The sequence below is a fragment of the Lepeophtheirus salmonis genome, chromosome 1, assembly GCF_016086655.4.
Source record: "Lepeophtheirus salmonis chromosome 1, UVic_Lsal_1.4, whole genome shotgun sequence".
NCBI lineage: Eukaryota > Metazoa > Arthropoda > Copepoda > Siphonostomatoida > Caligidae > Lepeophtheirus > Lepeophtheirus salmonis.
The window spans coordinates 1,069,046-1,129,993 of record NC_052131.2 but is presented as its reverse complement, the minus strand read 5'-3'; the positions used below and the strand labels follow the sequence as shown (position 1 = coordinate 1,129,993).

Here is a 60,948-nt window from a genome sequence, read left to right as displayed (position 1 = left end):
TATCGACATCGACAACCCCAGAAGCTCCGGGAACTTGTTTGGGTGGTTCTTATGCATCCACCTTATAGTATAGACATGGCACCAAGTGATTACCACATGGTCCTTTCTATGGCGAATGATTGAATGGGTGAAAAATTCGCCTCAAAAGAAGCTTGTGAAGATCGGCTCTCCCTGTTTTTTCTCCAATAGGGATGAGGGTTTCTATAAAAGAGGCAATATCAAATTACCATCAAAATGGTAACAAGTTATAGAACAAAACAGTGCATATTTTTACCTAAATCGGATAATTCTTACTATACTAAATGGAACATTAAAATTAAATAATTTCTTATTACTGGACCTTATATTATAAAGTCTCAGAAAAGACAATAAACGGGAATCAAATTTTAATTTAATTTTTACTATTTTCAAAATATTTACCTTCTTCCATCCAACAACTGACACTAATACTTTTTTTTTTTGTAAATATACAGATTTTAGGTATATGCCAATTTTTACAATTTTAAAATTTGGGCCTCCTGTTGCACATCCCTTGACTGAAAAAAACCCAGCTTTTGGTCCTAAAAAGTAGATTATGTCCTCCTGGATGAAAGATGTAGATGTATGAGGGGTGTACAGACATAAATTTGTCACCTTGAAATGTGTTTGTAGACGTATAACTTCCTTGCAAAGATAAGTAGTAACATGTAGATAATATCATACTATGATAACTTTTTAAATTAACGTTTATTGAGTGTGACATTGAACTATGAAACTTACGTCACCTTCTGTCTAAACATCTCACCCGTGATTTTATTTTACATACATAAGAATGATTACAATATTATTTTATCATTCAGACGAATAATATTGATTGGAGTACGGGATTTTATTACAATATACTAGCGATTTTACTTGGCATTCCCCGGGATTATTAACTGTTGACGAACAGAAAGAGTAAGTTTTATCAATATACTGAGGGGTCCATTGAAATCTGAACCCTTCGAATTTTAAGCTTCAACAATATATAATTTATTAATTAACTATAGGATTACAAAAACAAAATAAAATTGATCTATGTTTGTCTGAGGTCTCTTAATCATTAATGTAACCGCCCTTAGTAGCAATGATAGCTTCCAGTCGGCAGTGACAGGCTTGGCACCCGCTGCGGATGTATTCCTCTGTCACGACATCCTAGTGCTAGCTGATAATGGACACTCTAGGCCTTCCCCTCGATATACACCCAATAATTGTAGGAATTTGTAATTTCTTTTTGGTAAATTTTAATGGTTTCCATATTGGGTCAATTACAATTAACTAGAGTCCAGTTTGCAAACCTTCAAACTCACAATTCGTGGAATAAAGGAATCATCTATGTATTTAAATTTTTCTATTTAAGTGTAAATTTGTAGAGTACATATATTTCGCATAAAACTGTTTGTAGCATACTACGCATAATTATGGATGAGACATATCACATAAAATATAGTACACATTACATTTTCCACTCAACTATGTAAATATTTTAAAAAAACACACCTAATATATAAGTCTGTTTTATTTTAGACAAGTATTTTTTAAGGTAGTATTGTTAATATGTTTCTATTCACATCATGAGAAATTTCATTTGAGTTAGAAAGGGTTAATAGTTTTTTTGTTGTTTTTTTTACTTTGACCCGCCCGTTAAAATGAACATTAGATATCTTGTATTTGGAAATTAACTATATATAGTCTATATTAGGTATTTATATACAGGATAGGACAGCAAAATGGGGACTCGAGGTATGGATTTAAAAATACATCAATGATTTTATATATTTCAATCATAATTTTCAATAATGGGCAAAAAAATAATGTTTACAAAATATGTAGACAAAGTTTTTACAAAAAAAAAAAATCACTCAATATGACCACCTTCATTATCTATCACAGCCTTTACACGTCATCTGAAGGCCATGCAGGAGTTAATGACAAACTCCTCTGACATGTTGTCCCATGTAGCCACTATGGAGGACTTCAGTGAGTCCATATTTGGGTATGAAGACCTATTTTTTTCCTCTCCAAAGTGTCCACATGTAAAAGTCCAGTGGTTTCAAATCTGATGAAGAAGGGGGGCTTATCTCTTAGGATCAGAATCAAGCCATTTTATCTGTACATAACTTTTGCGTCGTGTGAAAGGGGACGCCGTCCTGAGTCCACACGTATTTATCCTCCGGGTAGTTGCTCTACAGCCATGGCAAGATGGTGTACCTAAGTACCTTATAGTAGACCTCCTGACCGATTTTCTGTCCAGTCTGGAAAAAGAACGGAGGCATCTTCTTTCCATCAGAGGCCACAACGCCGAGGACTATTGTTTGAGGCGGATATTTGGTATGGTAAGCTTCTTGGAGCTCTTCTTTTGTTTCTGTAATCCAGCGGTCGTTCCGGGGGTTGTCTTTTTGCTTGTTGCTCACTCCTGATGATTAAATGACTTAATGATTAGTATGTATAGTTTGTTTATGTAAAAAGGACGGCGGAAACAGAATATTTTAAAATAATCACTAAACCTCTTCATAATTAATTAATTAATTAATAAACATTAATTAGCAGTCCACGTTTTGCTGCCCTCCTCTGTATTAATTATGAGACTCAGCAGGATAATTGTTTTTTCCGAGTTTGCTCTTAAGTTACCTTGTCATGAGAGATTTATATACTTAGGTCGAGAACAATGTCTCAGACCGTGGAGCGGCGAATATAATGATTTTCAAATCGTGGGCCAATTTCGCTCTCACGCTATAATGGGTTTATTTTGTAAGGTCTCATTCTGTTGTCCGATTTTCAAACCTACTTCTTATGACGACATTATAACGATGTTAATTAGTGTACCCACACGGTTAAGACCGAATTTCAAATGAGACCGATTTGATCTATGTACCCAATCCAGACCGAACATATTTAAAGAATCAGGTTAAGTCAGTGCAATCCAACACTAGTTGTTAGAGTATCTATCAATTAATACTTTATTTATATGAAGGATTTTCCAAGATTGACCTTTTAAGTCAAGTTTGTAAATGTTATTTTATTATTTAGTAAGTATTTTGCTACTGTTTTTATTATTAAAAAAGATATTCTAACTTTAGGAACCTGATGAAATACACATAAGTTATGAATTTATTTCAAAGTCGTTGAGTTCTTAGATTGCAAAGAACTTACTAGCTCTATTTTTAAATGTCATAGGTCACAAACATAGGCTGATGATAATTTTTTAGGGCAACAATTTCAATATTTTTCATAAATATTGAAACAAAAAATAAATAATATATATGGGTTTTTAAAATATTAGAAACAAATTAATTACCCAAATATATCAACTTAATTTGGGGGAAAGAATTGCCCTCACCTTTGGTTTCAAGCAATCCTGTAACTAGAGATCGGGTAACTTTTTTAGCATTACCCCAAAAGAAGTATTAATTTACCCCAAACTAGAACAGGGGCCTCCCTACGGTTATATTTTTAAAAGTTGTTTTTTTTAAATCAAAAAATTTATGGCTATTCAAAAAAATTAGTTTTTTAAAAATTCTACGTCTGTTCACAAAAATTTATATTTTTGAAAAAAAAAAATCAATAATTAAATTTCATATATTAAATTTTTTAGAAAAAAATTTTGAAAATTCAATTTCTTATACTAAATTTTTCAGAAAGAAAAAGTTTCAAAAATCCACGGCTATCTACGAAAAGTTAAACTTTTGAAAAATAATTTCAAAATTGAATTCGTGACTAAATATAATCTTCGTACAAAGTTTGATCAAAATCGATCTGTAACATTTGCCATAATACTGGTGACTAACAAATAAGTTAGTACCCTTATTGGTCTAGAGGTTCCGATACTTGAACCGCTAGAACCGTAACTGACAAAGTCAAACCAAGACCAGAACCGAGACAGCAATATATTGCTTATCAGACTCAGTTCTTGTGATTATTTTCGTTAGTTGTATTTTTTAGTATATTTCTAACCTTTTCATAATCCAACTACATTTTTAAGCCAGGATTTTCCAAAATTTACAATACCAAGGCTCCCCTATACTAATACACTTTTAATTTAAGGCTCCTTTTATACGAAACATGTTTACTATGTTGAATCTGTGGACTAAAACAATCCTAAATTATCCATTTCCCTGCGCCCCTCCCCATGCCTCCTCTCACGGCCCCCACTTTTCGGGGACCCTGTTGGAACGTGGAGAACTACGCACTCCACGTATAAGGTAGCTGCGGCCGTGTTTGTGCCTAATATCATTTCCTTGGCCCGAATTTTTTAGCAACGCCCCTTGTTTTAAGTGCCTGTTACCAAACTGAGCATGTATAAAAAATAATCGAGACGGATACAACTGAATCAAGGCCAAGACAAAAACAGGGGGCAAAACATAACCTCCGTTCAACTTCGTTGACAGGGGTAATAAGACTACTCAATATACTCATTAATTTACAATATAGCATATTTTGGGCTCAAGATATCCCTAGATCCAAGGATATGTACGACTACTAATGCCACTTAAATGCATTTGACACCCTCGAAAAACCGATTAATATTATTCAATGCATTTCTCTAATGCATGATAGAAATTAAGCAAATATTTAACCATGGGTAAATAGTTTCATTTGAAAGTAGTTTTTTTGTTTTTGTATCTATGATTATTTCTTGAGATTTCATCAGATTATATGTTGTCGTTATAGATGCACTTAAAAATCTATTTGTATACGCATTCAAAAAAAAAAAAAAAAAATTGTTCCTACGCGTTCCAAATTGATCAAAAACGTAGACACATTTATCAAAATATGAAGTTAAAATGTTTATATTAATTACTCAGGACTTCAATCCTGTTCTTTTATCATAATAAAGTTCTATAAAACTAATGATGTAATCGTCATGTAGAAAATATACATATAATCAAATACTCAATGACATTGATATATGTGTTGCCTAAAAGAGAGAGCCAATTAGCATACAATGATGCAAAAAGTCCAAGAGAGAAAAAATTGCTTCTTCTAAATAGAGTAAATTCAACCTCTGAATCATTTTTTTTACTTCATGAGTGACTAACATTTTCAGAATGTATTATTTATTTTCGTCCTTCATGATGATTCATATTATTAAGACCTAAATACTATATAATGTATAAAATAAACAAATAGCGCATGAAATTGTAATTACAGGAATACCTTGAGATACACAGGGGTGGTGCCTACTGAGGGTGGCCTGGAGGGGATGTAGCCCCCCATTTTTTAAAATTTTTACTAGAAGGTAATATTTGAATTTTTTTTCCCCAAAAAATTTAATTTAATTTTTCCGATTTTTTTTTCCAACAAAAATAATTTTCTGTGCGTAACTATGGATTTTTGAAATTTTTCTACAAAAAATTTCCATATTTTATTCTTTTTTTTTAACACCAGTAGATTTTTGAATTTTTTTTCCAAAAAATTTACTTTTCTGTCTGTAGTTATGGGTTTTTAAAATTTTTCTCCAAAAAATTATATATTTGGAAAGTGATTTTTGAAAATTTTTTAGAATAGCAATGATTTTTGAAAAAATAAAATTGCAAAATTTTATTTTGGGTGGAAAACTGTGGTTTTTTGGAAAAAAATTAAAAGAATTAAATATTTGAAATTCAATTTTTGAAATTTAAAAAAAAATTAAAAAAACAAGGTTCCTCCAAAATATAATCCTGTAGAAACCCCGGATACGAGTCTCTAAACAAATTAGTTTTATTATTATAAGTACAACTTTTGGCGCCAATACACACAATTCTATTTTGCATTCACCATCCTCTGTTTGTTTGCTTGTCTGTTTATAAGCAGGATTAATGAAAAAGTTACAGATCGATTTGGTAAAATTTTTTAGGAAGATTTCATATCCAAACAGTGAGAGGCCATCAATTTTTGTGAAGTGAAGGTCACACAAGAATGCATAACTATGGGGGAAATTAATTAGGGCGGTCGTTTTCCCTAGTTTCTCATGGGATGAATTGCTTTGACTGACGAGGAGCTTATCCAGGAACAAATTAAACGAAAGTAAATAAAGTTATTAATCTATTGAACAGATAAATTGTACATAATATGTAATATTATATCAAAATGATGGTCTGAGTTTCTTAATGGTATACATACTAATGTATGAAGCCTGACGTCAGCCTCTAATGAAGGAACTAAGTCATCAGTTTTTGGGTTTGACGTCATACTAAATTATTTTAACACGTGTTTTGACATCAACTTGTTATTTAAGAGAATTCCTTTGTATGTTTCTACGTTATTTAACTCTCTTCCTTTAAATCTTATTTCAGGTGGCTCTTGCCAAGAAAGTCAGAGCTGTTCTTCCCTCCTTGTTTTAGCTAAATAATGGTCATGGGTTTGAGATTGGGTCGTCCGTCGCAAGTTAGTCAGTCTATATGAGTGTGTTCTTATTCCTGATTCGCTTTCGATATTGTATGAATGTATTTTATATGATTTTGTTTTCTTTTCCTTTTTGTCTCTCGCTGCCTATTTAGGCTTGCATACCTATGTATGTATGTTAATTCCTTTCTTTGACATTGCCTTTCTTCTTCTTCTTCTTTTGAAATCTACAACATATTTACATTGAAAAATTGATCATACAACTAATTGACTTCCATTTTGTGAGTGTTTATTTCTCGTAGATTCAAACACAACGGCATGAAAAACATTGAAACTCATAATTATAATAATAACTCGGATTCACTACCAAGAAGACCTTCTTCACGACGAGTAAGGTAGGTCAAGCGAGAGCTACTACTAATCCATCCACCTATTTCCCCCCTCCTTTTTTTTACCGAAGAATATTAATACATAATAATATTGTGATTTTTCAAATACTACATAATAATGTGTTTCCCTATGAATCAATATCATGCTGCATTTTCGTGCACCATTAAGCAGCAAAAGTCGATTTAATAACTTTTATTTATTTTAAAAAGCTCTGCTTTTCACTCACATATTTATTCTACATTCCTTGACAATGACATAATTTTCCAAAAAGAGTTTTTTTTATTTATATATATATCATTAGTATAATATGTATTCGGCAAAAGCATTTGATTGATGAAGTCTTGTGTTGAAAACAGTAGCTGCTACTACTACGTATAAGAATAATATATTTCGTAAAACCTAAATGACTTCTTCGTATGTCTATTTCGAAGTTTGCTCTTTCTGAGTAAAGCATTTAAAATAATATTTGCTTCTTACTTTTTTTTTTATTTATTTGTATTTTTATGTACTTGAATGCCTGTTAATGTCAAAACATGTGAAAAAGGAGACAGTTACATAATAATCTTTCATATCCTTAGAAAACTAATTTTTTGTGTGCTTTTCTATACTTTTCCAGCAACGTTACAAATAACTCAATGAATCTAACCGTTCCGAAGCATAATATAATGTGTGATACGGGAAGTGCTTGTCTTAGCACTTCCAAAAGGAAAGGAAGACAAAAAACTCCACCAAACTCTGGTCAAAGGGCGAAATCCAAGTCTCCTAATCCAAGCTTTTGCTCTGTTCTGAGTAGAGTAAAGGATTGGGAGCTGGGAGCATTTACTCCAAAAACGGCGCTTGCAGATAACGTGGAAGTGTATCATAAAAGCAATGTGTCATCCTCTGAATCCGAGGGGGAAAAGAGTTATAGTCCATCAAGGCAGGGGAAGGAAAGTAACAACAATAATAGCAGCAACAACAACGTGAATACCGCATCCCCGTCCAATAAAAAGGATGAAAACGATGCACAAGAGAATAAGTCGAATTTACTCAAGAGTGCATTATCCGCCAACATAGGTAAATATATATGGATGAAATATTGATTAAATTAAAGTATAAATCATGATTAATTAGATTAGGGTTTATCAAACTCTTTATATTGTGGAGTACCAACTGACAAAATACCAAGATGTCCAAGTACTCTAATTATTTAAAATTTAACAATTTTCGACAAAATGTTATGAATTTTTTTTTAAGAGGACATTATCACAGTTTGAGAACCACGGCATCAAATTGATCGATGAGATTCATCAACTGAAAGTCTCTAGTTATATGTAGATTCTTTAATTTAGAAATAGGTTTGAAATTCCTTACACCCCATAGCAATCCTTCTCAAGTAGGCATATGCTCTGGATTTAAAAAAAAAAAGGACACACAATACTAGAGATGAGTTGTGGGATTTTGTGCAATTTTTCTCTGAAAGTCCTTTAAATATTTCCATATATTATCTGCTATAATGTAGTAGTATACTACGTGGCTGTCCCTCCGTCCGCAGATTTGCATGTGCATGTTAAAATAATTCGTAACAAAGGGAACGAAGATGATTAGCAAGTTTATCTGAGTATGTGCATGATGGAATAATTCGTAATAAAATATATAATACTGGTACATCCTAGTGCCTAATAAAAAAATTTCCTATTTATTTGATAATATGAAATTGTTGATAGCTTCAAAACAGCTCATTTGAGTTCAAGCAATCAACGTTCAGAATATTCATTTATTAGTAATTAAGAGAAGTAGTAAATTGACAGCTTGTATAAAAAAGATAGGAGTTGTTGATGATTTATTTTTAGCTTATTTTTGTTGGTACTGGAAGACTCTGTTTGCCGAAACGGAAGGAATTGTAAGTTAATAACATCTAAACAGGCTTTATATCTGGGACCGGCAAAACTATCTATTAAGAAGATTGTAGTAGAAAATCACATTTTTTAAAAGTTATATTAATTAAAATATATTTAATAATATGCAAAAGACGCAAAGTAGAATATTTTTTAAGAAGAAAGAAATTGACTTTTCACAATAGAATCTCCAATAAGTAATCAACAGCTCTAATATTGTTATTTTTTGTCAGGTGTCGATTTACTACTTCCCTTAATTACAACATAATTAGAGTTCTAAATTTTGATTGCTTCAACTCGAATTAGCTGTTGTTATTGCTAAGCTATTATGAACAATGATCTACTACTAAATAAATAATAGTCTTCCAGTTGGGGCAAAATTGGCTCACTACCAGTTAATTTAATATCTTTTTTCTTTTTCTTTTTGAAGACGGAAAGGTTGAGAGATACAAACTCAATTGCAATGTGTTTTATTAATTTATATTTAAAACTCTTCCATTATAGAAACTTCATCTATTCTTCCTATTTATAACAAATTATAAAAGCATTTTTGTAGACCATGTGCGGTGTGAGGACCACAGTTGTCAGCTTGCTATATACATTACTTACAGGATAGTCCGGATAAATTGGGAAAATCTTTAAAGGCACATAACAAACGAACTAGATGGGATAGAATCATAGTTTTATTATTATTTAAAATCTAATTTAATGACATTCAATTATTCATAATGATATCCACTCTACTGATAACCTCAGCCAAATGGTGCTGGAAGCTTTGGCAAGACGGGCGACCACGTGTGGATCCAGCTTTGTCATTGGGTTCGCACTTTTAATTTACATTCCTTGGATGGATGGAGTAGCCAAAGGAAGAAATTAAACCTTCGAATGAGACATTGTATCGGACCACAATGCTAAAAAAGAGCAGGATATCCTAGCCACAAAATGTCCTCCCTTTTGGAGAACAGATTTTTTGGCCTGCAAACAGTCCGGATGCAATTTATATCTCTGTTTTCTTTACATCATACACATATATACCTATGCATACAGTCCTATATTTCGTGGACATATTTCTGTCATGTATGGGTACCCTAAGTGGAGATAAGTAATGTTATAATCCCATTCTCGTCGCGATTCCCCCTCAATGACTCAACCTTGATAATTGAAGTAATTTAAGTGATGCTCCCGAGTAAGAAATAAGATTAACATTAAATGGACGATCATAGACAATAATTAACAACAAAATAAAACGTATCGTACTCAATGATTAACGGGAATATAAGATATATTAATATGAAGTATAAATAATATAAAGTATAAAGGTAGAAACAGGTTTAAGGACACAGCAAATTCTATCAATTATAGACTTTGGGTTCAAATTTTTGGGGTGATTAGGGATACTTAAGAATGATAACTATACTTTATTCAATTTATGATGCTTAGTTTGGGCCCCATACGGCCTCTTTTAACCATATAATTTTTCCATATATAATTCTTTCATTGTGATGCTAATTTTAGATCATTTAAGTGCAATTTGTGGCTCCTTCAAATTATTATTCTTTGAGGAATACAAATGCAATCCAGACTCAATTTCTAGAAAAATCATTATAGGCTGCTTTTGTGCTGACGGGGTGCATATGCCCTTATCAAGTTCTTCTAATAAATAAAGAGAGTTAATTTGTAAATTATTTATGCGTTATATTATATCAACCTTAGACACATAAATGTACAATATTGTAAGTATGATTGTATCATTATGAGGTAATATTTAGGCACATGAAGTTGAGTCTTGTTTATTGTGTTAGTCTCTCATTCTTGTGATTTTTTTAAAAATCATATTAAATATGTACATCTATTTTCAAAGAATTTATAGGCTTCACTTCATATTTTAATATTATAAATACATAGAAATCATCTTTTTTATTACAAGGCGTGCGATTTTTACAAAGGAAAACTTTAAAAATCCGAATATATGTATATTCTCAAATACTCACAACAATGTACTAATAACCATAAAATATTTCAGAGGAAATGGATATTCGAATAGCCAACAACAAATATAGACTTGGTAGAAAAATTGGAGGTGGATCTTTTGGTGATATTTACTTAGGTAATTAGAAGACAAACATTGTTTGAAGATTCATTTTCGCCAATTTTTAAAGTTATTTTTCAGCTATTGATATTATTTCCAGAGAAGAGGCGGCCATTAAGTTGGAACAAGTTAAGGCTAAACACCCTCAACTTAATATTGAATGCAAATTCTACAAATTTCTACAAGGAGGAGGTAGTTTCATCATCCATGTCTATGACTTTAACTTGATCCTTTTTGAATTGATGAATTTTATTTTAAAATTTATAAATGTTTTTTCTCACAAATTAAAAAAGTAATTTTAATTTGTGATTAAAAATCAATATTTTTAGGGAATATTGATATGAAAGGACTTCAGGAATTGAGCATATTTCAATACATATTCTTCAATTAAAATCAATAATATATTTCCAGTTGGAATCCCTCAATTGAAGTATTATGGCACTGAAGGAGACTACCACGTTTTAGTTATGGAGCTTCTTGGCCCGAGTATCGAAGACTTATTTAACTTTTGTGGACGAAAATTTTCTCTAAAAACGGTTCTTTTGCTAGCAGATCAAATGGTATATTAATTTTATATAATATATGAAGCTCATTATTAACTTATTATTAATTATTCTAAATTATAGATTAGTCGAATAGAATTCATTCATAGTAAAAACTTCATTCATCGTGATATTAAACCGGATAATTTTCTCATGGGACTTGGAAAAAAGGGAAATTTAGTATACGTGATAGACTTTGGTCTAGCTAAAAGATATCGTGACGGAAGGACTCATCAACACATACCCTACAGAGAAAATAAAAATCTTACCGGCACTGCAAGATACGCATCAATCAACACACATCTTGGGATAGAACAGTCACGAAGAGATGATATGGAAGCATTAGGCTACATTTTTATGTATTTAATTCATGGAGCTTTACCTTGGCAAGGACTCAAAGCCAGAACAAAGGCTCAGAAGTATGAAAAAATATCGGAGAAAAAATTGTCTACACCCATTGACGAACTTTGTAAAGGAGCTCCTTGTAAGTATGTAGGTGTAACTAAAATTAGAGAGGTTGTTTTACATTTTTAAATAAATTAAATAATTATTAAATGGATATCTGATGACACTCTTTCTTTTTGGCTCTATCAAATATTATATTTAAAACCTATATACGAGTACATATGTATAAGACTGATAACTTACAAATTAATATAAATAACTTTTAAAAAATATACAGTCCGTAGGGGGAGAACTGGAGGGCGGCTGTCGACTCTTGTTTGCTTTTTACTGAAAAATTAAATTTTGTATGAATAACTATGGATTTTTGAAATTTGTGAATTTTTTTTCAGAAAAACTCTATAAATCAACCCCCCTCCCCAAAAAAATAATAACATATTTATAATCCTGCAGACGCCCCTGATATATGTTGGGTACAAGTTACAATTTCTACGTCTAATAATTACACCATCAGTCATTTTAATTACCAACCAATAATTGATGTTAACATTTCATTTTGAGTAATGAAAATGACTATTATTTATTATGTATTTACGAGCAATAAGCCTGGTCATCCAAGGAATATACAATTTTTACATTAACCAAATCGTAAATACTGTAAATCCCTTCATTATAAAATCATCAGCTCATTTTTGCGTTGCAACAAGTACACGACATATATATTTATAGTATTGTCTGAATATATGTAGGTTTATATGTATATTAATTAATTAGTATTTTGAACGATCCTTTATACTATTAATTTATTCCTTATTATAGCAGAGTTTTCAACGTATCTAAACTACTGCAGATCTTTGAGATTTGAAGAAAGACCTGATTACTCATATCTTAGACAATTAGTTCGCAATCTCTTTCACCGCCAAGGATTTTCTTATGACTACGTATTTGACTGGAATCTTATTAAGGAGGTGAGTAATAATGAGGCCCGATTGCACCAGTTCTACTTAAATGAAGTGATGTTATACATTTAAATCAACTTGGTGCAACCGGGCCAATGCGAGAGGATATTAAATATGAATATATTTTTACATCAATCAATCCCATAGGAAAGTGAGAAGGACGATGCTCGAACTAAAACAGAGAGGCCCGTAGCTGCCGCTGTCCATTGAATGAAAATCATAGAAGAAGAATATATTCATACACAGTTCTGACACCTATGTTCAGTGTTTTTGTCAATGCATACATACTATTTGTCCAAAAGATAATAATATAATTGAGCATATTGTTCAGATGATCTAGTATCAGTGTCCTAGGGCGGTTTTATGTACTATTTATTTAAGTAAAGATACAGTCCTAATTTTTGTCTTCCCACAGTCACATTTCTAGAAATGAACAAAATTGTAAGAGACAAATGGATTTGTACTAGGTAAAGAATGAATTTTATTTCTAATGTACTTAATAAAGAACATGGTAAGAAAAACAATAGGAAAATGTGGATATTATAATAATAGATATAAATATATGTATAATATAATAAAATATTAAAAGTAACATACTGTTTTAAAATATTTCTAAAATAATTAGAAAATGAATGGCATCGCACTAAAGAGAAACATAGTATTTGAATGTAGGTCTAAGTATAAAAGTTATGTGGTATAGTATATATAATATGAGTAGTTATTATGAGTAATGCTTATCAGCATCTAAATTGTCCAAGGCACTATGAAAAGTGAGAGAATTTCTAGGATTTTTAAGAGAGACGTCATCTGATTCATCAGTCCCAAAAGTCTTTGATTCATTTAATCCACTGATTTGTTTATTTTGTATGTCCCAAAGGGGCAAACTAACATACAAGTTCTGACTTTTAGCAGAAACATATTTCGGACTAACAATGGATTCGATAAATGACCTTTTATATTTCATGAAAAGGAATATTGCAAATCCGCCACAAATTATACCACCCACAAAACCAGAGATAAGAGTGATCATGATGATGCTTATAGAACATGATCTTGAACAAGTCGGCTCAAGAGCACTTAGGTTTCCTTGACAAACAAGTGTAGACTCACAATTCTCTTTCAAACATTCTTCCTCCTGAACCATTTCATCTGGTGGACAACTTTCTCCATTAGGACATACCCTTGTCCTCCGCCTAATATTATTTTCATTTCCACAAAGAGACCATTCAGACCAACATTCAAACTTTGGGGGACATGGGTCCGTATTACAAGGACGCTCTATCAGAGTTACTCCTTCGCAATTCTCTTCATTTGGAAGACAAGAGCGAACTTTGATTTGCTGACCACCTCCACAGGGTTTGTTACATACAGTCCAGTCAAACCATGAATTTTTAGCATTGCTCACAGAGCCCCTGGAAACTTTTTCACATCTACCATTCCCAGTACAATGTCGTTTTTCCTCTTTCATGAAGGCACTATCCTTCAAATGAGTCGGGACATTGTAAGTGAATTTATAGCGTTTTTCCATCCTTAAAAAAATAAAAAAAAGATATCACATAAATAATATGTTGAAAAATCAAGGAAAATGGACAACGTACCAAGAATCGTTGGAAGGAGAGGAATTCACCCTAACCCAAGGAGTCCAGTCTGATATCTTAAGAGTATCTTCACAGTTATCCATAGAACATTTCTTAAATTGAACATTACAACCATCTTCACATGCATAAGGATAACAAACTCTAGTCCTTTTTATAAAGCCATCATTGCAATTGGATGAACAATTTGACCACTCTGACCATGGTGACACAGTTTGTTTTGTTTTGCACGGAGGTAAATCATTACAATACTGATGTTCAACATCTCGTCCGATACAAGTTTTACCACCATATGCTGGCGAAGGATTACTACAATATCGTTTTCTAGCCTGCATACCTGCATCACAAGTTTGAGAACAAGCACCATAATTGGACCACTCAGTCCATTGGCCATTTCTAGTACAGTTAGCAGTTTCTATTTCATGCCCTATGCATTCTTTTCCGCCATTCATTGGTTTGGGATTTGAACATAACCTTCTACGACATAGGCATTTGGAGTTGGAATAAGGTAATGATGGGTCTCTATTATAGCAACCTTCCCACTCTGACCAAGCACTCCACTTTCCATCAACCTAAGTGTACATTTGTATTCGGTAACTATATTTGAAATAAAATAAAAAATATTTTTGTTGTACTTACTGTCTCATCTGGAGAAGGACATTGAGGAGCCATATACTCAGTGCGGTTATTTATCTCAAGTGTCTGTGTTACACATTCTTTATTTTCATTGTTCCATCCACAATAAGGATCTTTTAATTCTAAGCAAGCTTCTTTCTTTTTAATTTGATGACACCGTTTCAAATCCATACGAACAATATTTTCGTTAGTCGTGAGATAAAGCGACATTGTTTTTTTCATGAGAAGGATATTATTAATTTTTAACTGTACGGAAGGACCAAAGGGCCGAAGGACTTCAATTAAACAACTTTTACCCGTACTCGGATTGTAGCTGACCTTTTTTATTTGGCCAGCTCGAGTAGCAATATAAAGCATATGAAGAATTTGATTGTCTGCCCTAATACTATCCACGATGAGGTGTGAGTATTGTTCCATATTATCCTATAATAAATAATTTGATTAGGAGCCACTTTTAAGTATTAAATAATGATTATCATACATAAAAGATGGGAGCAGAATGACTTTGTTGAACGGTTCTCTCAACCAATTGATACTCTCTTGATGTATGAGTACTGGAACCTCGAGTTCTACATTGAAAATGCTCATGCTCTCCAGGTACTGATTTCCAAATGGAATCAGGAGATTTTTGAATTAGAAATGCGCCGTCAAATGCTTTTTCGACTTCACTAATATGAAAACTACACACAGCGGAGCCATGGATTGGATTTTCTCCGGTAGAGAATGTTCCGTAAATAAGATTATCTTCACTGCGAAAAAACGCAGACTGAATTTGATTAAAGTAAAATGGAACATCTCCACCCATGGAACAATTGAGTCGAGCCTTGAGGAAAGTAGATATAAATTTATAGACGCGACTCTGCCCTTGGTCATTTTTGCAAATCCGTGCTATTCGTGAATACATCGATTTTCCATAATCTTCCACAGCAACCTCTCTAAAGATAAAATAGACATATGCATCTGTCTCAAAGACGCTCACAAACTCAGGCTGAGAGAGCCAGCGATAGTCGGATATGGAAGTACTGAGGAGATCTTTAAACCCGTTGGAAGCGCCGTCCATACGGTAAATTGCATGCTGATCCCCCATGAAATCAATGGAGCTTCCTATGTAGTAGGTTCCTCTTTTGGTTAGGAGAGACACAACGGAGGAAGTGGGACTATAAGGGCACTTTCCCCGTCCATCGATCCATTCCACGGCCTCCTACAAATCAAAAATCAATGCAAAGGTGAAAAGAGTTAATCAATGTACTACATTAACAATTATGTATTTACTTGAAGTCTAAGAGCGGATCTCCATGAACACTTAGGGTTGAATGCATTCGTGCCACAGACAAAGAGGCGGTTGTTGTAGAGGTGAATAAGGCGAAGATAGTTGTGACAGACCTCAGAGCTCTGTCCCTTGTCCATGCACAGCCCAGGCTCATCTCCACTCCACTCCGCCTTCTCCAAAAGACTCAAATCCTCCAATCGTAGGCGATACAGTCCATCTCGACCTCCCACCACGACTTGATAGTTCAGGGGATCCAAAACAATGGAGGTGAAGTTACCGAACCCTGAGTCCACAAAAGTAGAGATCCCTGCCTCTAATAGAACACTCTCCGCAATACTCCTCTCGGATGAACCCCAAGCAAGGAAGAAAAAGGTCAGAAAAAGGGCTCCAAGATTCCAATCCATGATTCTTGTAGAATTGGCTCAGCTCATCATTGATGAAACTGAAATAAACTATATTACAAACTATAAAGAATAGCTATTAAAAAAAATAATAAAGGAACCTTTCCTTTTCTAGCTTCTCTCTCTCGCAAGTCCTTCGTGCAGCCATTTTCCCATCATTTGACAGACTTTCAAATTAAAGCACAGCGCAACCTCTCACACCTTAAACTAAAAAAGATCCAACAACGTAAAACAACATGACAAATCCGAAAAAATAATTCGATTCCATGCCTTTTTTAAACCATATTAATGCATCACAGATATCTGTAATTGCCCTTTGCTCTTATTTGAAGGGATTTTGTGACATGAGCTTATAATACCGTAGCCACTCAAAAAAATAAAAGTAGGGGATCCATAATGACGTCATTCTGTAATATTTATATAATTTATTATAATATAATAAATAGTACTATTACAAGCAGTAAGGACCCGGGCGTATTAATCGTTTAGTAGTAGCAGTCGTAGTGACAGCAGCCCCCATGTAGTTCGCAGTTTTTCTTCTATAGATAGCTGTACGTAGTATTCTCCCCCTCCTTAATATTATGTTTGATAGATTCAATTAAATGTTTATTTAAAAAATATAAGATATATTTGAACACATTGGGTGCATGCAATGTCAAAAGTAAATTCTCTCTTCCCCCTCCCCACCTCTAGCAGCTACTAAATGCTGAGCTGATTTCCCCTTCTTCTTGTTAATATATATATATATATATAAATAATAATATAAGATATTGAAAAATGGACGTTAACCCAAACAGCACAAAAACGCCTTTTAAAGAAAATTTATACTAATAATTTATTTTTTCGATGAATTACATATAATTTTGTAGTTATTAGATGCTAGTTAGATGTTAGTTATATATTTATTTATTTAAAAAATTTGTACGACTATAAAACAGAAGGCTAGATAATAGAAGAATATCCTTATAATATTAACAAGATTGTATAAGTGCATATTATATTATACAATATATTATACGTTTTAGGTAGGGAATAATTAATTAAGTACTTCATAATATTAACATTTGTTGTGTGTACGTACATATTACAATTATAGTTATTTAAAAAATATCATATCATATTATTATTATCTCTAATCCAAAAATATGTTATAAGCTTTTTCAAAAAAATGATAAAGGATGATAAATAATTAATTATTAATAACTCAATGAAAAGTGAAGAAGAAAGATGTTGTTGCTTGTTGATACTTTTTGGCCAATTATAGTTCGTTATTTGACCTTAATGTGACGATGAAACTTGAATAACCCTTCTCAGCAAAAATAGTCTAGTAAAAAGCCAATATTTTTAACCTCTTGCGGATGCACCTGATCCATTCAGAAGGAATAAGGGACTACATGAATGTGTCAATAATATGTCATATTATCTCAATATTACCCTCTCCTTCTTCTTCTCATTCCTTGACCATATTATTATACATTATATAAATCATCCTAATAACATTATAGTAACAAGAACTCAATAAATAATAAACTTGATAGAAGGAATTATTAACAAAAGGATTTAATAGGTATATATATTTAGTGCTGGCAATATTATATAGAGAAAAGTTTATATAACCACCATGTGTATTATAGTCAACAAAAATAATAAAATAAAATGATTGAAAATAGTTGTAATAATAATAAAGTCATTAAACAACACATTATTTGAATGCATCTTTTTAATAATAATAATAGTAATAATTATAATAAATTCTTTGATCTTACGCAGCATCAAAAATGAATAGTAATAATAATATAATTGTAAAACATAAAAGCAACAAAAATTGTAAAATCAAAACAAAAAAACTCAATTTTTTGTTCCCTTTAAAAAACCTTTTTTATATAATAATATTTATTTAATATTTTTTGATGAAAAAAAAATTATATTTAGTTAAAAAATTATTTGAGCTACAGAGGTTTGCCAATTTGTCGTCAATGCCTAAGAAGAAGCAGCAGCAGCCCATTTACAAAACTTCTTTCATGTTAAAATGAATCAAAGTTCATTTACATACTATAGTTGTGTGTTTGTGGCAATTCCATATTTTTTCATTTATTAAAATTTGCATTTATTATTATATCGTACAAATGTAGGATATTATATATAATTTTTTTTATTTAAAAAAGCTATTTTTTTCATTATTAGTAAACCATAATTAATAATTTACACTATATGACTGTGTCTGAAGAGGAAAATAAGAATCCAAGAAATGATATTTTTTTTGCATTTTGTCTAAGCCCCAATTTCATTCGAAATGAAGAGAAAAAGAAAAACAAAACAAAACAGAAACAAAAAAAAGTAAAGTAAATTATAACAACCAAAAGTCATGTGTGAGAAATTAAAGAATTTCATACATTCGTAAATGAACTCTTTGGATGATATCTCTACAGTCATTGAACACTCTTCGTATGTTCTCGGTATCTACGGCGCATGTAAAATGTGGGTAACAGTGATGGGCACTATGCTGTTTAGAATCTCCTTGGCTGGATTGTTGAGAGATTTGAAGAAAATTGTCTCTAATGAAATATTTGGCCCTAGTGAATTCTCGATCTGACCCCTGATCAATTTCCGGCTGAGCTTCGGGTGGAATCATGTAATGGAAAAATTCTGGAAAATATTCGTCCAGTTTCGATTTTCCAGATCGAATCTTCTCCTCTAACAAATCTTGTTTGTTAAGAAAGAGGATCACAGATATGGTTCTTAGCCATCGATTATTCCAGATAGAGCGAAACAAATCAAGAGCTTCCCTTAGTCGATTTTGTGTATTGTCTTCTCTCAGAACCATGTTGTATGAACTAGAAGCGGCTACAAAAATAATGGCGGTTACATCGTTAAAACACTGGATCCATTTCCGACGTTCATCTCGTTGACCACCAACATCGAACATATGAAATTTAACTTTATCTACGCGAAACTTTGTTTCAAAAATCCCTGACGTTAGGACCCTTGCTCGAAGTATATCTTGTTCACTAGGTTCAAAATCATCTTTCTTTATGACACTTACTTTATCTAAAAAGTATTTTGCACAGTCTATTAATTGATACTCATTTGAACGCTCGAAACAATTTTGAACATCAGAATCCTTCCACAATATTTCTGTAGTTTCATAAAATAATGGCGTGTATTGAAAATCTGTGGAATTAATATGCTCAAGAAGCCATTTTCGTTTAGCTTCAATATCTTCATTAGCACAAACACAAGAAGGATCTAAGGTAGGCATTGCGGTTAATATAGTTTTTATAGATTCTTTCACATTATTCTTAATTTCTTCCTTCTTTTGTTTCTTTTCCTCTTCCGTGAAGGGTGTCTCTTCATGCAATATTCTCATTTGCTTGACAAGGGTCGACTTTCCAGACTCTCCAGCTCCTAGCAAAAGAAGTCGATGCGTAGCTCGATAGACCTGCTTGTCTTTCTGAATCTGACGCTCTATCTCTTTGTTGGTTTTTCGTTGCTTCTTTTCCTCCTCGACGTCATCCTTGTCAGGAGTCAGTCCACAACAACCCATGGCCAGTAACTCCAGATTAAAAATTGGCAATACAGACGGATAACTCATTATAACTAGCCTCAAAATAGAGGCCAGAAAACACGCATGCTAACATGCCTTACATTGGAAACCCAGGACAAAACAAAAAAATACCACTGACGGATAGGCGGCACTAGCATTCAAACCTTAGGCAAAGAGTTACACAAAAACGATGATTTTTCCTTTGTAGATTGCTTCTCATCATACTGGCGTGTTAGTTGTCGTTGAATATTTCTTGTACCAGAAAATTCTACCATCCATGAAGAAATTTTCAATGAACCACTGCTTATTTCACTATTAGACATCTGGAAAGTAATATTAAATAAAGATATAATATAAGTCTTCGCAATTTATTTAAAGTAAAATACAAATATCTCAGTCAATTTGCTCAAAAAAGATCTTATTGACAAAATGAACTACACAGTTAATGTTATTTACATAATTTAGCCTATATATGTATGTAGACAAACTAAATTAGAAGGATTTCCTTTTAAAAATGACAATACTCTTAATAGTAATATCAAATATGATTAGAGCTATGTTTTCTCTCTCAAGATGAAAACGAAACTGTTTTATTTTTAAGGAATAATCCTCAAGTTAGTAGTACATCCTTGACTCTTGAGGATTATAACCAATAGTATTACAATATCAATATGTACAAAAAGTTGTTGACAGAGATTAGAATGGAAACATGAAATAAATAGGATACTTAGATGAGGAAATTGAGAAGTTAGATGGGGGGAGAGGATGAGAATGGAATGAGCATTGGATAGGACATGTTAATAAATGAGTAAAGGCAGAGTGGAAACAGGAAACTTAGAAGGACATTGAAAGAGAGGAGGGAGTGCAATGCCATGGAAATACTGGAAATTGGAACAAGAGACAAAGAGTAGACTGAGAGACCCATAAGTAGATGATATTCGTACCCAAAGGAGAGGAGGACGTGCGTGCTCCGTGTATGTGCAGAAGAGGAGGAGGAGGAGGAGGAAGAACACAACTACTAACTAGTAAATTCAGTCTTTTTGAGTGTGCAGCAATAGTAGCCAATAATAAAGGAAAATGTGTGTGAGTCAAGTGAAAAAGAGACTTTTGAGATGAGATAATATAAGGGAAATAAATGAAAGGCAAAGAGTCGTCCTCGTATTTTCTATAGAATATATGTCTTAAAAAGAAGTGGCTTAGGAATGTCACATATGTAAGTACTAAGTAGTAGGTGACTGATGATCTATTCCTCCGCCGCCGCCCTCTGGCGTTCACCTTCCCAATGACTCATCATCATCAACATCATCCACTTTAAATTCTATTTTATATTAGTAGTACATATATTAATACATTGAACTAACACAATTTAACAGAAAATAAACTGAAATAAAAAGAGAAGCAGACACTCGAACAGAGATACACACACAGAACAGAAGCAGCAGCAGACAGGCAAATACATAGACTCAAACACACTTTACACACACTCGCTACTTCGTCGTCTTCTTCTTCTTCTCTCTCTCTCTCTCTCTCACTCCCTCAACTCATTCACTCACTACTACTACTACTCACTCCATCTATCTACTTCTTCTTTCCTTCTTCCTCTTTTTCCTACTTATTCTTTTCTTTTCTCCTCCTTTTTCTCTTCTTACTCCTACTATTACTATTCAATAATAATAATAAAAAGTATTCGACCTATTCCTTCCTTCTCCTTTTCTCCCCTTCCTTGTCCTCTTGTTCGTAAGAATAAGGATCATACTCATTCCCTGACCTATTCCGCCATGGAATAGATATATTCTCTCCTATCATCCAGATGATCACCATCTGATATGTCCGTCCATATCTTCCCTTATAGTTAATTATAAAGAATAATATTCAATGGAGGTAGAATGCGTCGTCTTATCACCGATGTTTTTTTTTAAAATCCAGGCCTTTTTATTATCATTTATCGCTTGAATGAAGCGTTTCTTTGTTATTAATTTATATAAAAGGCAGCAGAAGAAAAAGGGATTTACTTAAGAAGAAGAAGATAGGGGGATTTAATCCATTTTAGTACAAAATAAACACTTAATAGCGAATCGTCCTATAATATTAATATAGATCATCGCGGCTCTAACTAACCGGATCTTCTTATTATCTCAGTATCCCATTTATATATGAATGTACTGATATAACATATATTAAAAATATCTCCATGAATTTATATTATATATGTACACATAAATAAATAACTACTTAATAAGATATTATACTAAACATAATATTGCAAAAATGAAGTTAAATGTACAAAAATAAATAAAATCATAAGATAATTTAATCAATATATAAATAGCTTTCTATAAAATATATATATTAAAGGATTTATACTCTTTAGCATATATTGTTATTGGAATAAATATTATTTTAATAACAAATACGAAACTAATAATTTATACTAATTGAATAAAAAGTAATTTGGCCATAATTGTAGGTGCATACTTTTTCAAGGATTGGTAGCTGAGGGGGTTTAAACTAACAGTGAGTGTGAATTCGTTACGGATAATGATAATGTAAATGATATATATAATGAATGAAGTATCTTTTCTTTATCTTAATTAGTGGTGATAAGACGAAATAATAAATACAAATAAACAACAATTATGCTTCTCATTCAAGAAGAAAAGATCTGTATATAACTTATATATATATATATAGTCAATAACCATTAAGTTATATATATAATCAATTTTATTATCTTTTCTCTGCATTCACACTCACATAATTTGATCAATTTTATAATTTGATTTTTATCAAAGAAAACGTAGGGAACACGTAATTCATTCACCTCCTTATAGTACTATGTGGTTATACCTACAATATTCTTACTATTATTGAGACATGAGACCAAATGTACTGTCTACTACACTCCATATTATATCCCGGAATAAAAGTAGTTTCTATAGATATTGCCTTCTACTTCTACTAACGACAGATTTGTCCATGTTATTGTTCTATGTAGTATGACTACTGATGAAGTTGAAATAACAAAACATTCTAATATACATAATATGTGTATTATTGTATCAATATACAGTCATCATCAAATAAAAGCATAAGTGAGAGAGAGAAACTAAAGAGGTTTTTACTTAAATACAAATAAGTATGTACTTATATGTATATGAATACACAAGGTCGTGGTGTGTACTAGCTGATACTGCTACTAGGAGGCTCTCCTTGCTAGTACACACACCTTTCAGGTGTGTGTTCCCCCTCTCAGAAATACAGATTAATAGTTTATACCTTGGTAACCAATCATGACACTGAACAAAATATTCTATTTCAATCGAGTTGCAAATAATATCGTTATTTCACTAAATTTCAAGTTATCCACACATGCACAAATTATATTTTGTTGCATCTACTATTTATGTTAGCATTCAAAACCATCAATTGCTTAAATTTCTTTACTCCTCTTTTCTAAATGAGATGTTCAAGTGGATTTACATACATAATACCTATGCATATGTAGGTATGTAAAAGTTGTCCAATGCTAATCGATTAATTACTATAAATATTTTGAGAGTATTAACATGCTAGCTTTTTAAAACTCATTGGGCAATACATATTATGAAAATGTAATGGTAAAAGAAGATTAATAAGTTATTTCCTTACAATATCCAAGGATGGATGAAAATGTTGTTTTGAAGATAATGATAGAATTTGATTGGCGACTGAAACGACTAAATATTTTTTTCCTTTTCAAAGATTATGAGAACAAGATGGATTGAGAATGAAAGAATCCTTTGAAGTAGATTTAACTGTTGTATGTATACTCTTTTAGAGAAACTTGACGGAGGACTCCATTCACATTTTTAATCGATGTTGTGTGTATAAGTAGATTATGTTTTATGTATATTACAAATTATATCTCCCAATTTGTCTATTATTTGAATCAACTATGAGTTATTATCAAGGAATTTATATACCGTGTACATATATATGTATCATGTATGTCTATATATTGTTTTCTTTTTTGATTATTATTGATTAACAAAGTAATATTTATCTATAGCACAGGCATGAAGTTGAGATTTGCTTTGGAGTAGTGCCGTGTGTCTTGTTGATCTACTACTATAATAGCTGTTGACTCCATATCCGCGAATGATTTGGGCAAGATAGCAAGAACAACACAAAGGGATTCACTGATATTTCTAGAGGTTATAAGGGTCGTCATTGAGAAAAACTTTTTTGTAAGAAAATTGACAAGGGTAAGCTGGTTCGATGCAAACTTTTTTTCTTGTTCGTTAAAACATTATGGAAGAAAATATAGATGTAATAGTACAAGGTAGAAAGCAGGGGCTTCTGACTGCCGACACTAGCCAAGTAGAAAGAAGGGAAAAGAAAAGGAGAATCGGCCTAATAGGGGGAAGAAGGTAGTTGTCGTCGTCACGTCTTGCAATCTTCCTGACTGAATGGCAGCGGGGGAATAATAACTTCTTCTTCTTAATATTTAAATGATGGGCATAAGAGTCAATGTAGGCACATATTAATATATTGTACATTGGAAGATGGATTCTAATGTACGGAGGATTTATTATTTCAGATTTCAAGATTCATCACTAAGGATTTTTTTGAGCTAAAAATCCTTAGAAACAAACATTAGACTGGTGTTGTGCCTGTTTATTTTTATAAAAGACGCCCGTTTAATGAATAAATGCCACAAGAGCTTTCACTCCAAACTAGGCCTGACTACTTTCGAAGTTTAGAACGAGTTTTTTTTTACTTTGATATTTATACAAGCCTAACTACGAACTCTCTTACTGATACCCCCCTTTTATGTTGTTCCTATCTTGTAATTCTAAGCCACATGCTTTTTGCTGTGTTGTCAAGATAAGACATAATTTGTATTCTTATGTCTCAATTTGGAATCTCCTTTTTTCCTTGGTTGTTTTAAATATGGATTCAAAATTCCAAAAAATCCTCGTATTGAAAGACTATACGAAATTTTTTGATTATAGATTGCCGTGACCTTCAGACATGGCTAACGGTACTGTTTACACCTATTTTCCTCTGTTTCTTTTTCTTTTAAATATATAAGAAACCGGTGGCTTTCTTGCTTTGCAGAGATATTAATCGTAGGGAGTGGCACGCCCCCTCCTCCTCCCCATAAAAGCAAGAGACTCTTAAGAAATAAAATGAATACGATTGTTCATTCATGTTTTTGTGGACTCCTTGATATTTTTTTATAACTTAGAAAAGTAATTCATAGTTAAATACCATCAATAAATAAGGATCGGTATCGCAAATTAAACATTCTTTCCCATCCCAATCTCGATTTCAGAAAAAATATCAGATTCCGATTCTGATTAATCGTCCCATCAATAGTGTTGTGTCGGTTCCACTTTAAGACAGAAAACCACGGTCCAGTCCAGTCCGGTCCCATTTGTTGGTCAAATCGATCCCTTTTGACGTCAATGAGAGTGTTTCCTTTTTAATTATTCCGTTATATAATAGAATAAACTATATAATTAATTAACAATAAAATATGTTCGTATTATAATGAAAAAAAAAATCTCCTCAGGACTAATAAGACTGGACCGAATAAATAAGGACCGACAGAACACTACTCATTACTAGTATGTACTCCTTCACCTTGTAACCAGTGTTGGATCAGTCCTAGGACAGTCTTTTTTCTCTGCCCTTTTCAGTTTTTTTTTTATCAGTCCAATCTTTTTTACCATTCTATGTATTGTCTTTAGGACTGATACATCGATCTTTCAGTCCTTCGGTCCTAGCTATCTTTTTATTTTGATAGCTCACTCATAGCTAAGATTGAAGAATATAGGAACTAAGAAAATAATAAGTGATCCCTTCTAGTCTCACGTGACCTACAGGTATCTTGTCTCTTTGAAAGAGATCATGAATTATGATGTAACTTCAGTGACTCAAATGAAATAGTTAGTAGTAAATACGTCATTTTAGCTGTTGTACTTTCTACAAAAGCCTTATGAGGACCGGTCCGAGGAATGACAAATTTTATTAAGATCGGACTGCTGTCTTTTAGACCGATCCAACACTACTTGAAACCTATCTATCTATGGTATATATAGACCTTTATTCATTCATTTTACCATCAAAGTGAAAGGAACTCTCCAAAATAAAATGAAGAACCTATTATACATAATTCATTAAGGTCTTACTTTTTGAGAAACAGTCTAAAAATAGCAAGTCTTCTACGTATATGTCCCCCCCCCAATTAAAGAATGTTCCCCTTTTACTAGAATGTTGAGATCAGGATTGAAAAAATTTAAATCGAAAATAGTGCTAAAAATTTTTCTTTGAAGGATTTATTTTCTTATAAAAAGGTCTTCGGGAAAATTATATAGCAAAGCAAAAAATTTCATATTTGAAAATTCCTTCCAAAAAATTTCATTTTTTGTGAAAAGCTATTTCAAATTAATTCTTGAATTTTTTTGTGAATAGCAGTAGATTTTTGAAGTTTTTTTCATAAAAATTTATTTTGGATTTTTTTATTTATGAACATTTAATTTTGAAATTTCTTTCCAAAGAATTGTATTTTTTGAATAGCGATGGATTTTTAAGATTTATTTCCAAAAAAATTAATATTTGAATTTTTTTGTGAATAGCTGTAGATTTTTTGAAAAATTATATTAGCCCTTTATATCACTCTACCCAACTATTGGATTACTTTTTATTTAATGGAGGCAAATACTAATTTCAGGAACGCCAAAACCAATTCATAAGTGGAAGAGAAGGGCTATTTGTTTAAAAATGGACGCCACAGATTAAGAACACATTATTTACTTAACTTTTAATTGTTATTATTTCTTGAAAAAAGTGGTTTAAGCCAAATGTCACTTGCTCCCTGTTCCGGAGTTGCAGGGTCCGTTTAACATATTTCACATCTTGTGCGTAGGACTAGTACTGTGACAAAACTTACTCGGATTTTAAATGATAATTTTAAATGAAAAAAAATATGAAAAATAAAAAATCCAAGCCAAAAGCAAAATTTATTTCACAAGAAAATGATGGCACGGACTAATTTGAATTTTTTGACAGATATTTAACTTGCTCTTAATGTTTAAAAATTAAAATCCTGTGAAGTTTAGATTGTGTAGAAGAAGGTCCTAGTGGCTATTCTGGTACTTCAAAAAGTCCTTGTGGTTCAGTGCCAGTTTAAATGAATATATATTTGTACTTAAAGGATGAAAATGTATAAAAATAAATTATCTATAAAAATTTTGATCTAATAATACTATTTTTCCTAAAGATGGTAATTGGAAAAAACAACGTAATTTAAGAAACCATTCTGTTAAATATATTAAACAATTTTTTTTAAAGTCATCTCAAACATAACTTTTTTGTCTTTCCTAAGCCCTGCTCTGTCTATAATCCACACTTAAACTTAAAAATTGGGGCCTGCGTGAAATATTTTTTTCTATGCATCTAGTTTTATATATGGAACACGCTTATTCAACCAAACTTCATCCATCTTTTCAGAGTCACTCCCTTCTCAATGAACTTTCTATGAGGATGAAACACATTAAAGTGGATTGGGTTTGATCTCCTTCATATACTGTTGGAAGGTGCTGACATATTATTGGTTCTGGAGGTTATTGGAAAATGAGTCGTTGTGGGGTAGATCTTTTCAAGAAAAGCTGAATAGCATAATAGGTCGTACAATTGAAGAGATGGAAAGTAAAGGCCCGACCCGAGTAATTGACATTTCGAGGGAAATTAGTTCCTTTTGGAAGGCAAACTCAGAGGTAAACTGGGAGATGGCAATACCAGTAAGTGAATGACAAGTACGGGTAGAAGATAATGGAAGGCTGTCGTTCCTAGAGGTCTTTATCGACATATGAAATTATAAGTTTAGTGAAAGACTCGAGAGGGAGATAGTTTTAGCAGAGGAAAATAAATAAATATATATACATGAAAAAGAGAATATGTACCTAGAAACAGTGTTTTTCGTTTTATTAGAGGATTGGAAAATGGATGCTTGAGGCGGGGTTTGGTGGAAAAATCTTGTAGGTCGGCGTTTTTTGCCAGATAGAGAGAAAGATTTAACGAGAGGACATGATGATCATGGCTACACAGCTATTAAGTAGTCCGGGGATTGATTTGGTGGATTTCACCCTATACTGGTTAAAGTATAGTGTAATTAAAGCACTCTTTCTCTTCGTAGTAATTACGACATAAGATATGTTCAAAAGACCATTTGTTTTATTTTTATGTGGAGAACAGTATTTATTAGATTCAAATAGTCAAACATAAGCCTATACAAAAAATCGGGCATGCGAAGTTCATAAAACAAAGTTTTTATTAAATTATTTAATTCCAATATCAAGCCTATCACAAGCCTCTTTTTTAGATATAGGTATACATTCGACTATTTGAATCTAATAAATGTATATTTTTTCAATAGAAATATGAAAAATGGCCGACCAATTTCATTTTTAACTTATAATATGTCATATTAGTAAAAGAAAACGTGGACCAGCTTCTCTAATTTTGTTTCACTTTGCTGTGACCAGTAATAGGCCTCCAAGTGCACCGAACTTCAACCCCATGGACACAAAATCCGATCTGATGTCTAGGATTCAGGAAGAATTCCAGAATCTGTCAAAGGAGACTGTCATGAAGAACAGCTCCCGTTTCTGAGGTCAAGTTGATGTCGTTATTGACGCCAAATGTAAAGATATTGAATAATAACAATTTTTTAATTATTCAGCCTTTAGTTGGCATTGGTTTTTATAAAAATCGGATGACTAGTTTATGAGGAAATGGATTTTTTTTAAAAATCTTGTTGGTTGTTAAATATAAATCAAAGACCAGGTTAACAGAAATACAAGGTTAGACCATCATGTAATCAGGATCTACTGTATCGACTGCTGGGCAAGATAGACATATTTTGACAAACACGCACACCAATCATAGTCATGACGTCGCTATTGCTAGAATTTTTTATTTGATGTGTCGTACCGACAGTTGGGTAAAAAAGTATGATTTTGACAAAACACACAACCACTCATACACTATGACGTCAATATTATAAAGTGTTGTGGATGTCAAACATCAGTCGAACACGAGCTATTCACAGTATAAACCTGTATTTCTATTAACCTTGGGTCACACCCATAATAATTGTGACTAGGATTATTTTTATCGAGGTTACCAATTTTTTATTTCAAGAGAACTTTTGAATGAAATTTACGATTTTAATACATTCACTTTTTGACAAAATGTTATGCAAATGATTTAGAATGAGGATTTTTTTTTCTATTTTCTACATAATTTGACAACTTTCATTTCTTAGTTATGAAATGAAAGAGAAAATTGTATCAAAACAATCGTGTTATGAATTCCTTGAGGAATTAAAATATGTTTTTGATTGATAAACATATCTATTTTATCTGATCAGAATATAATAATTATTAAAAAATTTATTTTAATTCCTTTTTTTTTTATTTCATAATTATGTAATTAATGTTGTCAATTTGAAAAAAATAAAAATAACATTACGCTATTTTTACGCTTATACGCTTAAAAATTTCATTTAAAATTATTTGCATTAATATATGCTGGCCCACAGGTTATGTAGGTGAAATCTGAAAATCAATATGAAGTACTTTGCTCACAAGATTGTAACTTGTAAGTACTCATAGATAATATGATTTAGTTACAATTCGATTAAATCTATGAAAATAAGCATCTTTAATATCTTTTCCAGCAACTTTTCTAGTTTTACAAAACGGAACTAAGTATAGATTATTAAATAAAAATACTCTTATTATAAAATAAATTTGGAAGATTGATACACGTACTTAAGTCAGACCCGTTACAAGACCTCAGTCATAAGCTTGAAGGGGGTCACCTACATATCTGTGGGCCAGCGTATATTATAGTATGTTAGAAATGTTCCTTGGTGCTTAGAAACGCGGCGGCGGTGGAGTTTAAACTACCTTGGGGTCCAGCACTTCACCTGTACAACCTATGGGCCGGAGTGTATTACGGGATATTAGAAGGGTCCATCGATGCCCCCCAGCCCACAGGTTGTACAGGTGAAGTGCTGGACCCCAATCGGCGTTCGGATTGCTTCGATCACAATTTCATAGTTTGGACCCCTCATTTCGCTATACTGTTTAAGATGAGCAGCTCTTGCCGAAGGCGGGCACTTAGATGGGTTTTGTTCAATAACTAAACCAAGTTCTGATAACAAAGTAGAGCAGAACCAATAACTACGAAATCCAAGATAAGGTGGAGATGAGTTCGTCGGATATCTTGGTGCAAGGGGATGATGACTACAAAGTTCGAAATGGGTTCGAGATTGTTTTTATGTTAAGGCACCACAAATATAGAGACAACATGTGATTTACTTTCTACTGACGTCATAAATTGAGAGAGACACCATTTTGGGATGTTCAAACTTGATATTTTGACTACATAAAATGAACAAATTCGGGTGTTTTTTATTTTTTCTGTTAGGTGTATTATAGATTAGAAGGGTTCTTGCCTGGTATGTTTCTTTATCATTCAATTGTGGTTATCTTCCGAATATAATATAAATTGCAAGGAAATTGCATACGATATTATTGTCTAGCAATTAAATTACTCACAATCACATTGCTTCATGATGATATTACCCTCAACGATTTTGTCTCATTATGACGATGTACACAACGATATTACCCCAACGTTTTTGTCTGCAACCTTTTTACCACAATCATTTTACCGGACACCGATCTAATCATTACAAATGTTAGCTTCGGATTTATACCCTACTGTCCTCAGCTGCCGCTGAGAGAGTATTCTTTAAAGGTGGTCAATTATTTAAGAATAGATATCAGAGTTTAAAAGATGAAAATTTTGAAAAAAAAACAAAAAAAGAAGTTCTGTCAATGGATCAAATATTTATTAGTTAAACCATTTTATGGATTTTTTTAATTATAAATGTAACTTTAGATCTTTCAGTTTTATTTATTCTTGTACCCTTTTTCTCTTCATTTTTTTTTTTGAATAAATAATGAATATAATTTCAGGAAATTAATTGCAATTATAAACATTTGTCAAATTCAAATACCCAAATACGAATAAAAAATAACCGCCTTTCATTTTTTATTGAGCAGGAGCCCTTAAATTATAGATAAGAAATAAGAATAAATATTTTTAATCGGGCTTGTGTTTATTAGCTCACAAAATTACTAACTGAGCGGGTGTGGACTCAGGATTACTTAAGCGGACTAAAGCTTTGCCTATCACCAATGTATAATATATATTAAGATAATAAAAAAAAATTAACAAAACAGCGGTTTAAATGGAAGAAGTGCTAATCCTTTAATTCTCCTTTATCAATTGTAATATTATTAGACATGATGGACTGGACATTCATATTGGACATCACTCATGGATTGACGAACAAGCCCTACCATAATAATTTGAGAAACATGAGGCCCTTGAAATTTTTCAAGTCCCTGAAACCTTAGCATTGAGTTGGCCTCAATCATACGTACTGCAATTAGCCAAATTAAATAATTATTATATGAGTGTCGAATAATTTTTTAGAGCCATTTTTATCGTCATTAATTATGTATTTACATTTATTCAATTAATAAATTAACTAATGGAATTAAACATTGAGAAAGGAATTTACATTAATATTTGTTTTATATGTTAATGAAGTCGGTGCCGGATTCTTATTCTAAATTGAAATAAATGAATATATGGAGTTGAAATATTGATATTCTTTGAATTCTTATGATTTCACAGTCCAAGATATACAACTTTGAGGCTTCGAGTCCTTTGAGTAACTACGTAACGCAGCCTGTTTCGCTTGTTTTGGACAATCAAAAAAGGTTTATGAAAAGAGAAAGACAATCGTTATATTGCAATTTTAGATTTCTCCAACTGTACTGAGCTTTACAGTTTTCCTCGCACTCTCCAACAACCTGATCATTGACTGCTTCCCTCAGTCATCTTAGTGGTTTGTCACACCACAACCAAGCGAATCTTATTCGGACACATCCTGGATCATGACGAAGTGGAAATCACTGCTCTTGTGTAATAAGATGCTAAGGCTTCTTCATCAATCCATTAAGTCTTGTCCAACGTGAATAGTCCATCATGTTTAATGATATCACAATTGATAAAGGAGAATCAAGGAATTCGCACTTCTTCGATTCAAATCCCTGTCTTGTTTTGTTTATTTTACTTTTATCTATATGTATACTAGCACGAACACGCTATCTTAAAGATAGCAAATGAAAAATTAAAAAGATTTTATTTATACTTTGTTTGTTTATGTTAAAATGAAATTTATAATAGGTAAATTTATATTGTAAAACCTCTTTGTATACAATTATATATTATTGTGTACTGTCCATTTGATGTACATATAATCAAATCTGTACCCCCTTTTGACACTCTTGAAAATACTAATTTTGGTAAATATAAAACATTCTTTTCAAATGTTGAACCTTTTGATTTATTTATTGCCATTACTAACTTAATTGGGGACTGTTTTCTTATAATTGAAAATGGAACCTCTTCCCGACCAGAAGTAAGGGTCATTCTTGTAATAAATACAAGTATTATACAATTCTTCACCCATAATGAAGATACACACATATAAGACTAACTTGCTAGTCCTTCTCTACATTCTTCCCTTTCTTAATTCGTATTTAATATACATTCTCCCTTTTTCCGTTAGGACTATAATTCTGTTTTTGGATTTTTAATTTTTTTGATGCATCTTCGAATCTATAACCCATACCTTAAAAAACTTTGAAACACGGAGAGTTAATCTTCTTATATTAAAAAATCAACTTATAAGCGAAAAAACAAGCTTGCCCTTGACAGCCTAGAAATATCCTTCTGAGGAGAATGAAACATAGCCATACGTATGTAACTCAAAATTATAAACAACTTTAATGTCTAAAGTCTCCGTTTTGGAAATAAATGCGGTCTTATCATTGTTTTTCTAAGCGGAACGTACATCTCACACACACATAAATGATTTTAATACTATATAGGATTATATTGGTATTAAGTATTATATCAGTTTAAAAGATTTTTGCCTTTTTCCTAAAATCGGGTCAACTAGCTCCGTTCCCATACCTATGTAATAAGTGCAAAAAAACTCACATGTTTCACAGATTACTTACTGTATGTGCCTAAATAAAGGAAATCAAAATCTGCCTCTTCCCCCAGTTATGTTAAGATTGAATTAAATATGGATTAATTTTGATTGCTTTGATGAAGATATTTATTAAAAAAAACACATTATTATTAACGGTATCTAAGACTAATTTATCTTAATCAGAGGGACCAACATTTGGGATACCACTGCACTGAATAGAATTGCATTTCATTGTCCTAAATTATGGTAGGTAGATCTAAGACCAAAGGTGGAGTGGCACAATTTTCTTAAGGGAGGTTATGTGTAAATTTTAGCGACATTTTGCCACTAATTACATTTTATTTTAGTAAAAAATTAGTTCTTTGTTAGTTGAATTTTGGATCTTGCATAATTTTAAAGAAATTAATTTTAGATCTTCTTTCCATAAATAATATTAAAGAGGTGGATTTATTCTAGGTTTTGAGCCCGGAAAGTCCACCGTCTGAACCTCATTTTGCCATTCCAATCCAACTTATATTCTTCAATCCTAGCTATGAGTGAAGAAAATAAAAAGATAGCTAGAACCTTTGGAGTGAAAGATCGATGTATCAGTCCTTAAGACAATACATAGAATGGTAAAAAAGATTGGACTGATAAAAAGGACTACAAGGGGCGTGGGAAAAAGATTGATAAGGCGATCAGTCCTAGGACTGATCCAACACTATTTGTAAGGGTTTCATTTACAAATATAAATGATAATTAATAGTATATATTCATTACTGTCCTCCAGGAATGACGAAAAATTATCAAGGAATTTACGGTAAAGCGGGTTTTTCATTTTTAAATTACAATACAAGAGATCTTGAGGACTCTTATTTTCTCTTGAACGACATAAACTATCACGAATTTTCATTTAATAGTACAAATTCGGAGAATTCGATGGAAATTGTTGGAGATCAAAATACGTGTGAACCCTCATCATCATTAAAATCTTTTCATCTATATATATATCTTTTGAGATAGTTGGAACCGCCAGGATCAATGATAAAATGATAATGAAATGTAAAATATTCTCCAGGGAATATCACATCAGAAATGAAAATACGTCGCAGGGGCGTCAATAGGGGGTGAACTGGAGAGGCTATAACCCCCCTAAATTAAAGAACTTTTGTTTTTTTACTGGAATATTTTTTGTTCAGGATGAAAAAATTAGAATCAAAATTGGGGTAAATTTTTTTTCTCCAAAAAATGTAATGTTTACTATAATGAAATTTATTTTTTTGTGAGTTGCTATTGCTATTTTTTTTCCTAAAAATGTAATATTTGAAATTGCCTTATTAAAATTTTTTCCACAATTTTACTTTAGTGAATAGCTGTGGATTTTTAGAATTTTTTTCCAAAAAAATTATGTTTTAAAAATTTCATTTTTGAATTTTTTTTTCCAAAAATTAATATTTTTGTGAACTAAGAAGTATTGTTTAATATTTTTTTCAATAAAAATAATATTTGAAGGTACATTTTTGAAATTTTTTTACAAAAAATTTAATAGTTCAAATATTATTCCCAAAATATATACTTTTTGTGAACATCTATGTATTTTTGAATTTTTTACAAAAAATTTAATATTTGAAATTGTATTTTTGAAATGTTTATCCAAAAAATTTAATTTTTTGAAATATTTTTAGAGTTCAATGAATTTCTTAATTTCTTTTATTTCAAAAACCAAGCCACTCCTCCCCCCCCCAAAAAAAAAAAAGATTATATATATAAATCTGTGGACGCCCCTGACACACTATGGAGACATTCCAACAAAGAAAATATTACAAAACTGAAGAGATCTAAGTGAAAATCTTGTCAATCTACACTGAAAGACCTTTTAAACAATAAATAGTATTGATTCTCATATTTTGGGCCAAAAGCCTGCAAACTAGCCTGAAACCTGAGGCTGGTAGTTCGACTTATCCCAACCCCCAATATTTCTTAGCCCGATCCACCTCTTTAATATTTTATTACTTTTCTTTTTTAATATTAAGTGTAATCTTTTCCATTTTTCTAAATTATATAACTTTTTTCGACCTTTTTTCCAGATAATTTTATTTCATCAACCATCTTTTAAATAAATGGTATTGCAAATTTCCTTAAATAGTATTTATTAAGAAAATAATATCTTTACTTCCTTTTTAATATTTTTATGCCCCTTTTTTTAAAAAAAGAATTTATTTGAAAATTTCTTGAATTAGTTACTTTTATACCGAATTTTCCGCAATATACATTAATTCTTGCTGGGGATAATGGACCCAATGCCCTTTTCAACATAGCTACTGTATAATACTAATGTTTCCACAATATAATACTCTTTTTTTTTTTTTAATATCAGTACATTGTATTAATAAATATTGGTTTTATATATTTATCAATTTTTGTCATATGTAAAAAAACATATTTAGTAAATAACTACCTCTCTAAACAAAAGAGGGATTATGATTTAGGAAGGATAAATCAAATAAATACAACAGAAAGGGGATTATATATATAATTTTTGGGATAAAAGCTCACTTATATAAATATATAAACCGATGATAAACTTAGTCATAAGTCGGGCTATGTATGTTTACAGAAAGGAAATATTTATTCGATAATCATTGATGAGATAATTAAGTAGATTTAGTTGTTTCATTTATACAGGTATACCACAGGTATAGCAAATAGAATATTACATAGTTTAAAAAAATGATATCATTTGTTTAAGTGAATATATTTTTTTAAAGAACGACATTTAAAAAAAAAAAATATAGTATTGCCCAAATATACCAAACTGCTTGTCAGAAATTTTTTGATTTCCCCCTTAATTTCAATACTTTATAAGAAGTGTTGCAGTAAGGCAATTCAAGGCAAGAAGTCTCCGTTCTGTTTGACAACTTGCTGCCAACGATAATTCAACTTCATAATGTCTTTCTTGTAGAAGCCCTTGTTTCCACTATTGAGGGCAAATTTGTACGCCAAAATGTGCTGGTCATTAACAAGAACAGATGTTAGTCACATGGTCTATGTCTGGACATTCATAAGAACTTTACATTCGAATTCCCAGTGCTTTTGAGGTGTCATCAAAGATGTGTACAGCCTGGCGTTGTTTTGATAAAACACTATTCCTCTATTATTCATCAATTCTGGCTACTTCTGTTCGATTGCCAGCTTCAAACGGTCGAGTTGTTCACAGTAGGGATGGGGGATTGAACTTTAGGCCATAGGGGAGTAGCTAATAGAAGATAAGACAGGCCTGCCATTAAGTGGTCCATGTTTCAACTCCACTACGCCAGAACCTCTGTTGTGCGACACGAACCGGGCTGGAGCACTGGTTTATACATACTTCAATTGTTAGGGCAAGAATATAAAAATCCGTAAGAAACTGTGGACAGTTCAAGACCAATCATTCAAGAGATATTTTCCTTTTCCTAGAATCCATATTTTTCATTTGAACAACACTTTCGATTCGAGTCAAAGGCCTCTTTTTTAGGTATAGGTATAAATTCTACTATTTGAATCTAATAAATATTTTATTTTTTTCTCATAAAAATATGACAAATGGCCTTTTAAACTTATCATTTATAGTGGGCGTGCTTGAGCCTTCGCTAGAAGTTTTTAGTAATATTTATATTACAGGTCAATAGATTCTTCAAGACTTGGAGCAGACCATAAATGGTCAAAAACCTGTGTAATTATTTATTAATGAAACAACACGTTCATGTACTCGTCTTTAGCACTCATATTTTGGTCCTAGTAATAAAGTATGTACTTCTTCAAAATAACAATTATTTAGAAAGAACTTAATTTGAGTAAGTAGACAAATATTAACAAAGTAAATATATTATAAATACTACATTGCATTTGAGATTTGATTGTGGTATTACATTTTATTTAGTATAAATCAATAAAAGCTTTAAGACTCAAACTACCAAATATATTGTTGTTATGAACTTGGAATGATCTCCAAGGAAATCTGAGTACTCGAGGAATAGATTTAAGTACTTGAGGGGAAAGACTCCCTTCTTGAAGACTTCTTCTAAGGATTAGAATATAGAGCCTTTCTCCCCCCTGTTTTTTGAGAGATCCAAAAATATGAATAATGGAGCACCTCTTAAAATAAATAGTAGACGATAAAGAACAATTTGATAGCCTACAAGTGGCTAATGTATTGGACTATGAGTATAATCCATGTACTTAAACATTGTGTTGAGACAATTTTTTTGCGTTTGGTCTTAAGTAATTTTTTATTAGCCGATAGCTGTTTGTAGACCTAATTTTATACTAAATTGTTCCAAATCAATGCAAGGGGTGGGTTGGAGGAGCTGTTTTCAAAAAATTTAAAATTTGGAATTAAATTAAATTTTTATTTTTTCTGAATAGCTTTAGAATTATGAAATTTTTCTTAAAAATATTTATTACTTTTCATTTTTGAAAATAAAAATGTTATCTTTTCTGAATAACTTGATTTTGAAATTTTTTTCCAAATAATATAATATTTAAAATTTATTTTTAAACAAAATTCGAAAAACTAGCCCCCCAAATATAATTATAAGGACGGCTCTGAGTCATTGCAACTTATACAGGCCTATTCAAAAATATACTTTTTTGAATTTTGATGTCTCCACATTTTTTCCCATGCTCCAAGATGTGAGAAGCTCGAAAATGGATTTTTTTAGGGATCTAAGTATGTCCTATACCCTGCTTCATCGGCCTTAAAGTTTTTCAAAATGCATTTTTTGATGATTTTGCGTAGTTTTTGGACAAAAATTATAGATACAACACACCATTCAATACGAAAAAAGACATTAATCTAAAAAATAATCATTGTAGAATAATGTAAATTTATTATCTAAGTATCAAAACTGCCACGTACAACGAAGGTAAGGTTAAAAATTAAGGTGCGCAGACCCTCAGTACTATTAAAATGTATACTCCTTTCTATCAATATTTGTTTCTTATATTTAGTCAATTTTTACGGAAATGATATCATTATGTTCGAAAGATTATACAACTACCTCCATTTCTTATTTATGAATAATTTTTCAAATACCAATATTAAAACATATCAGACATATCAAAATTCAAAAAAAAATATATATATATTTTTGAATAAGTCTTACACCACAAATATATAATAAACCTATTAATATAAATAATTATACTACGGTGTTGATAATGTTTGGGGCTAAGCTGCTCAAATCATGAAAGTATTATTTGTTCACTCTAAAAGTTCGTGTATTCTTTTCATCTTAAACAAGCAATGACTTGAGTAAAGTTTCTCTAAGCAAATCCTACTCTCAATAATTTCAAAAAACAAAATATGGTATCCTTGGGAATAAAAAATATAGAAGGAAAATTGCCAATTAGGAAAATTGCCCGTATTTTGATCAAACTTCATGATGAATAATAACACATTATAAATTCACTTTATATTATTCATTATAAATATCTAAACATATTTGTTTGTTCCATCCCCCCCCCCGAGAGAACCTTCAATTGAGAGTAATATTATTGCAATTTTTTAAATTCATCCAATCTACTAAGAAATGGATCGAGAAGATTGAGGGGGGGGGGAATAAATAGTTTAAGACCTTTTAAAATATGGTTGAATACCCTCCGCCCTCGGATTGGTCCTGGAGGTAGTCTGGGATTGTTATAAGCCATCGTGAATATCCAAAGAATCCCTTTAATACCAAAAAATAGTTAAAAGCCTTCGGGTTGCACGAGGTACTTAAAGGTCACCCTGGATCCTTAAAAAACCACCGCCAATTCATCCAACACATCTAAGAAACCTCACTTAGACCAAAAAATAGTTTAAGCTCTTGGTTTGCAAATTAAAAACCCCATTTTTTCTTTGTTTTTACGCCATTTAACTCTTTCATCTGATGGATGCTTCGTTACATGCAAATAAGATTAGTTATATTTAAAGAGTCATATAAATATATATTTTTTTTCTTTAATTTTGTAATGGGTACACTCAATTTAAAATTACCTTTTTTCGATTTTCTTTTTGGAAAGGTTAGAGTATCTAACTGATTTCTGTTGGAAATAATTGATCTAAAATGAGTAAATGGTTAATAAAATAAAATTTTAATGATAATAATTTTGTTTAAACAAATGTCTATATACATATTATAAATTCTTACATAAAATAATACAATTAATTTCTTAAAATATTTTTTAAAGAACTAAAATAAATACAAATTATTTGATAAATCTTTTAAGTATAAAATTTTACCATTATATTCGTCATATTTTCTAACAATATTGAGAATACGCTTAATGATTTCTGTATATTTTTTATTTTGTTGAAAAATATCACCTTGATTGTGTTGAATATGCTTCAATCTGAAAAAAAAAAACAACTTTTTTAAGTTGAAATGTCGAAGATTATGTACATTGTGAAATGCTCCAGGAGACTAATTTTCAAGATGGTCAAAGTGAAGAGTGATGAAGAGGGCCTTCACACGAAAGCAGAAAGGGGTTGGCAAAATTTAAAGAGGGATCCAGAGTTGCTTTCCAGCGTGGAGAAGAAGATCATGGAGGGACCACCAAATTCAACTAATCGTCACGCTAACGACTTCTCCGTGACAACTAGGACCGTCAGGAGGGCCATGAAAGTCTACTTGGAATTTCTGATAGAGGTCAAGAAGGCCAGGAGGACGTTTTGCTGCCAAATCTTGTAGATCAAGCTTGCAAGCGTACTAGCGTTCAGGCGTTTTAGCGTTCCGTGCAGCGTTCAATTAATGAATTAGCAAAAAAGAAAAAAATAGAGGGTGACAAGCTATATGTGAGGCTGAATTGGTAGTTGAGGTATACTCTCTTATAGAAGGTTAAGGAAATTTAATTATACAGCTGATACTCTAGGAATAGTCATAGTTTTAACGAATTTGGAACTATTTAAACAAATCCATGTTTCTTGATTTTGATCAAGTGAACTAGCAAATGTGCTTTGATTCATTTAGTTCAAATAGATTATTAGGGATATTGGCTTTAGTAGTTAAGTTGATATGTTACGATTTATACGCATTTGGTCTTAGCCAAACTCCAGCAAATTTAATTTCTAGCATCACTTCAAAGCATTCGTTCCAATTTAGCGTTCAACTACCTTGCTGAAATAACAATATTAGCAGACAAGATATAGTCAAAGATCGGAAGTTAGAGAATATTTTAACTACTCAAAATCTGATTTTTTTAATTTTAATAATTCTATTAACTATGACACAACATTTCAAATCATTATATACCAGCTCCATATCTTTTAGATTAAATTATATCATATAATCAGATATCTGTAGAGCAATTCGTTGAGCCATTTGTATTAATGATGCAACTAGATTTAAGTATTTTTGACAACCCGTCCTACCCACTGTAACAAAAGTTAAAATACGACCCTACACGCTCTCAACTATATTATTTTAGAATTTTACAAAAAAAAGAAATATAATTTTGGCCATAAATCAAGACAAATTTGGTGTTTCTTTCCGATAACACACAAAACATCTTTAAAAAATGTATAAGAAAAGGAGTCCGGATTACAGATTTTGGGTTCTTGGGAACTGCTATTTTCAGAAAAAAATTCAAAAAAAGTTCTTAAGTTATCCTTGAAAGACATTATTTGTATTTATAGTGGAAACACTGATCGTGCAAGTGATTTCAATTTTAAGAGTAAACGCCGCAAGAATTAGAGGAACAAAACGCAAATTATTAGGGTTCAGCATTAAGTGTTCAATTCACAAGCCCAGTATACCGAGTGGTCCATTAAAGTCTGAACACTTTGAATTTCAAAATTCAACAAAGTATAATTTAAAGATTAACAATAAAATTTCAACAAAATTAATACAATAAATAGATGTTTTCCAAGCTCTCTAAATTATTAATGTAGCTGCCCTTAAGGGGTAATGATGCCTTCAAGGTGGTAGCGGAAGGCCTGGTATGCCCTGCAGATGTAGTCTTCTATCATGGCGTCCTAGTGCTGGCTGACAATGGCTTTGAGGGCCTCAGTGTATGGATGACAGAAACTGCAGGGCTTCCTCTTAACATGCACCCAAAATCAAGGTGGTTGCCATCAACAAAAGTGTCAAAAAAGAGTTCAAAGTAACTCAAAATACTCATTAAAAAGAGTTTTGGAAGGAAGGAGATGGGTTTAATTTCATTGCTGGCGTCAAAAGGGCCTATCCACCCTCACAAGCCTATTTCCGCCCACTTTTTGACAGTTCTCTTGAAAATCAGGTGTGAAACCACAAGAATTCTTCTATTGGCCCACATGGACTTGAGGGGATTGGCACAGGCTGTTTTCTGCAACTCATCCGAATACAGTTTGGCCTTTTTGACAGAGCCCTTCTTTCTCTGCAATGTTTGGGACTTCTAACGGCGTAGAAGGTAGTGCTGGAGACGGCCAACTGCGTGGAGTGCGCGAATAGAAATTTGTCGATCACGTTTGATACTAAATTTTTGATTTTTTTTTTCAAAAAAATTTAATTTTCGAAATTTTTTATGACTACCTATGGATTTTTGAAATTGTTTTCATAAAGTATTAATTTTTGGAATTTTGTTTCAAAAGAATTCCAAAACCGCCCTTGACTTTCTACAACTATTTCATAATTGCATTGTTCTTGAACAATTGCTATTTATTTTATTGGTTACCCAATTATGATTATTAACTTTCAAAATTGAAAAAAAACTTTTAATTCAAATTGGATAATTGTTATTTAATAATAAAACGGAATTAATTAAATACTTCGACACTTAAAATGTTATTCTCTGTATACACCTTGCCTTCTTATGAGGGTTTTTAGGAGGGGAATACAAATCCTTTGGTGATTAATCGATTATTAAAATAATAAAAAATCACCAAAAATAATGAAAAAATAAAGAACCATCTTGTTATGTATGTGGAAATACATTAGAGATGTATCAGTCCCAAAATTTTAACTGTTAAATCATAAAGACGCGACCAAATCGAACACAAAATCCATCCCATTTTTTGACTGACGTCATCATCAATCTATCTTGACTCTCCTGTGCAGTGATGAAAATCCAGTGTAGAATGGGCATTTATAAATAAATAAACCGAAAATCAACATGGTAACCCTGACAATTTGAAGAATGTTTTGGAGGGAGAAAGAATAATGCTCAATGACGTTGCATTAGGTCAGCTACAATCAGCTGTGACAAGAGAGGAAGGAAAAAAAGGATATGAGGAATAAGGATATTAGCAAGAATTACTCGGATGTTAATTTTTAAATTTACTTTGAGTCTAACAAGGACTTATAATTAACACTCCACAGCAAATCCTTAAGGTTAACGCTCCGTCGTTTATTATCACAAGAATGCTTAATCAGGGTTTGAATATATATATATATTTTTGTACAACTATATTTCAACATAATTACAACATCTATTCAATACAAACTTAAATCATATTAAGCATACACATTAACAAACAGGGGTACAGGGAAGTTCTCATACTTCTTAATTTATATAAAATACGCTGTATTTTGGTTACAATAAATTTTTGTTTTGCCCACCCATGACCAATATAAATAGAACATAAATCTTTTGGTATTAAAATCAAGTTTAATTTTGACAAAATTTCCCGGGTTAAGTGGTCCCAGATGTTACTCATTTTTTGACACTCAAATAAAAAATGGTTGGACGTCTCTATATATTTTTCCCACAAAAGAAGCAAATCCTTTCTTTGATGGACCTTGCCTGAGTACTACCAAAAGGGAGAGTGCTCGCAATAATGAAATATTTTAACCAATATTAGGACAAATCCGGAGGGCCCTTAAGACATCTCTTGGATTGGATTCTTTTTGTAGTCGTTCCATCTTTCTCTCAATCAACCGTAAAAAGTATTTCTTATCGTTTTCTGCCATCTGTAATTCTCGAATGGTTTTGATATTTGTTCCTTTCACGTAAGTAAAAAACAAACAAACAAAAAAAAACATATCTCGGGCCAAATGTCCTCTTATTAAAATATATTTTTGTCCAAATTTTACTCTTTTCCAATTCTTCACTAAATGTAAACAAACTGTTTTTATTAATAACTTATCCCATAGAGTCTAGTCTCCTTCTAATTGATGAATTTGTCATATAGTCTAGTCTTGGATTCCGCTCCACAGGCTCTTGCCATTTCATAGTTGATAAAACTTTTTTTTGAAATTGTAGAATTAATTCCATCGTTTTCCGACCAAAACATACCCATTTCCTGTATGATTTGGAGCAACTTAAATGGACCTATGCCTTTCATTATTTCTAAGTCTTGCCCAATCTTCTCCTCCACTGTCATCTTCAGTAACTCTGACCATCCAGTGCCCGCTTCAAAAATTTGTCCAATTCATGAGAATAAAAGAGTCTTCCAACAATCTTTGAAAGATATTATCCCCCTCCCCCCCAAATTTCTTCATAAAATAGATTCTTCACCACGAAATTAGCTTGTTTGGGGAATTAGGAAATACAAAATGTTGGCATATTGTATCCACTTTCTCAGTCAATCGTTCAGAAAACCCTGTAACTCTCAACAGATGAATTACTTTAGGTAGTATTAATGTGTTCTAGATGATAATTCTGAAGGGAACATTTCTAATAGTAAAACTACTAAAACATTATGTTGATCTAATAGTTTTCTTTTCACAGAATGTGTGGAAGTCACTTAGACAAATGTCTACCATCTCCAAAAACAAATATTCCTGAGACATGATCTTATTCATTGATGTGATATTAAATCAAAGGCTTTTTAAATATATTGGCATACCGGCTAAATCTAGGCCACCTTTCTCTAAAGTCTGTATAGAATCTTTTATTCATCCATATATCGAACTCTTATAAAACCTTTTTGGAAAGGATGTATGATTTATGCCAAAACCTTTTGAGTTCTTTTAGCCAGGTTTTCACTATTTACTTTATAGATAATGTTCACCATAGTGAGGGGCCTTCGATTATCGATCCACCTGGGATCCTTTCCTTGCTTAGGTATCAAGGTTAATCGTCCGTCAGTAATATTGTTTTCAAATTTCCCTACTTGTAATGCCTCTCTATACACTTTTGAATCTATTTAGGAAAGGATGTCCACTACTTAGTAATTAAATAATAATGACAACTGCTAAGGGATATAAAATTCGTTCGACAGATTACCAGTACCAAAAAGTAGGGCTACTAAAAAAATCATAAGATTTACATCACTTATCCTCTGGGTATAATACGGCATTACCTCACTAACATAAAAATTAGATTCTATTTTGTTGTCAGTTGTCAATTTTTCTGCTTATTTTCTTCTTATTAGTGGTATGAATGTTGTTTGGGTGAATTCAAAGGCGCTCTTTTTAAGTGTGACCGGTAATGTTGCCGAAAAAAAGTTTCGCCTTTGATAATTTTGTCACTTATATTTTTACTGCTGGTAATTTTGCCTCGAGAATATTTTACCGCATCACATATTCGCCTTTTTAAATAATCTGTTCAAACTTCACTGTTTTATATCGATAAGTTTATTTATATAGCTTTTAGAAGAAGAAAGAATGAAAATAATGATGACAGGAGCGTCTGCAGGAAAAATTTCAAAAATCCACTGCTAGTCACAAAAAATTTAATAAAAAAACAAAAAAAAACCAGTCCAAAACTAATTTTTTGAAAAATAATTTGAAAAATGAAATTTTTTTGAGAAAAATTGTACAAATGTAATTAAAAATATTAAACTTTTTCGAAAGAAATTTAAAAAATCACAGCTATTCACAAAAAATAAAATTTTTAACCTAAAAAAAATTAAAAATCTAAAGCTTTCTACAAGAAATTATTTTATTTTTTTTGGAAAAAAGTTCTAAAATCCACAGCTGTTTACAATAAAATTATATTTTGGAAAAAAAAATTCCAAAACTTACTTTTTGGAAAAACAAATTTACCGCTATTTTCGCCTAAGATTTTTTCATCATGAACTTTTGTTAAGCTGTAAACAATCCAACAAATTATTGGGAAGGATAGACTATTTATCAATTGATTTTTGACCTTTTTATATAATTGTTTCTTTTTTGGATGAAAGGTTGTGATATAAATTTAGGGTAAAAACGTCATAAACAACCCATTCAATATAGGTATTATTTAAATCATTAAATCGGGTCTATATCGGCTACTCACTCAATGCATGTGTGAAGGTTTGAAGTAACATTTGAAAGCATAGCCTAAATGTTCTTTGTTATTAATCATTTGATGGGTATAAAATTGGTATATAGGACGTATTAAATGGATAGGCGTTAATTGTACTGACATTTTTAAGAAAGGATTAATTATCTTCAAGTAAAATATATGCAAATTTGGCATCTGTTTATACAGAGAAAGTAAAATACTACACGCAGAGATGTGTTGGTCCTAATTTTTTTACATTCTATCTGGTTCTGTCCTAAATCTGAAAGACGCGTCGAAATCGGGTGCCAAACCAATATTTTCCATTTAACTTTATCAATTTTTAATTCTTAAAATTTTGAAGGAAAAACTCATGTGTTGAATGGGTTTATTCCCAAAGAAAATGTATCAATATACTAGTTATGCAATAAGAACCTTAAAGGTACAAAGTACCGGGTGGTCCATTGAAATTTGACCACTTACTAATTCATAATTAAGGAAGGTTGAGCTTTTGAAATTAATTGATATTTCGATATATTAAAGTATAAGTAATTAGTTACAAAACAAAACAAACTTGAGCTCTCAAGCCTACGTATAAGTCGAGAAAATGACACTTGAACGTGATTGACGAATTTCCATTCGTGCACTCCAAGCAGTTGGACGTCTCTAAGATTACCACCTGAATGTCCGAGACGTTGGAGAAGAATAAAGGTTCTGTCAAAAAGGCCAAAGTGGATCCGGAGGAGTTAAAGAAAACAGCCCATGCCAATCCACTCAAGTCCATGAGGCCCATGCTTGATATCTCGGGGTTCACAACAGACTGTGCAGATACATATCAAAAAAGTGGGTGGAAAGAGTCTTGTGAGCGTGGAGAGACCACTTTTGTCACCACCATTAAAAGAAACCCACCTCCTCCCCTTTTGAATGAGTATTTGAACTCATTTTTTGACAATTTTGGCCCCACTAGAGCCCTCATAACAACCCCTTCTACTACAACTTTTGGATACATGTCGAGGGAAGGATCTGTAGTGTTCTTCATCCAAGCATCGAGGCTATCAAGGCCACTGTCAACCAGCACTGGGACACCATGACAGAGGTATATACGCAGCGAGTGCAAAGGCCTGGAATCCATAATTGCCCCTATGGGCGGGTATATTAATGATTAAGAGAGCTCAGGTATATTTATACTATTATTATTGTTATTTTATTCAGATACAACTATAAAAGATAAAGACATAAATATCCTATATCCCAGAAGGCTTCATATATATATCTCTACCTCATGACACAACAGTTGAGTTCAAAAATAGGGATCATTTTTCCCTTTACTTATGTACAAAATGATAAAGTAAATTTTTTCTCAACTGATGTACTTGTCACCTCTTTCCTTAGACTCTTCTCGATTTGTTGAGAATCCCTGTTCACAAAAATAAAACTTGATCCACTGATAATTTAAGTCATTTTTTAACATTTCTCTTCAAAGTTAAGACTATAACCAATCGCTATATGGTCAAGAGAATACAGTCAGACAAAAACTGAATTTTCAATCACTTCAAAGATGCCCTCCTCTCCCTTAGAGTACAAAGAAGTAGCCTATGTTTAGAGCAGTATTCCAAATGGGAACTCATTATGTCTAAGACAGACCGATGGAAATTTGCAAATATATAAGGTACGTATATAAACTGATTTACACAAACTGAGTACACAAGTAAGAGTAACCCGACTCAATCCGTTACATTTTATATAGTTTGACTACTTAAGAAAGTTTTACAAAAACCGGATAATACTTAATAATTTCTTACCTTACGGATCGAATTACTTTTAAACTCAATTCAATGTATTTTATTTATTTATTTGGGGTTTTCATTTTATATGCACAAATAACATAAGAAATAAATGAAGGAAGAAGGATCACATAAAAAAATAACATAAATAAACATTTTATTTTATAATCATCCTTCTCCTAAAAACATACTTAATCATTATAAACATATTACAGATCAAAACAGCTAGGACATGGTTGAAGATTTGACCCCCGTTTCCCTGCCAAACGTCTAAAAAATTGGTCATTAAAATGGATGGTATATAAGAACATTTGGAGCTAGATACTTGAAAATTTGATCCTTTGTATCTGAAATAGTATATTCTAGGCTGATGTGTTTATTTTTCTTCTACCAGCTGTAATATTTCCGAATCTTATTTTTAATGATTTACGCATTTATAATTTTATGCAAAATTTCCCATTACAAGAGGCATCAACCAAAATATGGGTTGAGCAATATTCGTGAAACCCATATCGATTATGCCCAGCATATAATTATTTATGAAAATGATACCCAATTTGAGCCAAATTACTTAATACTTCTGGATTTTTTTAATTAATTTTTTTACGAAACAACAGAAACTCGACTTTTTGATCAAAATATCCATATTTCGGAACGCGTGATATAGCGCAGTCATATGATCAGCATCTACTTAATATCAACTAAATTAAGGTCCAATTTGTCACAAAACAACTACAGGTTCTCAAAATCACAGGTATTTGACTAATTGATTCCTTTGTAGAACTTGAAAATGCTAAAGAGATATTTTTAATTACGTCAGAGTAGATATACCATTACAAAAATGAGTATATCTAAAAAAACATTATATATTTTGACTTCAGATTTGAAGTTTACATAAAATTTTATTTAAGAAAAAAAGTATTACTTATAAGAATTCGATACTTGATATTATATTCTGTCAACATATAGAATTCGGAACACACATACAAGCATATAACAAAAACCGAAACAAGAACAAATAAGAATTAAATATAAGAAGCAATTCACCATTAAAAGTACCAACAGTCTCCATAGTAAGACTATTTATTTTTAAAGGCTTTATAATATCTCACAATCCATTTGAAAGAGACCAACATCAGGGGGTAATGCTTAATAACATCCGCTTCATATTTCAATCCAGATTCAGAGGAGTCCGGAACTATCAAAGAGAAGGCAGCATATCTTGCAGTAGCTGAGATGATAACAACTCTAATCTATTGTGCAGATAAGGGTTCATAATTCGTCATTTTGCTAGCAATATGACCGATGGAATTCAATAACGCTAATTTCAACCTCTTCGTCCCTCCCATGGATCCCTTTCGTTTTGAAAGCCCAAACAAAACTACTGCAATATATTTCATTGAAATTTGAAGTTTATTTACAAAATTATGCATATTAATTTTTACTCAAAGTTAATAGAAATACAAGGTACGACCATCCCGTAATCGGGCTTGCTATAATTTTCAATTTCTTGTATCATACTGACTACTAGGCAAGACACACAGGGTTTGACGTCATACATAATAACAACGGTACTCTAACAGTAACAGTCAAGGAGGGGGATATATAGCTACTCTTAATACCATATATTTTCTGTGGCGTCACTATTAAAAAGCGTGGTGGAGGTCACACATCAGTCGGAAAAGTGATTTGGTATAACCTTATATTTCTATTGATCTTGCTTTTCACTCATATTTTAACATATTTTGTTTTGAGATAAAATTACTATATTTATTCTTTTTTTTTGGGGGGGCATTCCGTAATGTTTTTAAATGGAATCTTCTATCAGCCCCCAATTGATATAATAACTTCTTACAGAAATGGCAGAACCATAGAAGTTAATCGTGAAGTTAAACAAAACACGGGCAATTTTCTCCAGGGCCATCTTCCACTGACATTTTCCCCAGGGCAGTTTTCCTAATATTGGTTCTGCTAAATTCATTCACTCTCAACATTTGCATACTTTATGAGCACCCTTTTACAGTAGAGCTGAGACCAAGTCAAGTCAGGAGTCATTTCAGTTCAAGTCAGACTCGAGTCATAAGTCAATATAAAATAACTCGAATCACACGTCATCATCAAGTCATTTGGTTTAAATTCTCAAGACTGACTAGATGATATCACACAATTAAAAGGAGAAGAGGAATTGGTCTATTTCTAGCTCTGTCTCTCATTCTGTGGTCTATTTCTGTGAGTAAGTCCCATGATAGCAGATCCTACTTTTCATATTTCATACACCTTTTTTCTACCCCCATTCAGTGTATTAGAATATTTGGCATTCTTCAATATTATTGATCCCATATTTTTTTCATGAGGAAGATGAGAGTGAGAAACAGATGCACGGTACAAAAAATAGAGCAATAAATTATACCAATATAAATTAGTCACCTTCCGTCCTCACCCTCAGTAATATTAATAAAAGCTAGAAAATAATATTAATATCCTTACTTTCAACTCCGTTTTGGGATGGAATATAACGGATCAAGTTTGGCAAAATAATTAGATCCATTCTATGGATACCAGAGCAGTAATATCTAAGCAAGAGAGAATAAGAAGCGCTACGAAACCCCCTACCATGGACGTCTTTAAGCTTCTCGACTGCACTATTCAGAAGAAAAGACGCACGCCGGCTCCATAAAGTGGCTGGATGTTTTGCCGTGTACTATTAAAATTATTCATTGTTTAGAAGAAAAAGTACTTAGTTTTGGTGTAACGACGTTATTGTTTAAAATAAATTATATAGGGATCCTTAATTATTTAAAATTGTTTCTTCTTGGAAAAGAATGTGATGGAAATGCTGTGCCCCAGGATGTAGACAGGGGTATGACGGTACACCCAAGAACCCTGACATTAGTTATCACAAATTTTCTGGTTTCAATGTACCCCCTAATCCTAATTTTCAGTCATACTGGGAAAGGGCAATGCCAAGATCAATCACGGATCTTAAAACCAAAACAACCATTTGGACCATAACAGAAAATTCAAGGATATGTTGCCTACATTTTAAAGAGGAAGACTTCATTATTAATTCCGTTTACAAACGACATGGGAAAGGCCGGGGGTATAGAAGACAACTTCGTAGTCGGTAAAGCAACTCAAATTTCTCGTAATTGATGTATTATTTATTAATTTATGACTTGCAGACGCTTGAAAAATGATGCTGTACCCTCAGTTTGGCAAAAGAAAAGCAATGCCATCCTTATACCTCCGGACTATCTTTCCTTCTTATCACCACTACCAAGGCCAACTTGAGCTTCAACTAGTAGTCAAAGACTCCAAGTTGAACACCAACGTCAAGAGGCCTTGGTGTCTGAAATGTTCAATGATGAAGAAGTGCACACGTCAACTGATATGTTTGATAAGTCATCATGGGAGACATTGCCACCAGGATTCCTTCTTATAAAAGTACACAAATGGTCACTCGTAAAACTTGAAGCTACGGAGGACAATGGCCAAGAAATCAAGGCAAGTTTGGAAATAGAGGACAACTTCATCTTCAAAGTTTTCGTATGGCATCACAGGATCAGCAACACTTCAGTCTCTCACTGTCTTGTATTAAAATCGAATAAGATCAATTCTATGACTGAAGCTATCAATATTGCTGCATATCTTGGGTCAAAGGATCAATTGTCTCAATATCACACGTGTGAAGTCATTATGAGCTGGCTGTATAGATTGAAAGAATCCCAAGACTTAGTGACACCCCAAACATCAAAGTTGGAATTTTTAATAGAGCAATTGTCACTACTCTTCCAGAACCCAAAAGGGAAGAATTAGAGTACAGGCCTTCTTTCTGTTTGTATTTTCTGTAAAACTATGATTACTACCCTCTACGACCAAATTTATAGGGATCAAATACTCTCTTCCATTCTGTGCACAATTTCAAAAATATTTATAACTGTTTTTGCGGCAATAATACTTCAATATCCCCCTGAACTCTCTGGGTGCCAAAACGTTTTTACGTCCCATTTTGCTCATGTAAAAGAGATCTATCACAAGGAATCCACGTATAAAGTAAGACAAGCTCATAAACTTACTCTCAAGTCTCTTCATCCGACAGCAATGGAAAAGACGAACATGCAGTTACCTGATTCTATTTTTCATGAATCAACTATTGTAGCCCTTAAGTTTTACTCCAATGAAAGACCTGAGTTCATGGACACAGTTGAGTTTCTTGAATTTGTACTGACCCTATGGAACATCTTAAATGTAAAGACACCAACAGGTGGGCTGAGGAAAAATTACAATATTAGAAAATCCATCACAAAAGAAAATCGTGCTGGTTTGTCCTTCCTGAAAGAGTTTGCCGACTTACTCACTGTTTGGGAAGGTAGTGGGGAAAGAGGACTCACGAAAGAAACTTTTTTGGCAACTAAGCATACTTGTTTGGCTGCAGCAGATTTTGCTGAGTACTTGCTGGATAGTGAGAATAAGGACTTCGACTATATATTGCTTGCCATGTCCCAGTCTGATAGTATAGAGGAAAGATTCAGCTGGCCTTGACAACTAAGCGGAGTTAATTATTATATTAGTATTAGGCAGATATTGGAGGTAGAAAAGAAAATCAGGGTAAAGTGTCTCGTAAAACTCAATTGTATGACTATCTTTGAGATTAAGGACGAGATGGCTGATATAGACGAGAATTAAGTTGAACTACTTCCCATTGATTGGGAGCCTTCAGACCTAGAGAAAATGAGCAGTATTGGAGAATGTAATGCATCAGATTCTCTTTCAATAAGAAAAAAAGTGCTCATCATGCAGATCTCTTTTACTTGACAATGACTCTCCATTTAACACTGGCATAAGATTGATGGCTGAATCCGAAGAGGAACAAGTGAACTTAGCTATGTTGATAAAAATTATGAGTAGAGGAGGGCTCTCAACTCCAACCGATATCCTATTTCTTACTTGTCTTTAAGTTCATTCTTTATTTAGATTCATTACCAACGTACATGAAAGAAAGGATTCACTTCTTAACACCTCGAATCCAAGTGCTTCTTTTGTAATTACGTTTCGGGAGGAAATGCTCGATAGTTCTGATTCAGCAATTGAAGCTATGAATGCCATTGCTTGCGGACTAGGTCACAAATGGAGTAGCTTGCACGGTAAGTTTTCGCTAATTCTCTTCAAAGTGATGGGCAAGAATTTGGTCAGTCAACTAAATGATGGGGTCCGTCAAGGGATAAAAAAAAAAGGACTTCAAATCAGAATACAGCTAATAATGTCAAAACCTCTTCAAGAAAGATTTATAAGCTTCAATCAGGCTCCACTTAACTATGCACATGTTAATGTATTACTTGAATTCTCTTTTATCGTCAAATAAAAACAATTATCGGTCCTAATCATATTAGTTATAAAAACTTCATATTCCTTTTTAAGACTGTCAGCCACTTTCTCGAGCGCGCTTTTACAGTCAGGGATCCATAGGCAAGGACTCCTGTAAACAGGACCGGGCACGCACAAACATGAATTCAAATACACGTGCAACATGGGTCCATTGAAAAAAAAACCAATGCAAGGTGTTTGGTAAGTTAATAAGTAATAACTATTAGTTACTTTGTGGACTCCATCTTTATTGTGTTTTGAAATAACAATCATGCCCACTAAGTGTTGTGCTCCAGGGTGTACAACGGGCTATGACAATGAGCCACAACAGTTTGGTGTTACGATCCATCTGTGGCCAAACTAAGAGAGAAACCCCGTACTTCATACTGCCTGGCTGAGAGCCATTCTAACAGAAACAGATCTGAAGAAAACAGATTAGGGACCATCCAAAAGTACAAAGTTGTGTTCCCGGCCTTTCAACGACTCTGATTTCATCTGTTAATCTAGAAGAAGTAAAACCCTTGGCAAGGCTCTCAAGAAGACATAAGATAGCTGCTTACTCTTGATGCGTATGCTAATCATTGTCCTTCTTTTACAGGTACCTCAAACCAGATGTAGTACTATCCCTATGACCAAACTGCCCCAACTACCTCCCAACTTCTAAAGGTCAACTCAAGCTGCGTCCAGGTCACGTAGGGCTCAACAGTTCAATGAACTACAACAGCATGCTGTGTTTCACGAATCATCAATTGGAGCACTTAAGTACTATTCCAAAGAAGACAGTAGACTGGAGTTTAAAGACACATCCAAATTTTCAGAGTTTGAAAGAACTACGTGGAATATCCTAAACGTTAAGTCACCTGGAGTTGGCTACAAAAAGAGAGATGAGCTTCGGAAACCAATCTCTGAGAAGAACGAACGTGGGCTCTGTTTCTTGAGAGATTTTGTCGACTTTCTTATCGAGTGGCAAAACAGTAAAGCACCTGGCCTCACAGCAGAAACCTTCCTAGCAACAAAGCAGACGTGCCTTGCTGCGGCAGATCTGGTAGATTATCTTCTCCTAGATGAAGACTTCTCTTATGTACTCCTCGACATGTTCCAGTCTGATCCCATTGAAAGAAGGCTCGGCTGGGACAGACAACTAAGTGGAGGTATCTACTACATCAGCGTGAGACAGATCCTGGAAGCAGAGAAAAAGATTCGTATTTGAGTCTTGTCAAATTCTCAGGTAAGTAAGATATTTGTTAATAGTAAGCTTCTTTATTTAGGTATTACTTATTTTTACAATATAATAATATCATCACAATATTTTACTTCTTTAAATTTTCAGGTATGACTACTTCAGAAATTTAAGCTCTGCTGGATGAAGACCTGGTAAAAGCTGAGCTCATTTTGACTAACTGGCAACCAGATGACCTCCAGGAACTAGCTTCCAAGGGAGAGAGTAATGCTCTCTACTTTGTTGCTGGGTTTATTGATTTTTCTTTGTAGAAGAAGATCAGCTGTACATCATGCCAAGAGTTAATGGTGATCAGAGACACACCTCCAGACTCAATAACCTTCGATATCCCAACCAATCAGCATGTAGACCTGAAAGAGTTCATCGACATAATGAGTAAAGGGGGGTTCTCAACTCCATCCGACCTTCTCTACCTCTCCTGTCTTTATGCTTACTCCATATTCTCTTACATTACAGCTACCCCTGAAGAGAAAGACAGTTTACTTGGCACCCCAAATCCTAGAGCTTCATTTGTTGCCACATTCATTGACAGGATGCAGGACAGTTTAAATAATGAAATTATCATCGTTGTGGGAGTAAAGTGCTAGGAAGGACACTCCTAGTCAGCTTTTCTTCAAAGAATTTCATTCGCTTTGTTTAATGTTATGGGTAAAAATTTTAATGCAAAACTGAATGATGCCATCCGATTTTTAACAAAAAAGAAAATGGTAGCTAAATATTCAGAAGCTAATAGAAAAAAAGCAAAATTTCAAACAAAATCTTCGGACTTGTAGACTTGGACCAACTTTGTACTTTTTGATAGTGCCTTTTCTTTTTGATATGTTTTTAATGTTTATTTTGATTAAGGTACTAATAAAATACGACTACTATTAGAAATATATAGCCTCATTTGCCTTGATGATTTTCCCTAGCAAAATACTTTTAAAAACTCTTTATTTTGTAGCAAAACACTTGAGAGACATTCCAAATATGATATAGTTATAGAATAAGCAAAGACACATATTGGAAACGCGTGAGCGCAGTGTCCTGTCCTGCTTACAGTAGTCCTTGCGCCCGTAGGTTAGAGACGTCCGTGCTCCTACATTCAAACTACTACTTCATCGGGTGAAGGGGGAAGAAATAAAATGATAAAGCACATTATTTGTGAAAACATTTCGTATGATAAACATAAGCCATATAATTAGTTATTTCTAAGATAATAAGGATAGTTTGGATGGATTTTTTTCGAAAAACATCCATATATATGTATCTGAGTCCACTCGTAGTTCTGTTAAATTCATATGTGCTTATGACATTGGGATATCCATCATGTTCAGGGATCTAATCTCTTTAGACAAGAATCTTGTGCCTGACTCGGTGCATGGCATCTCATTTATTGGAAGTATCACTGAATGGGCAGATGCCCTTTAACTCCTAAATCTGTTACTTGTTCATCCATTTGTTCAAATACATTTCCGTCACTTTAGATCTTGTAAGTTGTACGGAACCATTGTATACTTCTATAAAAACTAAGAATATGTTTAATGAAGACCAATAATACTGGAAATAAATGTTTCGTCAGGAACAAAACGACTTATCATCCTTCCCCTGCATCTCTTCCATTGAAACTTCTTCAAAGTTTACTCTATTTCGTCTCCTAATATTCTTAAAAAACTCTTTCATTGATTACATAACAAACAATCAACTCATATCTATGACACTGAATCCATTGTATAAGGCTGTATTATTTCTGTAATTCACACTTCCTCCTCGCTTTCGATTCCATTATTACTTGTGAGTCTCTTCTATCATTGAATGAAAGTAGAAGACGATGTTGGACCATGAATTTAATGTGGTCCTCTTTTTTAGATATCTTTATCAGCAAAGCTACAAAACATGTTCCACTCTCCTACACATATGCATAAATAGTTCATGGGTACTCTAACCTGATAAATATGTTAATACATTATCTGTGATCTTATAACTTTAGTAGACTTATATTGGAAAATATTAATTTCGTTTAACATATTTTGAAAGTTAATGAGTCCGAAGTCATTTTCTGAATTACTAAATCACATGTCATTATATTTAAATATAATTCGATCGTGAGGATTTAGGATATCCACATCAATATTCAATAAATATATTACGGATTAGACTAAATGCTTACAATCTAACAAAACTGTATATGAGAACGATTATTTAAAAATTCATGGACACTACCTAATAGCTAATGTTCCATGACAGTTGTAAAACATATTAATATAACATGAACTCTTCAAATTATTTTCTTATTTACCAATTGTAAATAATGGTGAATGAAAATATGTACTTATTTATGTGCTTTATTGATTTAAGTATACATTTTTATTCTGTCTTAATTGTTTTGCCCTATAATATAAAAGATAATAGATGATTTTCATAAAACTTATACTTATTTCAATTATAAAATTCTAAATATCTAGGTATTTAGTAAAAATTTAAGATTTTTGTTGACTACTCTCATTGGTCAAAGGTTTATTCATAAGTGTCTTTGTATTGAAATCCATTGATATGGTGTTCAATGCTTCGGAGTCTAACAAAAATCAGTGTTGAGCTACTTTTCTTAGTGTGTACGTTGTATTATTCAATATTTTCATAAATTAAAAATTAAAAACAAGTCTATATTCCAGAAAATTATAACTTCAACAAAAAAATCTAAAAGAATATTTTCACTAATTATAATATTTTAAAACTAATAGCAGTAAGCCTATATTTCCTAGAAATTCTTGGCGTTGAATGTGATAAAGAGCATCATTTTGATCGTTTTATATTTTTGTCAAATTTTCAAATGCATGACAAAACAATTAGTCTCTGAATTAAATGCCGATATTCAAAATTAAAATATTTAAATTGGGAAGCATTTTAACATTTCGTAGTCAACTACTATCTAAGTTTTGTGGATAACCTAACAGGTCACTAAACGTCCTAATTGAACTCCTACAGGTCATTAACGATTTCAATTAAATTCAATATTTTCTTGAATAACAAAAATACTTGTTTTAGGCTTACTTTAGACAGAATATGTTTGGTAGTCAACCGTTAGGGCAATTGCTTTTGACGCAGGATGTAATTTTAAATTTTCGATTATAAGAAAAAAAAATAATGTTCGAAAACCTCCATTAAATATAATTAGAGTAGAAGATGAGGTTACAAGAAATAATTCCAACCATACTTTATGTCATACATACTCCAAGAAATTTTCATACTCACTCAATAATGATAGTGAAAAAGGCGTTTTTAAGGATCAACTTTAGATTAATTTACGATTGAAGAAGTTTCTAATGTCGTAATAGAAAAAGATTACCAAAATTCCTCGGAATTATGTATAAACTGTAAATATTTATCATGTATGAATAAATTGTTTTCAAAAATAAATGCAAAATTTGAACCAAATCTAGTAAATATTTTTTTATGAAGAAAATGTACTGTAATATATGCAATCCAAATATAGTTTTCACTAAAACATATAACTAAAGTAAAGATGAGGAACATGTATATATATATATAATTTATGAAAAAAAATATTAAACGTTATCCAAATAATAATGAGGAAACACGAAAAGATTCCAGACTCAATAATTTCGGGAATTGCAATGATATTAAGATATTCCAGTATAAGTTTTCATAAGTTACCACTGGGAAAACATTTATCCCCAGGAAAAGCTCAATCCTTCATTTGAATTTGAAATTTCAAAAGATAATAATAATCTAAGTAAAATCAAATCAAAGAAGATCATTGCATTTTTCAAAAAATTCCAAAGTCACTTTTTAGAATGATTATTAAACATTTTATCACTTAAAAGTTCCCAATAACTATTTACATGTAATAGGAGAATAGAAAATGCTTTGTAGACCAAAATATCCAGAAAAGAGAGGCACATTAAGAGCCAAGAATTTTCTTCCACTTTTTTTCCATTGACATAAGAGACTCACAAGTAATAAAGAAATAAGGGCTGATAGGAATGAGTGATTTCTATGTTATATACATCAAGGACATTGAAGGACTCTTATAAAATGAAATAGTTTTTTTAAAGAGTAGGAGACGAAGCAGAGTGGACTTAAGGAGGAATGGACTCCATAATTTCAATGGAGGAGCTGTGAATGGAGGATGATAGCTCTCTCTGTTCCTCACTGATACTTTGAGTCGATTATTTTGTCCGTAGATGGAACTTCTTAGTTCTTATAAGTTTAAGTAGGTACGTTAAAGTATTTCAAAAATTAAGTAGATTACTTTTAGGCATTCACTTAAAGAAATATACGATAATTCCGAAGAAGATATGGAAAATCGTATAGAGACAATCATTAACAAGTTTAGAAGTCACTATCACAGACCTTAAAGGGAAGTGGCATATGCACAATGAACGATCCTTTCATTAAAGAAGATGAGATCTATCGAGTGAGGTACAAAAGGAAAGATTAATTGAACAGAAAATGACGTTGAAAAGATTATCAGAAGACGTGCGGATAGGATATCCAAATGGAAAAATATGAACTCCTTGGAACAGGAAAGATGGGTGGATGCGGATCCATTTATTCAAATGTATCGGACGAAAGATCCATTTAAACGACCATGTATGAAATGTCTTTCCACGTAGGTCCTACTCTTCTCGTCTCTCACCCCTTTCTTCCAGTACAATAAAATTAAAAGGACTGCATTCATCAATAATTTACACGGATGATTTTTCTCATAATAGCTGACTCAATTATATCTCCACTCTTCAGACCTTCTCTCTAGTAGTCCTGGCTTTAGCTGATCCCACTTTGATCCCCATTCAGTGTATCAATTGCGGTTAATGTAAGAAATCTGTTAATATGCATAATAACTGAACTAGACCGTTAATGTGTATAATAACTAGGTAGTATGAATAATAACTGAAAAAGATACTTAATGTGCAAAATCATTGAAATCATAAACTTTTTTAGGTTAATGGAAATAGAAGGTCATACCATAACACGTGTACGACTAATGTTTGACTTCCACCACGCTTTTAATAGTGACGTCATAGACTATGAGTGGTTGTGTGTTTTGTCAATATCTGCCTGTTTTCCCAGTAGTCGGTACAATACATCAGATTGAAAATTCTAGCAAGCTCGATTACATGATTGTCTAACCTTGTATTTCTATTAACCTTGCAAAGCCAGAATACATATTTCATACACGACTGTTCCGTAGTCCAGTGATTGGCAAATGGTGTATTGTTGTGGCCTTTTTTGAATAAATTTTGTCAATATTTCATTTAATTGTGTATTTCTGGGAATCATATTCAAATGTATTTTTTCAATCAAACCTATTTGGAAGTTCAGGACCCACTCCTAACAAAGTTGTTGCAGTTGTTCAAGGTCAGCTTTGCCTACCAATCTTCAGTGTTAATCTACCTCTGTCATGAGTACACACACTTAGTTAATATTTAGATGTTATTTCCCAAAGAATGATATAATATTGATGACAGCTTCGGAAAATATAATAGATAATGTTCAGATTGCAAACTACAAAAGTAGTGCACGCCCGAATATGTTTTTTATTACTTATTACTTACTAGTGGGAGTAACCGGCATTGCTCGGAGTTTTTAGGCGTCGACAAGTAGACAAACAAACTTTGCCTTAAGAATATTATGTTCCAAAATGATAGAGATAGGTTCGTTTGAAGAGAAATGAGAGGAGTAAGATACAAAATTGCACCTGCATCAATTTTCTCATGAATTTTGTCATGTTAAACATTTTATAGTTATTCAGAGACTAAATAGCTAGTGCCTACATGCCATATTTGTACATGCTTCTCCGTTCGTTGCTGAGCATGGAGAATCACAATTTTTGCTCGTACAGGGCAAAACAGTGTCTGAGATCCACACCGACCTCAATATCGTTTACCCTGATGCTTGTCCTAGCCGTGCAACTATATTTCATGGGGCTGCTGAGCTCCGTGAGGAAACTTTTAAGCTCGAGAAAGGCGCCTTATCAGGTGCCTTGCGGGACAACAGCCAGCTGAGAACCGATGATAGAGTACATGCAGACGACAGGAAAGCGGGTTTCCATCCGTAAGAAGAACAAAACTCACATAAAGGAACTTCCACTCATGTGGGACAAAGTATGTCCCGACATACCAGACTGTTCTTAACGCGAAGAAAGGCGGAAACCATCACCCAGAGTCCTTACAGCCCGTATCTAAATCTATGTGACCGATTTCTCTTCTGTAAGCAGAAGCACCTGCTCTGGGATTACGATTTTGATAGCCATTAAGAGCTCACACACGGCGTTCAGCGGTTGATAAGTTAGTCAACGAAGAGGAGCTCTCCAGGTAGCTGTGGGATGTTTGAGAACCATTGCCGCCACAACGTTATCCGAGTGGGAGAAGACTATGTGATATGATATAGTATTATTTAAAACGTTTCAATGTAATTTCTTGTCTTAGAAAGGCAGTCTCCACCACTTAGGAGGAACCTAATAATATAAGTATCTACTCCATTTTTTCTTTTCTTTAATAATATGATACACTTCGTTTAAGCTGCATTGTCATTTCTTAGATCAAGCAGTCAGGCAGTCATAAGATATGAGGCGTCGACAAACAAATATACAAATAATAGATTGATATATAGATTATAGAATTAGATGACTATGTAAACAGGAATAAATTACATAAACTTTATCCATTCGATTATTGGTTATTAGTATGTAATCCTCTTAGACTTTAGAGTCTTCAATTTTATCCAATACTTCTAAATTCTTTTTACTCCACTCTCCCTCTCCCATTCAATTACTAATCACTTTACAACTACATATTATTATTCATTCTACTTGAGCATTCATATCTTCCTCTCCAAATATCCCAGGATTTTAATGACTCTATTATCCAAAAAATTAAAAAAATACCGTTTAATGAAATTACACTCGGAATGTTAATAATCTTGATTAATAAAACAAAGTTTTACTCCTGGGAATTGATAATAGCATCAACTCTTGCTTCCTCTAATACAAAAAAGGATGTTCCAATAAGGGAATGTCATTATGTGACCATGAAATAAAAATTGACAGAATTGAGTTAAACATCTGTTCTTTAGCAAAGCAAAATCTTGCTATTTGTCCTGCAAAAGCCCTTCAAGAGTAACATTGATTCAACTTCAGAACTATCCAGCAAGTAAAAAATAAGATCTATATTATATATGGGATGAAAAGTCCCGGACTTCAGACATAGATGGCGCTATTTTTAATTCCCCTCATTTTAAGTTACTGGGTGGTCCATTG

General features: G+C 32.4%; 3 protein-coding genes and 1 long non-coding RNA gene across 13 annotated transcripts; 1 reads left to right on the top strand and 3 right to left on the bottom strand.

The window, feature by feature from the left end:
• The first annotated feature begins 6,234 nt into the window (after positions 1-6,234).
• On the top strand, positions 6,235-12,943 carry LOC121132578 (casein kinase I). Of its 4 annotated transcripts, XM_040728012.2 has the most exons (9): positions 6,235-6,384; positions 6,645-6,737; positions 7,349-7,788; positions 10,633-10,716; positions 10,780-10,890; positions 11,110-11,258; positions 11,325-11,724; positions 12,462-12,610; positions 12,749-12,943. In XM_040728012.2, the coding sequence occupies exons 2-9, from the start codon at positions 6,661-6,663 to the stop codon at positions 12,809-12,811; spliced, it is 1,473 nt and encodes a 490-aa protein (XP_040583946.1). In that variant the 5' UTR covers positions 6,235-6,384; positions 6,645-6,660; the 3' UTR covers positions 12,812-12,943. The 4 variants fall into 4 exon arrangements, 3 of the variants coding, with proteins under 3 accessions (XP_040583946.1, XP_040583951.1, XP_040583956.1); XR_005869377.2 differs by lacking the exon at positions 6,235-6,384 and having other exon boundaries at positions 6,483-6,737; positions 12,465-12,610; XM_040728017.2 differs by lacking the exons at positions 6,235-6,384; positions 6,645-6,737 and adding an exon at positions 6,964-7,177.
• On the bottom strand, positions 9,592-10,734 carry LOC121132637 (uncharacterized). The gene is made up of 2 exons (XR_005869405.2): positions 10,601-10,734; positions 9,592-10,262 (listed from the first exon to the last, which is right to left on the bottom strand). It is a non-coding gene; the product is annotated as an uncharacterized lncRNA (long non-coding RNA).
• Positions 12,944-13,058: 115 nt separating the features above from the next.
• LOC121132566 (semaphorin-5A) lies at positions 13,059-16,638 on the bottom strand. The gene is made up of 5 exons (XM_040728002.2): positions 16,105-16,638; positions 15,314-16,033; positions 14,836-15,255; positions 14,200-14,768; positions 13,059-14,130 (listed from the first exon to the last, which is right to left on the bottom strand). Exons 1-5 carry the CDS (start codon positions 16,504-16,506, stop codon positions 13,323-13,325), a joined length of 2,919 nt encoding a protein of 972 aa, XP_040583936.1. The 5' UTR covers positions 16,507-16,638; the 3' UTR covers positions 13,059-13,322.
• Positions 16,639-18,062: 1,424 nt separating this feature from the next.
• Positions 18,063-27,029, bottom strand: Galphas (G protein alpha s subunit). 7 transcript variants are annotated; one of them, XM_040728033.2, is made up of 2 exons: positions 23,696-27,029; positions 18,063-20,370 (listed from the first exon to the last, which is right to left on the bottom strand). In XM_040728033.2, exon 2 carries the CDS (start codon positions 20,093-20,095, stop codon positions 18,881-18,883), a length of 1,215 nt encoding a protein of 404 aa, XP_040583967.1. In that variant the 5' UTR covers positions 20,096-20,370; positions 23,696-27,029; the 3' UTR covers positions 18,063-18,880. The 7 variants fall into 7 exon arrangements, with proteins under 7 accessions (XP_040583967.1, XP_040583998.1, XP_040583970.1 ...); XM_040728064.2 differs by lacking the exon at positions 23,696-27,029 and adding an exon at positions 22,899-23,050; XM_040728036.2 differs by lacking the exon at positions 23,696-27,029 and adding an exon at positions 20,992-21,704.
• Positions 27,030-60,948: the final 33,919 nt, after the last annotated feature.

Excerpts from the sequence above, each read along its gene's own strand:
- LOC121132566 (XM_040728002.2), bottom strand. The coding sequence starts at position 16,506 with ATGGATTGGAATCTTGGAGCCCTTTTTCTGACCTTTTTCTTCCTTGCT. Across the intron at positions 16,034-16,104 it reads GATCCGCTCTTAGACTTCAA|GAGGCCGTGGAATGGATCGA; the intron begins GTAAATACATAA and ends TTTGATTTGTAG. Across the intron at positions 14,131-14,199 it reads TCTCCTTCCAACGATTCTTG|GATGGAAAAACGCTATAAAT; the intron begins GTACGTTGTCCA and ends TATTTTTTTAAG.
- LOC121132578 (XM_040728012.2), top strand. The coding sequence starts at position 6,661 with ATGAAAAACATTGAAACTCATAATTATAATAATAACTCGGATTCACTA. Across the intron at positions 6,738-7,348 it reads CCTTCTTCACGACGAGTAAG|CAACGTTACAAATAACTCAA; the intron begins GTAGGTCAAGCG and ends ATACTTTTCCAG. Across the intron at positions 11,259-11,324 it reads TTTTGCTAGCAGATCAAATG|ATTAGTCGAATAGAATTCAT; the intron begins GTATATTAATTT and ends TCTAAATTATAG.
- Galphas (XM_040728033.2), bottom strand. The coding sequence starts at position 20,095 with ATGAGTTATCCGTCTGTATTGCCAATTTTTAATCTGGAGTTACTGGCC.